General features: G+C 35.1%; 5 protein-coding genes across 9 annotated transcripts in view; all 5 read right to left on the bottom strand.

The window, feature by feature from the left end:
- Positions 1-1180, bottom strand: part of LOC144434000 (carbohydrate sulfotransferase 11-like) — an 11858-nt gene extending 10678 nt beyond the window's left edge. Inside the window, exon 1 of one of the 3 annotated variants that reach the window (XR_013480820.1) lies at positions 1048-1180. The gene's annotated coding sequence lies outside the window, so the exon portion shown is untranslated. The remainder of the gene's footprint in view (positions 1-1047) is intronic. The other 2 variants (XR_013480819.1, XR_013480821.1) reach the window with 2 other exon arrangements.
- Positions 1181-9745: 8565 nt separating this feature from the next.
- Positions 9746-18135, bottom strand: LOC144434457 (carbohydrate sulfotransferase 11-like). 3 transcript variants are annotated; one of them, XM_078122907.1, is made up of 4 exons: positions 18003-18135; positions 13852-13961; positions 11580-11665; positions 9746-10826 (listed from the first exon to the last, which is right to left on the bottom strand). In XM_078122907.1, exons 2-4 carry the CDS (start codon positions 13952-13954, stop codon positions 9948-9950), a joined length of 1068 nt encoding a protein of 355 aa, XP_077979033.1. In that variant the 5' UTR covers positions 13955-13961; positions 18003-18135; the 3' UTR covers positions 9746-9947. The 3 variants fall into 3 exon arrangements, 1 of the variants encoding a protein (XP_077979033.1); XR_013480826.1 differs by lacking the exon at positions 13852-13961 and having other exon boundaries at positions 10772-10826; positions 18011-18135; XR_013480825.1 differs by lacking the exon at positions 13852-13961 and having other exon boundaries at positions 10773-10826.
- Positions 18136-22481: 4346 nt separating this feature from the next.
- On the bottom strand, positions 22482-23904 carry LOC144434097 (carbohydrate sulfotransferase 11-like). The gene is made up of 2 exons (XM_078122553.1): positions 23872-23904; positions 22482-23360 (listed from the first exon to the last, which is right to left on the bottom strand). The coding sequence occupies exons 1-2, from the start codon at positions 23902-23904 to the stop codon at positions 22482-22484; spliced, it is 912 nt and encodes a 303-aa protein (XP_077978679.1).
- Positions 23905-45334: 21430 nt separating this feature from the next.
- LOC144434096 (carbohydrate sulfotransferase 11-like) lies at positions 45335-51968 on the bottom strand. Its single transcript, XM_078122552.1, has 4 exons — positions 51919-51968; positions 51412-51521; positions 49135-49220; positions 45335-48161 (listed from the first exon to the last, which is right to left on the bottom strand). The coding sequence occupies exons 1-4, from the start codon at positions 51966-51968 to the stop codon at positions 47292-47294; spliced, it is 1116 nt and encodes a 371-aa protein (XP_077978678.1). The 3' UTR covers positions 45335-47291.
- Positions 51969-63553: 11585 nt separating this feature from the next.
- LOC144434095 (carbohydrate sulfotransferase 11-like) overlaps positions 63554-69305 on the bottom strand; it is a 9333-nt gene continuing 3581 nt past the window's right edge. The window contains exons 2-3 of the mRNA XM_078122550.1: positions 67713-67779; positions 63554-64282 (exon numbers count right to left, since the gene is read on the bottom strand). Coding sequence (XP_077978676.1) covers positions 63555-64282; positions 67713-67779 — 795 coding nt within the window. The 3' untranslated portion in view covers position 63554. The remainder of the gene's footprint in view (positions 64283-67712; positions 67780-69305) is intronic.

The raw sequence follows: 69305 nt of genomic DNA, 5'->3' as shown, positions 1-69305 counted from the left end.
AATAATGCAATTAAAGTTTCCAAGTGTCATGTCAGTTTCATTTCGAACAGTCAAAATCAAAGCAACTAAGGAGAAAATTACTCAACTTGGATGACTTGTGTAGAAGCAGACATTTATGACCTGGGGTATCTGACGTAGAATATCTTGAATGTATTCAGACGTTATGGTTAATCGTGCAATAGTTCGCGAACTCGTGTAATTCTAGCGTCAGACACTGGGCGTGGTGTTATCTTTTTAATATGGCCGACTCCAACTTTTCTGTTTCGCACGTTAATGTGTTTGCTTGACCGGCGATATAGGGAGTGTGGTTGTTGACAAGTCTAAATTTTATAAGACAGTTCCTCTTTAAGTCATGGTAGTGAAGCTAATTTTCTTCGCAAGGACTTCTGAAACTCATACGAAATTACCTTCCGTTCACCCTAAATCTTCAATTCAAAAGTACGTACAGCGATCGAAAAACATATAACACTTCACTTCACTTCACTTCACTTCCAGACACGGGTTTGTTTCGCGTTCGAATGTTGACAAGAGCGCCCGTTTCTGTCTGGGTGATTGTCTTCTTTGTTGTAGCTAGTAAGGTCATATTGGTATTGCGAAAGTTGCGTCGTTGACGTAATTCGAATTTGACACCTCATACCTTAAATAATGTCCTCAAATGTTCGTGAAATGTTTTTGCTGCCAAGAAGACAAGTATAGTAAATTATAAATACATTTTTTGACAATCATGAGGTAAAAAAGTATAACGTGAACGGTTAGATAAGATTGAATAGGTAAATAAGTGTGATTCAATATGAATTCTGCCAATGTCGGATAACTGGGTACAGTCAACAGTTCGCTGTTTGTTAAGGCATCACCTTGGGGGAACGTACTTTCAAATGAGAAAGGACGTAAGACTTTATGTGGTTACCAGCTGCAAAATAAATTGTGCGTGACTGACTCTGACCATTAGGCTAGGTCTATATATAATATCGCCATTACAAGACCAAACACTTCAACTGCCATGGTAACGCATTTACATGTATCATTGAACTTGCTAACAAAACCCACCTCTTTACCCTGTGGTCACACCTTTGAACTTCCTTGTATCAGTAGAGTCGTTTGATACACGTGTACGGGTTGGATTCGGCTTCAGTTATCACGACGTCACTGTGGTGTGACTTTACAATACCTGTGTTTTGCTGTCACGTTGTCAGGTAAACACATTCATCATGCCCCATAACCTACGACCTGGAACACGACGGATGTAATCCATACCTCCTGCTCTTTATACAGAAAAGACGGGGTAAATAATATCACTTCATTTCAGAGTACGGACATGTTGATTTTTTTGTTAATATAATAGCTTGACAAAAGCTTCCTGGCAAAGTGACAAAAAGAAAAATGTGTGGTTCTGATTACATTCAATTTTAAAATAGGAGGGGTAGGTAGATTTTTTTTTCATGTGTGAGTGTGTAGTTCAGGTTTTCCATTGTTTTCCAAATGGTCTCTGTGTTATTTATTTCTAGTACAGCCATTACAGATTGGAAGAATAGTTTTATAAATTAGTCTTTTTCAGTTGATGTCATTTTCCGCATCCACTATTTCTTGCTATTTCTCGTGAGACTTCACAATTTTCGCGATTTTATTATTTTTCTCGAATACGTAAAAAAGATTTAGGGTCGGCGTGAAAAACTAGGTGGGGTCGGGTAACCTGAACCAAACAACTTTTTTTTCTTTGGCCTTATTCTAAATGTGAAAATATTATTAACGGCTTGACACTTGGTAGTACCTTACACATAGGGAGGCCAGAGGCCTTGCGGGTGAAATTGAAAAAATGCATTTTTTATTTGTGTTATCCCAATGAAGGACAACTACCTTCACACATAATATACTTTTTCTTTTTGTATTATTATATTTTAATATATATTTTCACCGCTGTAGATTCCTCACAAAATAAAGAAATTTGCATCCGAAATATGGAGAATTCTTAATTATTTGTAATTTTTGGTAACAGCCATTTTTGAAAAGTTTCAGTTTTGATGGCAACATGAATTCAAATATTTTCCTTAAACTCTAACATTATATTTTATTTAACAGCAAAGTTATAGGTAAGTCAACATCTGTTTCAGATTTGGCAACAAAGTATCATTTTTGTCATTTTTAACATCATAAAAACTAAATTTGACAGTTTCAAGTGTCATTTAAAACAATATTTTTTTTAAATTTTCCCCTAGGAATTGGGTATTTTAATATTTTCATGAATTTAATCACAATATTTAAATTTGGGGGCTGTCTCCTGAAAAAATGAACATTATTGAAGAAAAAATTACAAAACAAATCCTTAGGTTCAAACTATCCAATGATTACAATAATGTTATGCAAATTAGGCAAATCAACAAACACATTTTTACCAAAGGGGTAACACGTTTGTGGGTTACCACATGCTTAAAGTCAAGAACTTTTGTCATACATACAATTGAAAAAATCTAAAGTACACAATGAATGTAACTTTAATATGTAATCAGCTGGAAAAGTTCGAAATTTGAAAATTATTTTATTGGTGTTGTAATTTCTTTCCTCCAGTAATGGAAAGCTGAACATGGGATTTGTCATGTAAACAAATTTAAAATACATTTACTTATCATTCAATAGTTAGCCAGTTGACACCTGGAATTCAAAGGAAGGGTTCCTTAATTACCAAAAAATGTTGATGAGATCAAAGGTCAGTCACGTGACATAATTAAATATTCAAAATGGCATCATATGTACACACACATTTCCTTACAATTTCCAAGGACTTCTTGAAATCTCAAATACTACTCTTTTAAAGTCTCTAAATATATAACCAATTTGAAAGTCTTAGCATTCAATATATGCATAACACCACTATTAGAAAGTGTTATATGTACTATGTAAAACCACTGGACTTGACACAACCTCGGTGCCTTAAAATTCTAATCTTTTGAAACTCTTATTATATAAAACCTCTTTGGAACTCTCAATATGTAAGATCATGCTTTGAAACTCTCAGGATATGACAATTTTTGAAAGAATCTTAGAATTATAAACCAATTTTTTGAAAATGTTGATTTGTACAACCACGCTCACAACTCTTAATATGTGAAACCACTCTTTTAAACTCAGGATTTCACCCAATTTTGTGAGTGTCTTAGAATTAAAAAACAATCTTTGAAAGTGTCAATATGTAAAAAGCACTCTGTGTAAAACATTGGATATGACACACCTTTGTGAGTGTCTTAGAATTAAAAAAACAATCTTTGAAAGTGTCAGTATGTAAAAAGCACTCTGTGTAAAACACTGGATATGACACAACTTTGTGAGTGTCTTAGAATTAAAAAAACAATCTTTGAAAGTGTCAGTATGTAAAAAGCACTCTGTAAAACACTGGATATGACACAACTTTGTGAGTGTCTTAAAATCTAAAACAATTTTTGAAAATCACAATATGTAAAATCACTCCACATTTTAAATTACAACTAAAATGATGTGGACTTGGTGTTTCACTCCTGTAACATGACATTTAATACACACCCTCAGACAACTTATAATGCAAAAGAAACAATTACATAGGTGCCGTGCACAGTGGGGATGTAGAAGTAGTCAAGTTGAAATGTTGATGATCAGTTATAAAATAAACAATTAAAGTCATTAAAATCGTCAAGTACATGTGCAATGTTTTCATTAGAAGCTTGTTTTACTGCACTGTAAAAGAATATCAATGCTTATCAGTGTTCAATGTCATTGGGCAAATGATCCTGCTGTGTGTATGTGTCTACTATTGTTAGTCTAGATTTGAAATATCTCTAGCTCTGTGTCAAAAGCGTAATGGCCCATGAGTGAAACACCAAGCCTACATCATTTTAGCTGTAGCATATGACACAAAATTGTGAGTGTCTTTGAATTTGAAAGATCGATGGTGTTGGCACGCATCATGAACGATTCTTACCCTAAACACCCATAAGAGTAGTCCCATTAAATTTCAGTGCAATCTACTCATCATGTTGTTTTGGAATTTATACATTTTTTACCAATAGGACACATACACCTCCACCTCCTCTACATCCAACACATCCGGATAAGAGAGTTGGTTCAAATTCAGTGATGGGGATCATCCTATTTTGTTTTGTTTTTTTACAGGGAGGTCAGATGCCCCAGCAGGTTCAGTTTTTTTTTTATTTTTTGTAAAGAAAGAATGTAAACAATAAACAAAAACTACCTATTTGTAAACAAATATGGCCAATTTCAATCCCCTGTGATTTAACCTTACCATCTTAATACTGTATATCTCCTTTGCTAGAGACACGGAGAAAATGTAGTACTCAACAGCATTGTGAAAAAATACATTGCTGGTGGTTGTAATAGACATCAGTATTTTGGGAGGACCATGGAACGTGATGAAAGGAGATACACTGTCAACAGATAAAAACGTATATATCTCCCACAATAAGTGTATCATCTCATCTTCAATGGGGTGGAGACTTTGGATGATTTGAAGCCATATTCGCAGTTGAGTTGGTGTCTGTTCAGTGTTTCGTTGAAGACACATAATAAAACATTTTCCCCGAATTTTATCCCACATCACGACCCTGTATGATATCGAGAATGTTATACAAATTGTAAGAGAAAGCGTTACAAAACTATATTAATATAATATATCCTTGACAAACTCACGTTAACATTTTCTTCCAGCCAAGGCAAATGTGACTCATTGAGTGTGTGACATTCTGATACTCGTACGAATCGTAGTAGACATTACCTCATTCACTAAAACTACTTGTACCTTCAAAATCTCGGTTTTATAACGTTAATAGTAATCAATCCTCACATACCACATTTTTGGTTAAGTCTGTTCGTGAGTCATTTCAAATTTGCAATAATTTCTGACATTAATTGTATTTAGCGATCACTATTGACATGTATTGTTGTCATGTCAAACTATAAGTCACTGTAACAATAACGATTGTACGTAGATTGTTATTTACATGGTTTTCCAGTATTTGTATTTGACTTTGAATAAAAGTGTTTTGTCCGTTATTAAGTTACGCCATTTATCATTAATGACATTCAAGAATGTGTGGTGAGATAATTGAAAAAATATATCGAGTAAAGGTAAACTTAAAGTTTCTAAAAGTACTTTCGGGGGCAAAAGGCCGGGGGGAAATGAGGGGGCAACGGACCAGGGGGCAACAGGCCGGGGGGGGGGGGGCAAAAGGCCAGGAGGCAACGGGTCTGCTTCCGCAATGAGGCCTATCGCATTTGCATATGCAAAAGACACTCTTCTGTAATCAATGTCCCTGTGAACCTTCTATACGTATACAAATAAATGTACATAACCATTCGGGAATGAAAGGCTAGCATATAAAACACACATCGCATTAGCGTTCATGTCATTTTTTTCCTTTTAAATTTGTTGGTGGAAAAAATAAACGACTTTCAAAAAATCTTTCAACCAAATGATGGAACATACCATGAAGGTTTATAATGTGTTAAAAATTAAAATGACCATAATTCGCCAACGAAAACTCAATCGATGGAAACGTCTGAAAAATGTGTCGTTCCAAAGACTGTCTTTTTCATACAAGTTTCTTGTAAAGTATCTCATCTCTAAGAAGTAGCTAGTTGACCACTGCATATAATCCCCCGGAAATGGATATCCGAATAACGTAAAGTCTGGTTTGTATATATTATACAATTTTAGAATATTTTCTTTAGATATACTAGAGTAATATCAACGAAGTAAGACAATATCAGAACTGTTGGTGACATGCATATCGAATGCAGGATATGAAACTTTGTCAAAGCACTTGATACTAAAACAACACTTGATACATCTTAAAAGACAGTTAATTAAAAGCTTTGCGGAAAAGATGCATTTTAAACTTTTCTTAAAACAATCAACGGTATTACATATTTTAATCCCAGCTATATTTCGTAAATGAAAGTATGCACTCTTGCATATGGATGTCACATGCCGCTCCATCGTCAATTGGCTATCGAGAAGAACACCAAGATTTTTAACTACCGGCGCCGAATTCACGAGGGAGCCGCCGATTGCAACATTCACACGCCCGAGATGAGAAAGGGAATGCCTCGTACCAAAGCATCTTCAAACGGTGACTCAGCATCCAACACTGCACACCCCTAATACAATCAGATATCTGAGCAATGGTGGGTGCAGAGTACGTCATCAACCTTGAACGAGATGTAAATTCCGGTGTCATCCACATACAATTGATACGAAACACCGCGATCAGTGAGCAGCTCAGCTAATGATGATGATGTGTATAAATTAAATAAAATGGGACCGAGTACACTCCCTTGGGGGACCCCACATTCCAATTTTTTGGTAGCTGACACAGCACCATTGAGAACTACACATTGATCACGGTTTGAGAGATAGGAAGAAAACCATGATAACACCTTTCCAGTAATGCCAATTGAACGAAATGTGTGTAACAAAAGATCATGACTAACAGTATCAAAGGCTGCTGACAAATCAAGCATGACATGCAAAACAACTTTCTGTTGACCAATGGCACAAGCGATATCATTTTGTAGTCGAAGTAGAGCTGTCTCAGTACTATGATATTCCTTATACACAAATTGACGAGGTATATCCAATGATGCTTTCTTTAGAATTGGGGTTACCATTGCCAGTTTCAGTCGATCGGGAAATTTCCCCATTGACAATGAAAGATTAATAATGTTGAGAAAAACAGGGAGCAGTGAAGAAATGCAGGCTTTGACCAATTTAGTGGGCAGTGGATCCATAACACTCGACTTGTTTGGGCAGTTCATCACAATGCGACGCACCTCATCAAAATCGCCCCATTTAGTGTCCAAATCAGCACCGCAACTCTCAGGGGGCAGTGATAACGTCAGTGTCGATTGCCGGGAATTCAAGCTGAATTTTCACAATTATTTTATCCGAAAAGAATTTAGCAAAGGCCTCAACCTTCTCAGACGGGGCCTTCTCAGACGGGGTTATATCCGATAAGGGATCAGCACGCGTGTCCGAACCTAATAAATTTGATACGGCGCGAAACAGACGTCTCGAATCAGATGTACTGTCCTCAATCATGTCCGTGTAGAATTCCATTTTCGCATCATCAATCATAGAGTTCACCTTGTCTCGCTCATTCACAAACATCTGACGGTGTATCGTAAGACCAGAATCTCTCCACAACTTTTCATATCGTCTCCGTGCTTGCTTCGCAACCCGGATGTCGTCATTATACCATAGTGTGTGATAACACGGGTCTTCACTGGGGCATGTTTGTCAACAATGCTCTTCATGGACGTTGTGTATTCAGACACATAGCTATCATCATATTCACATTGAGCGTAGAGGTCAACTTTTGAAAGTGAAGATGAATATGAATATGATGGTAACTTCACATTCATTTTTACCTTCCGTAAGGAAGGTTTTTTATATAGTGATGAAGTGTGTGTGTGTGTGTGTGTGTGTGTGTGTGTGTGTGTGTCTGTATCACCATTTCCGAAAAAACGGCTGCATCAATTCTGCTAAAAATATTCTCGTATTAAATGGACGGACTGGACGTGAATGACTGTGACCTTCAGTCTGAAAGATTAGCCGTTGTGGGCGCTCTTCTAATCCCTTTCCAAAAAAGAGGAAGGCACGATCAATAGGACGCCGCACGCCTTGGCGGCGTATTTTAGTCTACTCACAGGAACTTGGGATTGGCCATATTTGTTTGCAAATATTTATTTTGCTTATTGTTTACTTTTCTTTTTTTCAAGTTTTTACCCTTTTTTAAAAATATCCTTTCAAATCATTACATGTAATAAAGTAATGATTTGAAAAACTGATGTTTTCTGTTCTAAAACTATAACTTGTTCTTTTGTTGGTTTTAATTTACGAAAAAACATAGTGTCTGTACTATACTACCACTCATGATCAGCAAGTAAATTAACTGAATAACTTGCTGTTTACACAGTAATTAACAAGTTGACTGCCTGTTTCAAAGTAAATTTCGACCCAATCTACTTAGTAGTTTTGAAATGAAATGTTTTTGACCAAAATGCAAAATAACACATTTTAGACCTAATTTGCATAGCACTGATGGGATCATCATGTCATGAATAATTCTTACTAAATTTCACCTCAATCTACTAATAAGTAGTTTTGGAATTATAGATATTTGATTAAAAAGATATATTTTAGATATAATGTGCATATCACTGATGGGATAATCATATTTATCATGAACAATTCTTACCCTAAACACCCATAAGAGTATTCCCATTAAATTTCAGAGCAATCTGCTCAGTTGTTTTAGACATACATTTTTTACCAAAAGTAGACATATATACCTCCTCATCCCCTCACCCACATCCTGATGAAAGAGTTGGTTCAAATTCAGTGATGGGGATCATCCTATTTTGTTTTTTTTACAGGGAGGTCAGATGCCCCAGGTTCAGAGTTTTTTGTATTTTTACAAAGAAAGAATGTAAACAATAAACAAAAAACAAACTATTTGTAAACACATATGGCCAATTACAAGCCCTGTGATTTAACCTTATAATTTTAATTGTGTATAGCTCCTTTGCTAGAGACACCGAGAATATGTAGTATTTTGGAAGGGCCATGGAACGTGATGAAAGGAGATACACTGTCGACATATATAGAAACGTGTATGTCTCCCACAATAAGTATGTCATCTCATCCTCAATAGGATGGAGACTTTGGATAATCTTTTAATTATGGTACGCATGACTGTTCTCCAATGGGTTACGTTCTGATTTGAAGCCATATTCGTGCTCATAGGTATTGCTACGCAGTTGATGTCAGTGTTTCGTTGAAGACAAGAAATAAACAACTGGACGTTTTCCCTGAATTTAAATTCCCACATCTCAACACTGTACGACATCGAGAATGTTATACAAATGGTAAGTGAAAGCATTACAAAACTATAAATATAATGGTACTCCTTGATGAACTCACGTCAACAATTTTCTTCCAGCCAATGCACTGCCAGCCATACATGCCTCATTGATTGTGTGACATCCTGATACTCGCACGAGTCGTAGTAGACATTACCTCATTTACTAAAACTACTCGTACCTTCAAAACCTCGGTTTTATAACTTTAATAGTAATAGAGCCGTGAGGCTTGATTGATACCACATTTTTGTTTAAGTCTGTTGGTGTGTCATTTCCAATTTGCAATAATTTCTGACATTTAGCGATCACTATTATCATGTATTGTTGTCATGTCAAAACTATAAGTCATTGTAACAATAAATATTGTACGTACATTGTTATTCACATGATTTTCCAGTATTTTTTACTTTGAATAAAGACATTTTGTCCTTTATTAGGTTACAGCATTTATCATTTATGACATTCAAGAAAGTGTGGTGAGATAATTGAAAACATATATCGAGTAAAGGTAAACTTAAAGTTCTTAAAAGTACTATCGGGGTGCAAAAGGCCGGGGGCAAAATGAGGAGACAATGGGGTTAGGGGGCAACGGGCCGGGGGGCAAAAGGCCGCTGGAGGCAACGGACTGCTTTCGAACTGAGGCCTACTATGTCGCATTTGCATATGTAAAAGACACTCTTCTGTAATCAATCTTCTTTACGTAAAGTATGCAAATAATTGTACATAAACATTCGGAAAATGAAACCATATAAAACACACATCGCATTAGCGTTCATGTCATTGATTTCCTTTAAAATTTATTGGTTGAAAAAATAAACGATTTTCAAAAAAATATTAACCAGATAAAGTCACATATCATGAAGGGTCATGCATGCATAATGAGTAAAAAATTATAATGACCAAACTTTGCCAACGAACATGCATCTCTACCTTAAACGTGATTAACTAGAATTTTTAAAACTCAATCGATGAAAACGTCTGTAAAATGTGTCGTTCCAAAGACTGCCGTTTCATACAAGTTTGTATTGTAAAGTATCTCATCTCTAAGAAGTAGTTGACCACTGCATATAATCCCCCGGAAATGGATATCCGAATAACGTAAAGTCTGGTTTGTATATATTATACAATTTTAGAATATTTTCTTTAGATATACTAGAGTAATATCGACGAAGTAAGTCAGTATTAGAACTGTTGGTAACATGCGTATCGAATGCAGGATATGAAACTATGTCATCAACTCCTGCCCGCTTCAGAACGTAGCGGGCGTCTTCTTGTAGATTCTCAAACTTGCCTATGACATCATAGTTTACATCACACGCAGAGCAAAGTTGATACATTGGTTTCCAGTGGCTATTAACCTTTGATGTACCTGCCGAGTCTATGATATATTGAACAAACTCGTGGAATTTTACCTGCTTACTGAGTTTGGCTACTTGCGCTCTTGACATGGTATTTGCCCCTGTCCGATATCGCCGAATGATCTTTGTTCCATAATTCTGATGGAAGTGAACATTCCACCGATCTGTCAATTCAAATTTGTTTCTGAAGGCTGACAATAAACGATTGAAGGGATGGCGAACAAAAATGAATTCGAGATAGTTCTCCAAACGTTTATTTTGGTCAGTTCTATTCAGTTTTCTTAGATGTGGGTAAACATTACCTTTACGATAACCAAAATGAATTTTACTGTGGTGGATATTATTAACCTGAGAGGAATTTGCAACACCCAGTAGAACTAACCAAACCTTGAGCCAGTTTGTGCAGCCTACTTTAGGTAATAAACAGTAGATAAGTTTGGAATTGTCTTCATACAGTAAATTTAAAGTTTCACCAATGTTGGAATTATTCTGGTGTGCCTTAAAGCTTCTTCTTGTATCATTACATCCATCTCTATAAACATCTATACGATGCTGGTAAACATCCTACAAAAGAATAGAGAAATAAATGCTAGACAACATAATATCAGGGACGTATACACTGTTTATACGTCCCTGATATGTGTGTGTCTATATATATATATATATATATATATATATATATATATATATATATATATATATATATATATATATATATATATGTGTGTGTGTGTGTGTGTGTGTGTGTGTGTGTGTGTGTGTGTGTGTGTGTGTGCGTGCGTATGTGTATGCATAATGCAAGATTTGGATAACGAGGAATAATTCGGAAATAATGACAAAATACTCCTATCAATATTGAATATATTAAGAAATATTTCAAAATGACTTTTAAAATAAATGATCATATGCCTATAAGAAAAACACTTCATTCCAATGCGCATACTATGTACTGCCTTTTATTTATTTTTTTAATGACTTCAATATTCCGTATATATCAAACTGATAGAAGCTGTAATATTAGAACACTGTTTCTTATGATAAGATATAACGTTCGAAATTGAGCTTTTACAGATATATTAGGGTGGTACAGTTTTCTATGCATACATGAAAATCGTGTTTTATAAAAATGTTCACATCTGAATTCTTTTATTCATTTATTTATTTTTAATTTTTATTTATTTTTTGATATTTGAAATATTCTGCTTTTTTTTGGGGGGGGGGGTTTGTGGGGTACTTCAAGTCCCCTCCCCCCAGAAATCAAATGGTTTACCCCTTATTATATAGTGTTTGTGTGTGTACATTAAAAAAAACATTTACCTTTGTCTTTGTGGCGTATCCTGTCGAGTTCTCTCGAACTTCTTTTCTCTGTGAGAGCTGGAACCATCCGGTTGTATTCTTGAACTCTAATATAAATATACCAAAAAGAAATACAAGTCATCGTTACGTCACGTCCGGTTTACACATGCCTCTGTTACTTCCCCATATATTGTAACGTCATAATGCATAATTAAGTAGATATTACTTATATTACTAGTTTGCTTACAAATCGTTTCAATCAATAAAACATTGTAGGGTTTTCTCCCGATTTATTGAGTTGCAAACGTGGACTTCATTGATGTTATTTCATATTGTGGTGACATTTCAGTAGAAAAAACATAGTAAAGTTGTTTTTATTATAAACAAATATCCTTATCCATCTGAAGTATCTTCCTATTTTACCTATAAACGGGGAACAAAAGCGATACTGATTTTGTCAAAATGGAATTAGTTTATGTCTCATGATTCTTGAAAAGTCACTTTCAATTAATTTCTCAACTTCTCTAAAAATTAAAGATAAAAAAATTACCCAAATTAAATTAGCCATGAACCAGCTTCTGTACACTGGGGTAGGGCATTCTGGGATTGGCACCCAATAACCAATACTTATGTCACCTAGAGTATATTCTCTGTATATTCTCACAGGGGCTTGAAATTGGCCATATTTGTTTACAAATATTTATTTTTTGTTTATTGTTCACTTTACATTTTAAAAAACTTTGCTTATCTTTTCACTACAAAGTGCCATGTAATACAGTAATGATTTGAAAGAGTGATGTTGGTTTTTTAGGTAAATTTTAACTCTTCCTTTGTTGGCTTAACTGCGATTGCCTTTAGTTCAACTGAGCGCCCTCAACCGGTGATCTTTTCTGGTCCCCTCTTTAATTAAATACCACGAAATAGACATGGTAAGCATAGTAAAGCTGGTTTATATAAAACCAACAAGAGAATATTTAAATTTGATTTAGAAAAAATAACACAACACCAGCTTTTCAAATCATTACTTTATTAGATAGTACCTTGTAGGGAAAAGACATTTATTAAAGCAAAAAAAAAAATAGTAAAAGTAAACAATAAACAAATAAATATTTGTGAACAAATAAGGCCAATTTCAAGCCCTGTGATCTAATGTTAGTAACCAGTTAGGTAGAAACAATAAATGGATCAGCTTTGGTAATCGGGGTGTCAATCCAATAATTCCCTGCCCAAGTGTACAAGTAGAGGTCAGTTTATGGCTAATTGGAATAGTTTTATGTTTCTTATTTTAGAAAGGTCACATGATTTAGAGTAGTGGTGAAAGTGAATTTTCACGACCATCTTAGACATCAACCAAACACAGATAGGACAAAACCAAGTGAGTCATACACAATGAATCGAACCCTCCTTTATGACGGTGTTTGTTCATGTATCGGTCTATCCATGGCCATCTACTATCATCTCATATTAGTTCAGGGCAAACACATGACCACTTCTCAGTACCAAAAATAGAATATTACTGTCTCAGTACATCATAAAAACAACGAACATTTGATTTCTTGGTCCACAATATAACGGGTACCGAGAAATGGTTGACTACAATAGAAGCCAATTAAATCTGCAACACAACAACGTCTGACTCGACAACAATTTCACAAAATATTACCATATTTTATAATTTAGCACAATAGAAATGTCACAAAAACATTGCTACATTTACTTGAAACATGTGACTATAATTGTGTGTGTGTTCTTTCTTATTTCTTCGACACCTATGGTCTCTGTATTTCATAAACACTCGGCTTTTTTGACAATGACTCTAAAATCGATAAATATCACCCAACAGTACTGAATGATAATATGGGTCGTATCTTGCCCGAGGAAGCAGTGGCTATACGTACACATGTATTTGATTGGTATATGCAGACTCCTTTCTCATTCAGCGATCCAAAAAACTGCAGCCAGTAAACCACTTGCGATCAAGTTGGCACCGATTTAAATTTCTCCATGGATTGTAAATAATGTAAAGCTGTAAATAAATAAGCTTAATTCTCTCCTTTATAAAAGATAATTATTTTTTAACTTGATCAATTTTTTGTACAGTTCAAAAAACAAAATTTTTAGACAATTATATGACATTTTCATGGGTCAGTGAACGAGGGTCCACTATCCCATTATTTGAATATTTTAATGCATCGTTCGTCAGCCTGAGAGCAGTTGGATATCTGACTGAGTCATACCTACGAAAGCTTAGTGCTTAAGTCAGAGCCTCGTTACAAATCATTTATCAACTCACTTGTTGCTATGTGTGTTTGTAAATTGCCAACATAGATAAACGGTACAATTATCGATAGTAATAGCAAGGCACCAATCAAGTACATCGTTTTCGTCTGCGTCATCGTAAACCTGAGAGGAAAAAACGGTCTGGGTCAATATCATATTTAGTGAAAGATTGTTATTATTAATTATTATTATTATTATTATTATTATTATTATTATTATTATTATTATTATTATTATTATTATTATTATTTTTATTATTATCAATTATATCTTTGATATAAATGATCATTTTTAGAGTGAAAAAAAGAAGATTTAAAGACAATCTATTGTTTTATTAAAGGCCAAGATTTCAACCCAAAGTTCTCGCATTAGGCTTATCTTTATCATTATATCCAGAGCATCTATCAGTGACGTCATGAGGATTACACAACGATATTATTCTTGTGTTCTTGGACAACGTTTTCTATAGCTTTGTCAGACAACTATTTTTCACACCTAAATTTTAATACGTTTTCAAAATGGGCCTTTAAACTGGATTCGGTATTGCCCCCATTTTACTCCATTCTATACCGGAGAAACTATACAATGCGTAAAATGTTCACTGAAACTTATATGTCCACATACTGGATAAACTGACCGGCCCCTTAGCGAATAAGTACATTGTAAATGGGATGTGAATACGATGCCCTAGTTCTTTGTACTGTGAAATGTAGGCAGTATCGCACATCAGCGTAGCTCTGTTGGCATGTAGAATGAATTGATTCCAGTAATAAAATGTCGAAAGTGTTCTGTGTTAATCTCCTTGCAATTTAAGACAGGCATGCCTACGGTTGACGCCGTGTCCTGGTATGTGAGAGAGACCACCAAACAAAAAACAATTATTTACAAAAAAAGTAAACAGTAAACAAAAAACGAATATCTCTAAACAAATATGGTCAATTGCAAGCCCGTCTGTTTAAATGTAATATTTGAGCGTTGATTTTTTGTGTTCAAGCTTCTTATCTTTCCTGAGTTTGCACTCAGAACTAGCATTTACTGTTACAGTAAATCCTGAAGCTTAAAAAGGCTAACCTCCCCCAACCAAAATAGATAAATAAATAAATTCACAATAAAATTTAACGTCAAATTTATTTTCTTCATAATTGGTAAATTGTTTCATTTTGTATTTGCAATTTGTAAATGAACACTACGTTTTTCGGTAGCCACCCCACCCTCTTCCGATTCCATAGAACATATTTTTTTTACCTTGACACAGTTCTGCAACGTGACACTGCGTAAAGAGGCGAATCGTTTTACGACGATGCTTAGTTCAAGGTTTACTAAACTTTACAACCGCGTCACTCGATCGGTAAATCACAGCTAATCATTAATCCAAAGATCAATATTCAGATAATGATGACCTTGGGAAAACCAAGTGCACGAAATAGTTAAATACTGGCCCAGTATTCTTGAAACTGATTAGTTATCTCTTTCATTCAGAAACATACATTTTGGTGACGTGCTGTGGTCACTGCAACAGTGCTACAAAACAACTGGACCCCATCCCCATAGGGGCCACTTTCAGGTCGTAGCCTGTTTACTGGGCTGACTGTGACTTTGTTCATAGCTGCCGTCATCGTTTCCATGTCCTCAGTTAGAAGTCACTTTTATAAATTTATCACATCAATATATCAACGCAAAATTTGGACGCGTGCCAGCCGTGCATTATCGCTCATTTTAGATGTCCTAGTTCGATGTCTAGACCAATCAGATCTCTCGATTTGCGCCATCAATATACTGGCATAATATAATTTCTGACAGACAATTATAAGAAATGAAAAGTACAAAAATAACGACTAATACGGTTATTGTTACGTTGCGACAACAATGTACGATACGATTCTATGACAGTCCACATCCCACTCAAGTTTTGGATCAGGATTGATGTATTATCTTAGAGTACTTTCAATGTTAAATTGGGCAAACACAGTAACCACCATACCGAATATTTGGAGTGTTTTAAGGTAAACACTGATTGTGATAATTTTGAGAGTTGAATCGTTAATTTGAAGTGGCACACATTGTCTGTAATCCGATACAACATTTCTGAAGTCGGTATGCAGTATATGCACTTGTCAAACCAAACCAAAACACTTTCTTCTTCCTTCTTCCTTATATGTGACAGAACTGAAACCAATAAGCTTATTTGTCATAAGCAAATTTATGTCAATACAGAGGTGATTCAAGCATCAACAAACTTAAGATGAATGGTCACCGATATTTTGAAATTTTTGGAAATCAAAATATTCATTATGTCATAAAATGCTGTTATTTTATCCCCAGCTGCTTTACGATTTTTAAAGAAAAATGTAAGAAAACTGCAAAAAAGGATAAAAGTCCGTGTTAGATTATTTCATATACATACTGTATGTGTACATATTCCAGCTATTTATCAATGACAAAATAATAGTGGGTCACCACGTCCGTTTAAATTCTAGAATTGAAATTGTAACCCCACACCCCATCTAAATTTAGACATTTTTGACAGAATTTTTTATGAAATATTGTTGAATATTGACAAAAATTAAAACGAGCTTGTTTAACTTTGCACATATGTATAATGTACCAATGCCTCTTCATAATTATACAACTAGATGTATTTATTGATTTTGGGTAGAACCCCTCATTGAAATCTTATTAATGTTACCATGGATACTTCTTTTATGGGGAGACAATGTAGATAGTTTTTATACAACTTGTATGATTTGTTGCAATTTGAACTGTAGGCTTTACGATACGTAAGCATTCAATAGAGTTAGTGTGACTAGTGACATACTATAGTTAGGGAGACAGCTGAAAAATAATCTAACAATGATTCAGGGTCATTCTAATGTCATAATAATGTCTAACAATGATCCAGGCTCATTCTTCCATCAATCGCCCTCTAGCTCTGGTGACACTGCTGACCTATCGAGCGATATGCTTTCAAAGCGACATAGAATCAATCTGTATAGCAAATCTGGTTACCATAGTAACAACGCAAAAACCAAAACAAAGTACTTCATTTAATGGCGATGTGGAATTATGGTCAGTGACTGTGTAAACTTCATGTGAATACCATACAAGTCATTGTTTTTGAATAATGCAATTAAAGTTTCCAAGTGTCATGTCAGTTTCATTTCGAACAGTCAAAATCAAAGCAACTAAGGAGAAAATTACTCAACTTGGATGACTTGTGTAGAAGCAGACATTTATGACCTGGGGTATCTGACGTAGAATATCTTGAATGTATTCAGACGTTATGGTTAATCGTGCAATAGTTCGCGAACTCGTGTAATTCTAGCGTCAGACACTGGGCGTGGTGTTATCTTTTTAATATGGCCGACTCCAACTTTTCTGTTTCGCACGTTAATGTGTTTGCTTGACCGGCGATATAGGGAGTGTGGTTGTTGACAAGTCTAAATTTTATAAGACAGTTCCTCTTTAAGTCATGGTAGTGAAGCTAATTTTCTTCGCAAGGACTTCTGAAACTCATACGAAATTACCTTCCGTTCACCCTAAATCTTCAATTCAAAAGTACGTACAGCGATCGAAAAACATATAACACTTCACTTCACTTCACTTCACTTCCAGACACGGGTTTGTTTCGCGTTCGAATGTTGACAAGAGCGCCCGTTTCTGTCTGGGTGATTGTCTTCTTTGTTGTAGCTAGTAAGGTCATATTGGTATTGCGAAAGTTGCGTCGTTGACGTAATTCGAATTTGACACCTCATACCTTAAATAATGTCCTCAAATGTTCGTGAAATGTTTTTGCTGCCAAGAAGACAAGTATAGTAAATTATAAATACATTTTTTGACAATCATGAGGTAAAAAAGTATAACGTGAACGGTTAGATAAGATTGAATAGGTAAATAAGTGTGATTCAATATGATTTCTGACAATGTCCGATAACTGGGTACAGTCAACAGTTCACTGTTTGTTAAGGCATCACCTTGGGGGAACGTACTTTCAAATGAGAAAGGACGTAAGACTTTATGTGGTTACCAGCTGCAAAATAAATTGTGCGTGACTGACTCTGACCATTAGGCTAGGTCTATATATAATATCGCCATTACAAGACCAAACACTTCAACTGCCATGGTAACGCATTTACATGTATCATTGAACTTGCTAACAAAACCCACCTCCTTACCCTGTGGTCACACCTTTGAACTTCCTTGTATCAGTAGAGTCGTTTGATACACGTGTACGGGTTGGATTCGGCTTCAGTTATCACGACGTCACTGTGGTGTGACTTTACAATACCTGTGTTTTGCTGTCACGTTGTCAGGTAAACACATTCATCATGCCCCATAACCTACGACCTGGAACACGACGGATGTAATCCATACCTCCTGCTCTTTATACAGAAAAGACGGGGTAAATAATATCACTTCATTTCAGAGTACGGACATGTTGATTTTTTTGTTAATATAATAGCTTGACAAAAGCTTCCTGGCAAAGTGACAAAAAGAAAAATGTGTGGTTCTGATTACATTCAATTTTAAAATAGGAGGGGTAGGTAGATTTTTTTTTCATGTGTGAGTGTGTAGTTCAGGTTTTCCATTGTTTTCCAAATGGTCTCTGTGTTATTTATTTCTAGTACAGCCATTACAGATTGGAAGAATAGTTTTATAAATTAGTCTTTTTCAGTTGATGTCATTTTCCGCATCCACTATTTCTTGCTATTTCTCGTGAGACTTCACAATTTTCGCGATTTTATTATTTTTCTCGAATACGTAAAAAAGATTTAGGGTCGGCGTGAAAAACTAGGTGGGGTCGGGTAACCTGAACCAAACAACTTTTTTTTCTTTGGCCTTATTCTAAATGTGAAAATATTATTAACGGCTTGACACTTGGTAGTACCTTACACATAGGGAGGCCAGAGGCCTTGCGGGTGAAATTGAAAAAATGCATTTTTTATTTGTGTTATCCCAATGAAGGACAACTACCTTCACACATAATATACTTTTTCTTTTTGTATTATTATATTTTAATATATATTTTCACCGCTGTAGATTCCTCACAAAATAAAGAAATTTGCATCCGAAATATGGAGAATTCTTAATTATTTGTAATTTTTGGTAACAGCCATTTTTGAAAAGTTTCAGTTTTGATGGCAACATGAATTCAAATATTTTCCTTAAACTCTAACATTATATTTTATTTAACAGCAAAGTTATAGGTAAGTCAACATCTGTTTCAGATTTGGCAACAAAGTATCATTTTTGTCATTTTTAACATCATAAAAACTAAATTTGACAGTTTCAAGTGTCATTTAAAACAATATTTTTTTAAAATTTTCCCCTAGGAATTGGGTATTTTAATATTTTCATGAATTTAATCACAATATTTAAATTTGGGGGCTGTCTCCTGAAAAAATGAACATTATTGAAGAAAAAATTACAAAACAAATCCTTAGGTTCAAACTATCCAATGATTACAATAATGTTATGCAAATTAGGCAAATCAACAAACACATTTTTACCAAAGGGGTAACACGTTTGTGGGTTACCACATGCTTAAAGTCAAGAACTTTTGTCATACATACAATTGAAAAAATCTAAAGTACACAATGAATGTAACTTTAATATGTAATCAGCTGGAAAAGTTCGAAATTTGAAAATTATTTTATTGGTGTTGTAATTTCTTTCCTCCAGTAATGGAAAGCTGAACATGGGATTTGTCATGTAAACAAATTTAAAATACATTTACTTATCATTCAATAGTTAGCCAGTTGACACCTGGAATTCAAAGGAAGGGTTCCTTAATTACCAAAAAATGTTGATGAGATCAAAGGTCAGTCACGTGACATAATTAAATATTCAAAATGGCATCATATGTACACACACATTTCCTTACAATTTCCAAGGACTTCTTGAAATCTCAAATACTACTCTTTTAAAGTCTCTAAATATATAACCAATTTGAAAGTCTTAGCATTCAATATATGCATAACACCACTATTAGAAAGTGTTATATGTACTATGTAAAACCACTGGACTTGACACAACCTCGGTGCCTTAAAATTCTAATCTTTTGAAACTCTTATTATATAAAACCTCTTTGGAACTCTCAATATGTAAGATCATGCTTTGAAACTCTCAGGATACGACAATTTTTGAAAGAATCTTAGAATTATAAACCAATTTTTTGAAAATGTTGATTTGTACAACCACGCTCACAACTCTTAATATGTGAAACCACTCTTTTAAACTCAGGATTTCACCCAATTTTGTGAGTGTCTTAGAATTAAAAAACAATCTTTGAAAGTGTCAATATGTAAAAAGCACTCTGTGTAAAACATTGGATATGACACACCTTTGTGAGTGTCTTAGAATTAAAAAAACAATCTTTGAAAGTGTCAGTATGTAAAAAGCACTCTGTGTAAAACACTGGATATGACACAACTTTGTGAGTGTCTTAGAATTAAAAAAACAATCTTTGAAAGTGTCAGTATGTAAAAAGCACTCTGTAAAACACTGGATATGACACAACTTTGTGAGTGTCTTAAAATCTAAAACAATTTTTGAAAATCACAATATGTAAAATCACTCCACATTTTAAATTACAACTAAAATGATGTGGACTTGGTGTTTCACTCCTGTAACATGACATTTAATACACACCCTCAGACAACTTATAATGCAAAAGAAACAATTACATAGGTGCCGTGCACAGTGGGGATGTAGAAGTAGTCAAATTGAAATGTTGATGATCAGTTATAAAATAAACAATTAAAGTCATTAAAATCGTCAAGTACATGTGCAATGTTTTCATTAGAAGCTTGTTTTACTGCACTGTAAAAGAATATCAATGCTTATCAGTGTTCAATGTCATTGGGCAAATGATCCTGCTGTGTGTATGTGTCTACTATTGTTAGTCTAGATTTGAAATATCTCTAGCTCTGTGTCAAAAGCGTAATGGCCCATGAGTGAAACACCAAGCCTACATCATTTTAGCTGTAGCATATGACACAAAATTGTGAGTGTCTTTGAATTTGAAAGATCGATGGTGTTGGCACGCATCATGAACGATTCTTACCCTAAACACCCATAAGAGTAGTCCCATTAAATTTCAGTGCAATCTACTCATCATGTTGTTTTGGAATTTATACATTTTTTACCAATAGGACACATACACCTCCACCTCCTCTACATCCAACACATCCTGATAAGAGAGTTGGTTCAAATTCAGTGATGGGGATCATCCTATTTTTTTTACAGGGAGGAGGTCAGATGCCCCAGCAGGTTCAGGTTTTTTTTTATTTTTGTAAAGAAAGAATGTAAACAATAAACAAAAACTACCTATCTGTAAACAAATATGGCCAATTTCAATCCCCTGTGATTTAACCTTACCATCTTAATTGTGTATATCTCCTTTGCTAGAGACACGGAGAAAATGTAGTATTTTGGGAGGACCATGGAACGTGATGAAAGAAGATACACTGTCAACAGATAGAAACGTGTATGTCTCTCACAATAAGTGTGTCATGGGGTGGAGACTTTGGATGATTTTAAGCCATATTCGTGCTCATGTATTATGAGTTGCTACGCAGTTGGTGTCTGTTCAGTGTTTCGTTGAAGACACGTAATAAAACCTTTTCCCTGAATTTATCAAATTCTCCCATCACGACACTGTAAGACATCGAGAATGTTATAGAAATTGTAAGTGAAAGCGTTACAAAACTATAAATATAATGGTACTCCTTGACGAACTCACGTCAACAATTTTCTTCCAACCAAAGCACATGTGACTCATTGAGTGTGTGACATCCTGATACTCGTACGAGTCTCAGTAGACATTACCTCATTCACTAAAACTACTTGCTTGTACCTTCAAAATCTCGGTTTTATAACTTTAATAGTAATCAATCCTCACATACCACATTTTTGTTAAGACTGTTCGTGAGTCATTTCTAATTTGCAATAATTTCTGACATTAATTGTGTTTAGCGATCACTATTGTCATGTATTGTTGTCACGTCAAAACTATAAGTCACTGTAACAATAAAGACTGTACGTAGATTATTATTTACATGATTTTCCAGTATTTATTACTTTGAATAAAAGCATTTTATCCTTTATTAAGTTACGGCATTTATCATTTATAACATTCAAGAATGTGTGGTGAGATAATTGAAAAAAATATGTCGCGTAAAAGTAAACTTAATGTTTCTAAAAGTACTTTCGGGGGGCAAAAGGCCGGGGGAAAGTGAGGGGGCAACGGGCCAGGGGGAAACAGGCTGGGGGGGGGGGGGCAAAATGCCGGGAGGCTTCCGCACTGAGGCCTACTATATATATATGTTGCATTGCATACGTAGAAGACCCTCTTCTGTAATCAACGTACCTATCAACCATCTTCACGTATGCAAATACTTGTACATAAGCATTCGGGAATAAAAGCGTATAAAACACACATCGCGTTTTTGTTGGTGGAAAAAAGTAAATAACGACTTTCAAAAAATCTTTCAACCAAATGATGGAACAGACCATGAAGGTTCATAATGAGTTAAAAATTAAAATGACCAAAATTCGCCAACGAACCTCAATCGATGAAAGCGTCTGTAAAATCTGTCATTTCAAATACTGTCGTTTTCATAAAATTTTGTATTATAAAGTATCTTATCTCTGAGAAGAAGTTGACCACTGCATATAATCCCCCGGAAATGGATATCCGAATAACGTAAAGTCTGGTTTGTATATATTATACAATTTTAGAATATTTTCTTTAGATATACTAGAGTAATATCGACGAAGTAAGTCAGTATCAGAACTGTTGGTGACATGCGTATCGAATGCAGGATATGAAATTTTGTCATCGACTCCTGCCCGCTTCAGAACGTAGAGGGCGTCTTCTTGAAGATTCTCAAACTTGCCTATGACATCATAGTTTACGTCACACGCAGAGCAAAGTTGATACATTGGTTTCCAGTGGCTATCAACCTCTGATGTACCTGCCGAGTCTATGATATATTGAACAAACTCGTGGAATTGTACATGCTGACAGAGTTTGGCTACTTGCGCTGTTGACATCTTATTTGCCCCTGTCCGATATCGCCGAATGATCGTTGTTCCATAATTCTGAAGGAAGTATACATTCCATCTATCTGTTAATTCAAATTTGTTTCTGAATGCTGACAATAAACGTTTGAAGGGATGGCGAACAAAAATGAATTTGAGATAGTTCTCCAAACGTTTATTTTGGTCAGTTCCATTCAGTGTTCTTAGATGTGGGTAAACGGTATTATAATGGCTAAAATGATGAACTTTAGTGTGATGCATATTATTAACCTGAGAGGAATTTGCAACACCCAGTAGAACTAACCAAACCTTGAGCCAGTTTGTGCAGCCTACTTTAGGTAATAAACAATAGATAAGTTTGGAATTGTCTTCATACAGTAAAGCTCCACCAATTTTGGAATTATTCTGGTGTGCCTTAAAGCTTCTTCTTGTATCATTACATCCATCTCTATAAACATCTATACGATGCTGGTAAACATCCTACAAAAGAATAGAGAAATAAATGCTAGACAACATAATATCAGGGACGTATACACTGTTTATACGTCCCTGATATGTGTGTGTATATATATATATATATATATATATATATATATATATATATATATATATATATATATATATATATATATATATATATATGTGTGTGTGTGTGTGTGTGTGTGTGTGTGTGTGTGTGTGTGTGTGTGTGTGTGTGCGTGCGTATGTGTATGCATAATGCAAGATTTGGATAACGAGGAATAATTCGGAAATAATGACAAAATACTCCTATCAATATTGAATATATTAATAAATATTTCAAAATGACTTTTAAAATAAATGATCATATGCCTATAAGAAAAACACTTCATTCCAATGCGCATACTATGTACTGCCTTTTATTTATTTTTTTAATGACTTCAATATTCCGTATATATCAAACTGATAGAAGCTGTAATATTAGAAGACTGTTTCTTATGATAAGATATAACGTTCGAAATTGAGCTTTTACAGATATATTAGGGTGGTACCGTTTTCTATGCATACATGAAAACCGTGTTTTGTAAAAATGTTCACATCTGAATTCTTTTATCTATTTATTTATTTTTAATTTTTATTTATTTTTTGATATTTGATATATTCTTCTTTTTTTTTTTTTTGGGGGGGGGGGGTTGTGGGGTACTTCACACTTTTGATCCTGGGAAGGAGTACTTTAAGAAAATATGGTTGAAACAAAATTGTTGCTGGGTCCAAATCCTCAAGTCCCCTCCCCCCAGAAATCAAATGGTTTACCCCTTATTATATAGTGTTTGTGTGTGTACATTAAAAAAAACATTTATCTTTGTCTTTGTGGCGTATCCTGTCGAGTTCTCTCGAACTTCTTTTCTCTGTGAGAGCTGGAACCATCCGGTTGTATTCTTGAACTCTAATATAAATATACCAAAAAGAAATACAAGTCATCGTTACGTCACGTCCGGTTTACACATGCCTCTGTTACTTCCCCATATATTGTAACGTCATAATGCATAATTAAGTAGATATTACTTATATTACTAGTTTGCTTACAAATCGTTTCAATCAATAAAACATTGTAGGGTTTTCTCCCGATTTATTGAGTTGCAAACGTGGACTTCATTGATGTTATTTCATATTGTGGTGACATTTCAGTAGAAAAAACATAGTAAAGTTGTTTTTATTATAAACAAATATCCTTATCCATCTGAAGTATCTTCCTATTTTACCTATAAACGGGGAACAAAAGCGATACTGATTTTGTCAAAATGGAATTAGTTTATGTCTCATGATTCTTGAAAAGTCACTTTCAATTAATTTCTCAACTTCTCTAAAAATTAAAGATAAAAAAATTACCCAAATTAAATTAGTCATGAACCAGCTTCTGTACACTGGGGTAGGGCATTCTGGGATTGGCACCCAATAACCAATACTTATGTCACCTTGAGTATATTCTCTGTATATTCTCACAGGGGCTTGAAATTGGCCATATTTGTTTACAAATATTTATTTTTTGTTTATTGTTCACTTTACATTTTAAAAAACTTTGCTTATCTTTTCACTACAAAGTGCCATGTAATACAGTAATGATTTGAAAGAGTGATGTTGGTTTTTTAGGTAAATTTTAACTCTTCCTTTGTTGGCTTAACTGCGATTGCCTTTAGTTCAACTGAGCGCCCTCAACCGGTGATCTTTTCTGGTCCCCTCTTTAATTAAATACCACGAAAATAGACATGGTAAGCATAGTAAAGCTGGTTTATATAAAACCAACAAGAGAATATTTAAATTTGATTTAGAAAAAATAACACAACACCAGCTTTTCAAATCATTACTTTATTAGATAGTACCTTGTAGGGAAAAGACATTTATTAAAGCAAAAAAAAAATAGTAAAAGTAAACAATAAACAAATAAATATTTGTGAACAAATAAGGCCAATTTCAAGCCCTGTGATCTAATGTTAGTAACCAGTTAGGTAGAAACAATAAATGGATCAGCTTTGGTAATCGGGGTGTCAATCCAATAATTCCCTGCCCAAGTGTACAAGTAGAGGTCAGTTTATGGCTAATTGGAATAGTTTTATGTTTCTTATTTTAGAAAGGTCACATGATTTAGAGTAGTGGTGAAAGTGAATTTTCACGACCATCTTAGACATCAACCAAACACAGATAGGACAAAACCAAGTGAGTCATACACAATGAATCGAACCCTCCTTTATGACGGTGTTCGTTCATGTATCGGTCTATCCATGGCCATCTATTACTATCATCTCATATTAGTTCAGGGCAAACACATGACCACTTCTCAGTACCAAAAATAGAATATTACTGTCTCAGTACATCATAAAAACAACGAACATTTGATTTCTTGGTCCACAATATAACGGGTACCGAGAAATGGTTGACTACAATAGAAGCCAATTAAATCTGCAACACAACAACGTCTGACTCGACAACAATTTCACAAAATATTACCATATTTTATAATTTAGCACAATAGAAATGTCACAAAAACATTGCTACATTTACTTGAAACATGTGACTATAATTGTGTGTGTGTTCTTTCTTATTTCTTCGACACCTATGGTCTCTGTATTTCATAAACACTCGGCTTTTTTGACAATGACTCTAAAATCGATAAATATCACCCAACAGTACTGAATGATAATATGGGTCGTATCTTGCCCGAGGAAGCAGTGGCTATACGTACACATGTATTTGATTGGTATATGCAGACTCCTTTCTCATTCAGCGATCCAAAAAACTGCAGCCAGTAAACCACTTGCGATCAAGTTGGCACCGATTTAAATTTCTCCATGGATTGTAAATAATGTAAAGCTGTAAATAAATAAGCTTAATTCTCTCCTTTATAAAAGATAATTATTTTTTAACTTGATCAATTTTTTGTACAGTTCAAAAAACAAAATTTTTAGACAATTATATGACATTTTCATGGGTCAGTGAACGAGGGTCCACTATCCCATTATTTGAATATTTGAATGCATCGTTCGTCAGCCTGAGAGCAGTTGGATATCTGACTGAGTCATACCTACGAAAGCTTAGTGCTTAAGTCAGAGCCTCGTTACAAATCATTTATCAACTCACTTGTTGCTATGTGTGTTTGTAAACTGCCAACACAGATAAACGGTACAATTATCGATAGTAATAGCAAGGCACCAATCAAGTACATCGTTTTCGTCTGCGTCATCGTAAACCTGAGAGGAAAAAACGGTCTGGGTCAATATCATATTTAGTGAAAGATTGTTATTATTAATTATTATTATTATTATTATTATTATTATTATTATTATTATTATTATTATTATTATTATTATTATTATCAATTATATCTTTGATATAAATGATCATTTTTAGAGTGAAAAAAAGAAGATTTAAAGACAATCTATTGTTTTATTAAAGGCCAAGATTTCAACCCAAAGTTCTCGCATTAGGCTTATCTTTATCATTATATCCAGAGCATCTATCAGTGACGTCATGAGGATTACACAACGATATTATTCTTGTGTTCTTGGACAACGTTTTCTATAGCTTTGTCAGACAACTATTTTTCACACCTAAATTTTAATACGTTTTCAAAATGGGCCTTTAAACTGGATTCGGTATTGCCCCCATTTTACTCCATTCTATACCGGAGAAACTATACAATGCGTAAAATGTTCACTGAAACTTATATGTCTACATACTGGATAAACTGACCGGCCCCTTAGCGAATAAGTACATTGTAAATGGGATGTGAATACGATGCCCTAGTTCTTTGTACTGTGAAATGTAGGCAGTATCGCACATCAGCGTAGCTCTGTTGGCATGTAGAATGAATTGATTCCAGTAATAAAATGTCGAAAGTGTTCTGTGTTAATCTCCTTGCAATTTAAGACAGGCATGCCTACGGTTGACGCCGTGTCCTGGTATGTGAGAGAGACCACCAAACAAAAAACAATTATTTACAAAAAAAGTAAACAGTAAACAAAAAACGAATATCTCTAAACAAATATGGTCAATTGCAAGCCCTTCTGTTTAAATGTAATATTTGAGCGTTGATTTTTTGTGTTCAAGCTTCTTATCTTTCCTGAGTTTGCACTCAGAACTAGCATTTACTGTTACAGTAAATCCTGAAGCTTAAAAAGGCTAACCTCCCCCAACCAAAATAGATAAATAAATAAATTCACAATAAAATTTAACGTCAAATTTATTTTCTTCATAATTGGTAAATTGTTTCATTTTGTATTTGCAATTTGTAAATGAACACTACGTTTTTCGGTAGCCACCCCACCCTCTTCCGATTCCATAGAACATATTTTTTTACCTTGACACAGTTCTGCAACGTGACACTGCGTAAAGAGGCGAATCGTTTTACGACGATGCTTAGTTCAAGGTTTACTAAACTTTACAACCGCGTCACTCGATCGGTAAATCACAGCTAATCATTAATCTAAAGATCAAGATCCAAATAATGATGACCTTGATAAAACCAAGTACACGAAATAGTCAAATACTGGCCCAGTGTTCTTGAAACTGATTAGTTATCTCTTTCATTCAGAAACATACATTTTGGTGACGTGCTGTGGTCACTGCAACAGTGCTACAAAATAACTGGACCCCATCCCCATAGGGGCCACTTTCAGGTCGTAGCCTGTTTACTGGGCTGACTGTGACTTTGTTCATAGCTGCCGTCATCGTTTCCATGTCCTCAGTTAGAAGTCACTTTTATAAATTTATCACATCAATATATCAACGCAAAATTTGGACGCGTGCCAGCCGTGCATTATCGCTCATTTTAGATGTCCTAGTTCGATGTCTAGACCAATCAGATCTCTCGATTTGCGCCATCAATATACTGGTATAATATAATTTCTGACAGACAATTATAAGAAATGAAAAGTACAAAAATAACGACTTATACGGTTATTGTTACGTTGCGACAACAATGTACGATACGATTCTATGACAGTCCACATCCAACTCAACTTTTTGATCAGGATTGATGTATTATCTTAGAGTTGCTTATGACAAATAAGCTTATTGGCTTCAGTTCTGTCACATATAAGGAAGAAGAAAGTGGTTTGGTTTGGTTTGACAAGTGCACATACTGCATACCGACTTCAGAAATGTTGTATCGGATTACAGACAATGTGTGCCACTTCAAATTAACGATTCAGCTCTCAAAATTATCACAATCAGTGTTTACTTTAAAACACTCCATATATTCGGTATGGTGATTACTGTGTTTGCCATTTGTGTCAATACAGAGGTGATTCAAGCATCAACAAAGATGAATGGTCACCGAAATTTTGAAATTTTTGGAAATCAAAATATTCATTATTTCATAAAATGCTATGGTATTTTATCCCCAGCTGCTTTACGATTTTTAAAGAAAAATGTAAGAAAACTGCAAAAAAGGATAAAAGTCCGTGTTAGATTATTTTATATACTGTATGTGTACAATGTATTATTCCAGCTATTTATCAATAACAAAATAATAGTGGGTCACCACGTCCCTTTAAATTCTAGAATTGAAATTGTAACCCCACACCCCATCTAAATTTAGACATTTTTTGACAGAATTCTTTTATGAAATATTGTTGAATTTTGACAAAAATTAAAATGAGCTTGTTTAACTTTGCACATATGTATAATGTACCAATGCCTCTTCATAATTATACAACAAAAATCATTGTGTGTATGCTAACTTTAAAATGCCAGTAAAAAATGTTACCCCCCATCCTATCAAAATTGCAACATTTTGAACAAAAATCACTTGACATTGTATAATATTGGAACATACAGACACCAAGGTATATTTCTGTCAGTTCATATGTATGATAAATCAACTGAACTACTCATGTGTAGAGTTTATGTATTTCTCCCAAAGCTAAAGTGGCCATAATATTCATAATTATGACCCACCCCCCTTCCAAATTTCAACATTTTTGGACACAATTCACATGAAATTTCATAATACTGGAACACATGGGTACCAAGGGATAGTTCTGTCAGTACATAATCATGTATGATAAATCAACACATTGGGAGTGTCAATAGTTCAATGTAGGATAAAAAGCTAAAAACATTTAGTCCCCCACCCCTAACTTAATTGGCCAAAATTGAAAATGTCCATCCAATTTCAAATCAGTATGTAGTAATGCTATGAATACAAAGCCAGTATGTAGTGAGGAAAAATAGATCTTTTGTTGACACTTTATTTTAGTGCTGTGCTATAGTGAAAATTCTTCCATTTCTCAATTTAAGGGATATTTAAAAAAAAATAAATAATTGCATGTTTAGGGGTACACACAGACCCATTAAAAAGTAAAATCGTTTCTGTAGGATTTGTAAACATCGATCTTTTGACGTCGCCCCTTAGTGTGACTAGTGATATACTATAGTTGGCGAGACAGCTGAAAAATAATCTAACAATGATTCAGGGTCATTCTAATGTCATAATAATGTCTAACAATGATCCAGAGTCATTCTCCTATCAATCGCCGTCTAGCTCTGGTGACACTGCTGACCTATCGAGCGATATGCTTCCAAAGCGACATAGAATCAATCTGTATAGCAAATCTGGTTACCATAGTAACAACGCAAAAACCCAAACAAAGTACTTCATTTAATGGCGATATGGAATTATGGTCAGTGTGTAAATTTCATGTGAATACCATACAAGTCGTTGTTTTTGAATAATGCAATTAAAGTTTCCAAGTGTCACGTCAGTTTCATTTCGAGCAGTCAAAATCAAAGCAACTGAGGAGAAAATTAAAAGAAAATGTTTTTGCTTGTTTGTGGGGGGGGGGGGTACTCAACTTGGATGACTTGTGTAGAAGCAGACATTTATGACCTGGGGTATCTCACGTAGAATATCTTGGATGTATTCAGACGTTACGGTTAATCGTGTAATTCTAGTAGCGTCAGACACTGGGCGTGGTGTTATCTTTTTAATGTGACCGACTCCAACTTTTCTGTTTCGCACGTTAATGTTTTTGCTTGACCGGCGATATAGGGAGTGTGGTTGTTGATACATTTCAACAAGTCTAAATTTTATAAGACAGTTCCTCTTTAAGTCATGGTAGTAAAGCTAATTTTCTTCGCAAGGACTTCTGAAACTCATACGAAATTACCTTCCGTTCACTCCTAAATCTTCAATTCAAGAGTACGTACAGCGATCGAAAAACGTATAACACTTCACTTCACTTCCAGAAACGGGTTTGTTTCGCGTTCGAATGTTGACAAGAGCGCCCGATTCTGTCTCCGCCGCCGGAAAGTTGCGTCGTTGACGTAATTCGCATTTGACACCTCATACCTTAAATAATGTCCTCAAATGTTCGTGAAATGTTTTTGCTGCCAAGTAGACAAGTACAGTAATACATTTTTTGACAATCATGAGGTAAAAAAGTATAATGTGAACGGTTAGATAAGATTGAATAGGTAAATAAGTGTGATTCAATATGATTTCTGCCAATGTCCGATAACTGGGTACAGTCAACAGTTCACTGTTTGTTAAGGCATCACCTTGGAGGAACGTACTTTCAAGTGAGAAAGGACGTACGATTTATGTGGTTACCAGCTGCAAAATAAACTGTACGTGACTGACTCTGACCATTAGGCTAGGTCTATATATAATATCGCCATTACAAGACCAAACACTTCAACTGCCATGGTAACGCATTTACATGTATCATTGAACTTGCTAACACAACCCACCTACTTACCCTGTGGTCACACCTTTGAGCTTCCTTGTATCAGTATAGTCGTTTGATACACGTGTACGGGTTGGATTCGGCTTCAGTTATCACGATGTCACCGTGGTTTGACTTTCAGTACCTGTGTTTTTCTGTCACGTTGTAAGGTAAACACACCCATCATGCCCCATAACCCACGACCTGGGACACGATGGATGTAATCCATACCTCCTGCTCTTTGCAGAAAAGACGGGTTAAATATCAGTACCGTAGCCTATGGGGGGGGGCAAGAGGGGCAGCTTCCCCCCCCCCCACTGAGATTTTGGAAAAAAGAAAGAAAAAAGCTACTTTTTGAATACATAGCGATGCTATTAAAATAGTTATTTATAGAGTGGGGGCGCTGTTCTGTGGCTGACCCTAGGCTCGACAACGTGTCTCTGTTCTGTCGTTTTTGCTGCAGTTTAATGACCATATTCATCGGTGTTATTTTATCTAGACCTCAGTGAGTATGGATGGAAAATGCTTTTTATCCGTTATTGTGATTTGCCTTGTTTTTGACCGTGTTTCAAGCGTTTTTTTCTACCAGCGAACACGGACTCTCCAGCGATGCCATTGTTCTTAGATACAGCCGTGAATTCCTACTAACATTCCAACATACTAGGTTGAACTCCGATCTCAACATTGATTTCAACACTTCACGATATGATTTCAACAGTGTTTCATGCCATAAGAAAAGCAAAAAGAAACGAGGTTCAAGAGGGGGTCTGAAAGCAAGGCTTAAAAGACGTGGTTCTAAAGATCCACTCCCTACCATCACCTTGTCCAATGTGAGATCACTCCAAAACAAGGTGGACGAACTAACTGCCCTTGTTAGATATGACGGAGATTTCCAACGCAGTAACCTCTTGTGTTTCTCCGAAACCTGGCTTACAGAAGATATCGACAACATAGCCTTGCCTGGTTATACACTGATACGAGCTGACAGGGACTGTAAAAAAGCTGAAAAACACTGCGGAGGTGGATTGTGTGTTTTTGTCAGCAACAGGTGGGCGACTCAATAGCGGGTTTTCACCTAAGCACTTATACCGACGGTCAACTACGATCCCCTCGTTAATGAGATATTCATATGCAAATACGGACGTTAACCTGAATGAACACGACCTAAACAACAAGACTCATTAGTCTTTTGACAATATTTAACGTCATTGAAACCATCTGTAATTCTATATGCAAATCGTTAGATTCCACCAATCAAAAATTGTAGTATTGCTCAGACACTGCAGCAGTAGCCATCGGTTTTAGAAACAGGAGTTCTCTCAACTTGAGAACATTGTAGCGTCATTGGCTAACGTTGGAAGATTCTGGCATGTAAATTATAATGAGATGTCCATTGGAATATTGAAGTATCAGGTTAAATCATCCTTAACGGAAGACAAACTTTGCACTGTATCTAGATAAAGAGTAGAACTGTCTTGATTGGCAAGGGCATTTAGAGACTTCTCTCTAAGATCTAATATTTTACTGACTTAATAATTAGAAAGTACGAACCATGAAAATTAAAAGGTCGAAATATTCACGGAAATAAACCGTTAATCCTCATTCGACATGCGTTCGTAGGTTGTCTAGCCTGGTTGCTTTCAAAGTGGAAGTGAAGAACGGTAATGGTGCTACTTATGTTCTGCTTTAATTCCATGAATTTGACAAGACATTTTTTGTGGCAACCTTTATTTGTCAGAGGTGAAACTCAAGAGTAAAAGTAGTAAAACATAGTTATAGTTATAGCTCACCAGAGCTTGTTGAATTCCAAGTACATGTATAATATACAATGTACTTGGAATTCAACAAGCTCTGGTGATTCTCCCCAGAACGTAGTCGAGCAGCACAATTATGCAACCATATCGTACCATTACTTGTACTTACTCTTTGTCATGTTAATTTCCATACATCAACTTTCGTTGGAGACAAATATGTCAATTGATTATTGACCTTTTCGTTGGTCATTTCGATTTATCCGTTGCACGTATTAGCATAACAATGGATTTTCGTCGGCTTTCGTTCTAAATGTATTCGTTCTAAAATTTGCATACGTCCACTTTCGTCGACGTTAAATATTATCAACAGATTAATGAGCTTTTCGTCGGCCATGTCGATTTATACGTCACTCTGTCTTTGCATATCAATATATTTTCGTTGGCTTTCGTTCTAAAATGTGCTTTCGTTCTAAAATTTGCATACGTCCACTTTCGTCGACGTTAAATATTGTCAATAGATTAATGAGCTTTTCGTCGGCCATGTCGATTTATATGTCGCTCTATATTTGTATAACAATAGACTTTCGTCGGCTTTCGTTCTAAATGTTTTCGTTCTAAAATTTGCATACGTCCACTTTCGTCGACGTTAAATATTATCAATAGATTAATGAGCTTTTCGTCGGCCAAGTCGATTTATAAGTCACTGTATTTGCATAACAATATATTTTCGTCGGCTTTCGTTCTAAAATGTGTTTTCGTCTGTTTTCGTTCTAAAATTTGCATACGTCCACTTTCGTCGACGTTAAATATTGTCAAAGATAATGAGTTTCGTCGATTTATACGTCGCATTTTATTTGCATAAGGATATCATATTTTTGTTTCTATTTGTTTTCCCTGTCTGCACAGTCAAGTAACTTGTTTTGTGAATGCATGAAGCCAATGAGGCGAAGGAGCCGGGAACAAATAACCGATCTCCAGTCCAAACGTGTTGCAAAAAGCTGTGAAACTTTAACAAACGTTGATGTAGTCATGACTTATGTATTCGACGATCGGGTTGTTGTTGTGTTATTGTCGACCAGCACCATTATGAAACCCACTTTACATCCTTTATAACTGGCTATCAAGGTATCAATAATCATAACGTGTTCAACATGATCACAATATTCCGAGTCCACCCTGTCATAAATTCTGGTCGTTTCCTATTTGTGCGAACAATTACTTTTCTGATGACGTTGGACAACATCCCTTATTCTACGTCTTACTACAGTAGCAGAACGAATAATGTAAATGCCCTGCACATCTCGAGAAAGAATGCGTAAATCTGCACGGACATGATCTGCTATCAGTTGATAATTGTTAGCATACTGACCCATAGCTTCCAAAATCGGACGTTCGGTACGTGTCACAGGAACCCGGATAACACGTCCGCACCCGGCCATTTTTTCACGACAATTCCCTGGAGCACGTGTTCGAATTACTTTGATAACTAATGCTAACATATTACATGAATTCTATATTTAAAAAGGATCAGGAGGAAAGTGAACAGATGGTTCAAATCATGCAAAATCAATACGTTCTCGTCTCAAGCTTGCTTCCAAGCCCATCAACCAATCGCCATGTTCTTTTAATTCATCAAACAGGTGTACAAGAAATGTATTGACAAATCTGTAAGCTTGTGATAATGAAATGCAAGTTACTTGACAAAGGAAACATTCTCTTTCGCCCACTCGAGCTGAAGACGTTAAATATTGTCAAATTGATAGATTAATGCGGTTTTAGTCGATTTATACGTGGCATCTATTCATGCTTACGTTCGTATTTGCATATCAATAGTTTGCCGTCTGCATATATCGTTCGTCTACGCTTAGGTGAAAACCCACTAATTTAACATTCATCAGCAAGTCTGCACCCATGACTACGAACTATTAACTGTATCGTTTCGACCATTTTACTTGCCACGGGAGTTCACAAAAGTAACAATCATGATGGCTTATGTACCAGGTCCTAACTTCAAGACAGCCGCTGAAAAAATATCTGATGCGTACAATGAAATAGTCAAAGAATCCCCTGATAACCCTGTCTTTATCGCTATTGACTTCAACCAGTGTGACCTTACTCCTCATCTACCTAACCTTCAACAATACGTCACCGTACCTACACGTCTTGATAGAACTATTGACTTATGTTACGGAAACATCCCAAACGCGTATAGATCGATTGGGAGACCACCTCTTGGGCGCTCAGATCACAATGTAGTGCACCTTCCGAAATACAGGCAAAAGTTAAAAACTGAAAAACAACAAATTAAAACTATTCAGATTTGGTCGCCGGAATGTACCGAAGAACTAAAAAACTGTTTCGAAATAACTGACTGGGATGTGTTTAAGGAAAAGTGTTCCAATCCACAAGAACTAGTTGATACCATATCCTGCTACATTGAGTTCTGTGAAGGCATTGTTGTTAAGAATAAATCAGTGCGTACATTCCCGAATAATAAACCCTGGATTACAAAGGAGTTGAAAATGATTTTGAACGAAAAACGAGTAGCATTTTTGCATAACAATAAGGAAGAGTATAGGGAAAAAGAGAAAGAGTTTAGAAGACAAGCCAGAATTGCAAGACACAAATACAAATCAAAGGTCGAAGACAAGTTGAAAACTGGTAATGCTAAAGCTGCCTGGGATGGACTGAAAACTATGATGGGGAAACAACAAAGTAAACAGCAAACTCCATTCAACACAGATCTATCTGTCCGTTCAAACGAACTGAATAACTTTTACGATCGTTTTGATACAATGGACTTTAGCAAGAAATGTTTAGAATTATGTCAGAATATCCAACCTGATCCCATTCATATTTCTGAAGGTGATGTTGAATCGAGTTTTTTAAAGTTAACTGGGAACAAAGCGGCTGGCCCTGATAGAATCACAACTATATAGGGTTCTGAAACCTGTGCTAGACAACTCAGTCCTGTATTCACCTACATTTTTCAAATACTCCTAAATTTTCATGTTGTTCCGCGGTCATGGAAGACATCCACAATCATTCCAGTTCCAAAGAAGCCCAACCCTAAACAGTTAAACGACTACCGGCCAATTGCATTGACATCAATTTTGTGCAAGTGCATGGAAGGTATAGTTAGGAAGTTTCTGCTCAGTGATGTAGTTGACAAAATAGATCCCTTCCAGTTTGCATATAAAGCACACAGGGGTGTAGATGATGCATCTATCACACTTTTTAATTTAATTGTACAACATCTAGAACGTAAGAATGCGTACGTACGGATTCTGTTCATAGACTTCTCCAGCGCATTCAATACCATACAGCCATACATTCTATTAAAACAGTTGATTGAGTTAAATGTTAATTCTAACTTAGTTCTCTGGATCCATGACTTTCTTAAAAACATGTACAGACCTCAGAGGGTTTGTTTCAATGGTTATATGTCTGATGAAATTGTACTGAATGCTGGTGCTCCCCAAGGTTGCGTGTTGTCACCAACATTATTTTCAATTTATACTGATCACATGAGATGTAATTCTGCAATAAGTTGTCTGTTTAAATTTGCCGATGACATGGCACTTGTTGGTCTGTTACTTGATGAAGACTCTTTAGCTGAATATTTTTGTGACATTGGAATTTTAAAGAATAGGTGTAAAGACAGCTTTTTAGAAATGAATGTTTCAAAAACAAAAGAATTAGTTGTAGCACATAAAGTAACTGACCAATTCACACCTGTATCAATGAATGGAGACGCTGTTAAAGTTGTTACTAGTTTCAATGTGACCTTGGGTCAATTCTCGATGGCAAGCTCTCCTTCGCCGAAAACACAGACTATATTGCGAAAAAGGCCGCACAGAGATTATATCTCCTTAGGAAATTAAAGTCATTCGATGTCAGTCAGAACGTACTGCAATTGGTGTATAGATCTATTTATTGAAAGTGTTTTGACTTTCAATATAATCCTTTGGTATGGTAATCTCACGGTTAAAAACAAGAGTAAACTTTGTCGTATTGTAAACACAGCAGAGAAGATCATTGGCTGTCGTCAAACAACACTGGCATGTCATTATCATACGGCAGTTAAGGTAGGAGGTGTCAAATTCGAATTACGTCAACGACGCAACTTTCGGCGCAGACTGAAACGGGCGCTGTTGTCAACATTCGAACGCGAAACAAACCCGTGTCTGGAAGTGAAGTGAAGTGTTATAATTATGTTTTCCGATCGCTGTACGTACTCTTGAATTGAAGATTTAGGGTGAACGGAAGGTAATTTCGTATGAGTTTCAGAAGTCCTTATGAAGAAAATCAGCTTTACTACCATGACTTAAAGAGGAACTGTCTTATAAAATTATACTTGATGAAATGTATGAACAACCACGCTCCCTATATTGCCGGTCAAGCAAAACATTGACGTGCGAAACAGAAAAGTTGGAGTCGGCCATATTAAAAAGATAACACCACGCCCGGTGTCTGACGCTAGAATTACACGAGTTCGCGAACTATTGCACGATTAACCGTAACGTCTGAATACATCCAAGATATTTTACGTGAGATACCCCCAGGTCATAAATGTTTGCTTCTACACAAGTCATCCAAGTTGAGTACCCCCCCCCCCCACCCGTACAAACAAGCAAAAACATTTTCTTTTAATCTTCTCCTTATTAGTTGCTTTGATTTCGACTGCTCGAAATGAAATTGACATGACATGACACTTGGAAACTTAAATTGCATTATTCCAAAACAATGACTTGTATGGTATTCACATGAAATTTACATACTGGCCATAATTCCATATCGCCATTAAATGGAGTACTTTGTTTGGGTTTTGCTTTGTTACTATGGTAACCAGATTTGCTATACAGATTGATTCTATGTCGTTTTGGAAGTATATCGCTCGATAGGTCAGCAGTGTCACCAGAGCTAGAAGGCGATTGATGGGGTCAAAGTAGCCCTAGGTCAATCATTTGATTGTTTGTGCGCGTTTTCTCAAACCATTGATGTCCCATCGGTGCTAAAACCATGTTTGTCATTACAAGAAAAACAACAATGATAATTATTAGAAACCGTACGACCGATCGTGGAGAAAAAAAGTGAAAAAGCTACTTCTCGTATTTAAAAATGGGGTTTCAACCGTGTGACCAGTTGCGGACAATAGACAATGAAAAAATACTTCATCTTCACTGGGCCATGACCGTGCGACTGGTTGTGGAGAATAGACAGTGAAAAAAACAATACTTGAGTCGGAACTTCTAAACTACATCGAGGCCATAAAAAGGCTGCTTACACAGTCTGCTAACTATTGCATGATTAACCGTAACGTCTGAATACATCCAAGACTTTCTACCTGAGATACCCCCAGGTCATAAATGTCTTCTTCTACACAAGTCATCCAGTTTGAGTAGCCCTCCCCCACTCAAACAAGCAAAAACATTTTCTTTTAATTTTCTACTTAGTTGCTTTGATTTCGACTGCTCGAAATGAAACTGACATGACACTTGGAAACTTTAATTGCATTATTCCAAAACAATGACTTGTATGGTATTCACATGAAATTTACATACTGACCATAATTCCATATCGCCATTAAAATGAAGTACTTCGTTTGGGTTTTTTGCTTTGTTACTATGGTAACCAGATTTGCTATACAGATTGATTCTATGTCGTTTTGGAAGCATATCGCTCGATAGGTCAGCAGTGTCACCAGAACTAGACGGCAATTGATGGGGTCAAAGCACTAGATCAATCATTTGATTGTTTGTGTGCGTTTTCTCAAACCATTGATGTCTCATCGATGCTAAAAACCATATTTGTCATTACAAGAAAAACAACAATGATAATTATTAGAAACCGTACGACCGATCGTGGAGAAAAAAAAGTGAAAAAGCTATTTCTCGTATGACCAATTGTTGACAATCGACAGTGAAAACAAAAATACTTCTTCTTCACTGGGCCATGACCGTGCGACCGGTCGTTGACAGCAATGGAACCCCCGGCCATTACACATCCCTGTATCAGTATAGTAACGTCCTGCCAATTTAAAATTACTGAATTTATAGTTTGTTTTTCAGTAGATGTATTCGACCAAATATAGATTATTTTTCAGCTGTCTCGCCAACTATAGTATGTCACTAGTCACACTAACTCTATTGAGTGTTTACATATCATACATAAAGCCTACAGTTCAAATTGCAACAAATCATACAAGTTGTACATTTCTACATTGTCTCCCCATGAAAGAAGTACCCATGGTAAAATTAATAAGATTTCAATGAGGGGTTCTACCCAAAATCAATAAATACATCTAGTAGTGTAGCTTTTGGGCCTCACAGTGTGTGCAATGCCACTTTATCATGTGACTAGGTACGTATACTGCATGCCGGGTTCAGTGGATCAACAGGTACTGATGTGGTTATTTCCTATTTCATAGTGACCACACTCAACAATACAACACTAGCAATTTCCTTACATGAAATCAACATTTAACTGTTTCAACAATGTGAGAATGAGATATATGGTGCAAGATCAATATATATTTCAAATCAATGTAGGATGAAAAATTAAATTCTTTTACTTTTGGGGTGTTTTTTTTTAGTTGTCTAGTTCTCATCCTACAGAAACGATTTTACTTTTTAATGGGTCTGTTTGTACCCCTAAACATGCAATTATTTCTTTTTTAAAAATATCCCCTAAATTGAGAAATGGAAGAATTTTCACTATAGCACAGCACTAAAATGGAGTGTCAAGAAAAGATCTATTTTTCCTCACTACATACAGGCTTTGTATTCATAGTACGTGTATTACTACATACTGATTTGAAATTGGATGGACATTTTTAATTTTGGCCAATTAAGTTGGGGGGGGGGGGGGACTAAATGTTTTTAGCTTTTTATCCTACATTGAACTATTGACACCCCTAATGTGTTGATTTATCATACATAATTATGTACTGACAGAACTTTCCCTTGGCACCCATGTGTTCCAGTATTATGAAATTTCATGTGAATTGTGTCCAAAAATGTTGAAATTTGGAAGGGGGAGGGGTCATAATTATGAATATTATGGCCACTTTGGCTTTGGGAGAAATACCTAAACTCTACACATGAATAGTTCAGTTGATTTATCATACATATGAACTGACAGAAATATACCTTGGTGCTTGTGTGTTCCAATATTATACAATGTCAAGTGATTTTTGTTCAAAATGTTGAAATTTTGATGGGGTGGGGGTTAACATCTTTTACTGGCATTTTAAAGTTAGCATACACACAATGATTTTTGTTGTATAATTATGAAGAGGCATTGGTACATTATACACATGTGCAAAGTTAAACAAGCTCATTTTAATTTTTGTCAAAATTCAACAATATTTCATTAAAAAATTCTGTCAAAAATGTCTAAATTTAGATGGGGTGTGGGGTTACAATTTCAATTCTAGAATTTAAACGGATGTGGTGACCCACTATTATTTTGTCATTGATAAATAGCTGGAATAATACATTGTACACATACAGCATATAAAAATAATCTATCACAGACTTTTATCCTTTTTTGCAGTTTTCTTACATTTTTCTTTAAAAATCGTAAAGCAGCTGGGGATAAAATAACATAGCATTTTATGAAATAATGAAAAGAAATTACAAACACATATGTCTGGACATAATACACATTGCACTAAAATATGTAAGTTAATTAAGTGCTCCAGGGATAATCTTTAATGGTCAAAAATTGTGATGTAGTTAATTGTTGTATATCTACTTATTTTGACCCAAAACAATACGTGTAGATACAAGAAACGGTCATTATCTTGAAAACAAAGGTGGTGACATAGTATTTTCTTTGCATTTTTTACATATTCAGATATCACTGCTTAGGTATGCAAAGTATAAGAAAAATCTATCGACTTTTTGAATTTGACACCTCCCCCCTTAACAGGAAAGCCCAGACAATAGTCAATGATTATATGCATCCCTTACATAATTCTTTCACTAAGCTTTTCACAAGGAAAAACCTTTTTAAAAAATCATTCGTTCCAACAGCTGTGTCTATTTTAAACTCACTGTAAAGTCATTTTAAACTCACTGTATGTATATGTATATATTGTACTTTTGTAAATTCTTTGTAAATTGTGTTTTGAGCCGAAAGACAAATTTCCGCATTCATATACGGATAATAAAGTTATTGAATAGAATTGAATTGAATTGAATTTACGTGAATATTCCTAGCATGCGCGATTTAAATGGATAGTTCACTAAAGTGAGTGTACACTGCTGACTCCTGGCTAATATGTACCTTATATCGCTATTGTACCCTGCTTAACTTTGAATAAAAATGTGTCCAGTTAAAAATTGTAACTTTTTGCAGCAAATTAAAAATTCTCTGTGCGGGAAAGTACAAAAGAAGTGCGCACACGCACTGTGCATTTTCCGCGAGTAACAATAGTCTTGAAAGTCTCCTTCATTTGAAGATAGCAAGTCGCAATTATAATATCAACGAGTGAAACTCAAAAAAAGACGGAAAAAGTCGTTCAACGTGAGGTCGCCTGCTATGCTGCATGCGCATGCAGTGACTCCGAAGATGCATTCGACCTCATTTACATCTTGTTCCTTATATTAAAACATTTCATACTGATAAAACGGCAGATCACTTTTTGGAATATTTGGTGGCCCTGAAAAACTATTAAACTGGGTATGCAGTTTAAGATCCATTATTTGAAGATATTCTTTCAATAATTGTGTTCGACGTTGTGTTTGGTTAAAATGTTGTTTGATATAATTATCTCATTGCACTGACACTAGCGTTATTCGGCAATTCATTTTGAAGCGACAATTTGCTATGGAAAGAATGGCCCTTTTTTGAATTTGTAAACAGAGCTGTACCTTCGACATCAAAATCCAAACTTCAATTTCCATTATAATGATAATGACAAGGAGAATTCACTGAGTTCACCTTGGGTTCCGACATAAACGAGGCCATAACAGTTTTGGGAGTTGGGTAAAGAAAATGATTATTTTGTTGTGTTACTTATTTGAGAAAGCACCATCCGTTTTTTTTGCTTTGAATGTGACATCTTTTCGGCAACTACTGTGAAAGATACGACATTTGGCCAGAAAAAATGAAAAAGCTGTTCAACCTACCCATATATTTTTTTTCCGGTGATGGGCAATAAATCCTCATGCGGGCTTCGCATTTTTTTCAAAATTAAGGATATTTCTTTATATTTTCTGAATAGTACATGTAACAATATACATTTGAGTCTATTCCAAATAATATAATATCTTATAATTTTTATTAAATATCCAATGTGCACTAAAAAGAATTGAACAAAAGTTTACGACCATTGGGCCATCAAAAGTCTGAAAGTCTTGAAATGTTTTGCTCTTTATTCGGGATTTTTTGGAACCAAATTAAACTTCAGGAGAAGTCATTTACCATGTGCACATCCGCATAATATCTTTCAGCTTTGCCACAACAAAATACACTTCCAAATAATATGCAATGCATAGCATAATTGTTTCAATTCTGGTATTTTATTATGTCTATGGTTTGATATTTTATGCTTCTAAATGGCCTCCTACACTGTCTTATTTTCAATTTTGTTAACCTTTGGAGTTGTCTCCTTCCAATGCACCATTGTACCATATGATTTTATATCTCCACTGTAGTGTAGGTGACAGAAGGGGTGGCTAAAGCTTGAGTTTCATTTGGCGGGGCTTAACATTTTTTTGAGAAGAGAGGGTGAGAGGAACTACACCATTTGTTTAATCTAAATTGTGTACATTTCCTAACTGTAGTTATGCAGAAAAATTGCATGAGATAGTATCAAGATGACTGAATAAGTTCTATCTAAGCTCGACCTGAAATATTTTGCTATCATTATACATTGTACATGGTTTGTTTTATCCTTGTCAAGCATTGTGAACAAATGAAATCGACCTACGTACCCAATGTGATGGGTGAGGTTACCCGTTGACCAGCATTTTTAAAATTTTTTCTGACCTTACATATGATATTTAATGATTGCGTATGCTAAATTATATATTATGTAAATTGCATGCAAATTTATGTAAATTCGCACTTTTCTACATTTTAAATGCAAGATTGCACAAGACAAAATTCTGCCCCCCTTGGCAATTTGGTCAGGCCACGGCCCTGAATATCACTTCATTTCAGAGTACGGTCACGTTGATTTTTTTGTTAATATAATAGCTTGACAAAAACTTCCTGGCGAAGTGACATACATTTTTGTATGACAACTATGTGGATGTTGTTTACTAATAATTTTATCTTATTTATATGTCATGTGACATATGTGACAAAACATATCATGTAAATGCTCGGTTGTTTAACAATCAATGGCCAATGTTTCATATGTATTGCAGTTTGGTTTTAAAGTTTTAAGTTCCGTTATGGTAATCTTCATAGATCGTAGTTTATAAAAGAAGTTAATCTACTTTTGTCTACGTATACTGTTCAGTATGAAGGGATTAATGCACATGGTATACTTTCTATTTTGGACACTACATGTTATCGGCACTACAAATCACCACATCTCATCAGATTCCAGTTTCTATTATACACAATAGATATGAGCACCTAAAGTTTTTTAACATACCAGTGACTTTTCTATATCTGCAATGATGATAGTAATGCTACTATGTTACGGACACTACATGGCGAATAGCTATGTGTCATGCGAACTCATTTAAAACTTAAATTAACTTTAGCTTCTCGAAGCTTCGAAATATTACCTTAAAGGCAACGAATAACCTAAAAATTGCCTTAATACAGCCAACAAAAACCTCCAAATATGTTAGGGGAGACCCACAAGGACGTAGTCACCCCCAGATGTCACTCATGGAGTCAACCAACAATCAGATGCACCAATCTTTTCCTATGACAGTCATAATGGTATTAAACATTTCTTAAACATAGGCTATGAATAATGGTCATTTGCTATTTTTAGATGATGCTGTCTTCTAAAGATGTCAAAGTATTACTATGATAGTCTAAATATTGCCTCATGTTTTAGAATTAAGTGATGGGAGGGATGTCAGCCTGTCTTCGGTTTTTAATACATGGAGGAGTCAGTGCCTTTTCAATGACCCAATGGAAAAATCCATCGACCCCCCCCCCGACCTCAGAAACTAACCAGTCCCTTTAATAGTTTCATTTCTCGTGCCATTTGGATTCAGCTCTCTCTTCATCCAATCAAATTCAGTTGCAGCCAACCGGCAGATTTTTGATTTTCATTCATTTTGTGTGACAGTTGTTTCAGACGAACAATGATGTTTTTAATAGACTCGTCCGAAACCCCCCCCCCCCGAAACAATTGTGGAGAGGGTCAGTGGGTGTTTAACTGTTCTTATGTGTCCTTCCACTGGTGATGAACGATGTCTGCCCTCCCCCCTCCCTCCCACTGGGTTTCAACTTGCCCGCCAGCCCACTGTCCACGCAAAAGTGATTTACCCACTCCCCACCAGGAAAACGTTTGTGCTATCCACTATACCAACAATTCGTTTTGACATACACAATGTGCACTACTCTCCCAGAATTCCCTATTCCCCCCCCCCCCTCACTCTCAGGACTACCACGCCGAAATTCTCCTTTATTTGCTTCCCTCCCGCTACTGCCAATCGACAAAATGGTCCGTCAACTGAAACATTTGCGTAAGAACGGTTTTTTTTTCAAGAACACCTTCGTTGAATGCACCTGTAGATTAATTAATCCTTTGTTTCTAACTACCAATTGTGCCAACTGGATTCGCCTCTCTCTCTTCGAATTATCAGATTCCTCCTTTGTTTCCAACTACAGATCGTACCAAATGTGCGCCAAGCTTAAGCAAGTCCAATAGAGCTGTAGACATGGTGATCATTAAGGCGACAGTACCTTCATTGTGCACTTTATACTTTCAGCAATAAAGGTACTACCGGTAACCTAACAGATTTATGACTCGTCCCTGGAATTGCCGTGACTTACATAATGCATGAATTGCAATGTTCCACACAGCTCATGCGTTAAGTTGCAAGCTCACATAAATTCAAATTATTTATTTTTTCCCATCAGATGTACAGCCATTACAGATTGGAAGAATAGTTTTATATTGTCTTTTTCACTTGATGTCATTTTCCGCATCCACTATTTCTCGTGAGACTTCACAATTTTCGCGATTTTATTATCATTTGTCTCGAATACGAAAAAAAGATTTAGGGTCGGCGTGAAAAACTAGGTGGGGTCGGGTAACCGGAACCAAACAACTTTTTTTCTTTGGCCTTATTCTAAATGTGAAAATATTATCAATGGCTTGACACTTGATAGTATACCTTACATAGGGAGGCCATAGGCCTTGTGGGTGAAATTGAACAAAATGCATTTTTTATGTGTTATCCCAATAAAGGACAATTACCTTCACACATAATATACTTTTTTTTTGTATTATTATATTTTAATATCTATGAGAAATTTCACCGCTGTAGATTGTTCACAAAATAAAGAAATTTGCATCCGAAATATGGAGATTTCTTAATATTTTGTAAATTTTGGAAACAGCCATTTTTGAAAAGTTTCAGTTTTGATGGCAACATGAATTCGAAAATCATTTTCCTTAAACTCTAACATTATATTTTATTTAACAGCAAAGTTACAGGTAAGTCAATATCTGTTTCAGATTTGGTAACATAGTGTCATATTTGTCATTTTAAAATCATAAAAACTAAATTTGACAGTTTCAAGTGTCATTTAAAACAATATTTTTTAAATTTTCCCCAAGGAATTGGGTAATCACAATATTTAAATTTGGGGGCTGTCTCCTGAAAAAATGAACATTTTTGAAGAAAAAATTACAAAACAAATCCTTAGATTCAAACTATCCCATGATTACAATAATTTTATGCAAATTAGGTAAATCAACAAACACATTTTTGCCAAAAAGGTAACACGTTTGTGGGTTACCACATGCTTAAAATCAAGAAATTTTGTCATACTTACAATTGAAAAAATATATAATACACAATGTAACTTAAATGTGACTTTCTTGATTCAGATAATCAGCTGGAAAAAGTTCCAAATTAGAAAATTATTGTATTGGTGTTTGTAATTTCTTTCCTCCAGTAATGGAAAACTGAACATGGGATTTGTCATGTAAACAAATTTAAAATACATTTACTTATCATTCAATAGTTAGCCAGTTGACACCTGGAATTCAAAGGAAGGGGTCCTAAATTACCAAAAATATGTTAATGAGGTCAAAGGTCAGTCACTTGACAAAATTAAGTATTCAAAATGGCATCCTATGTACACACACATTTCCTTACAATTTCCAATGACTTCTTGAAATCTCAAATACTACTCTTTTAAAGTCTCTAAATATATAACCAATTTGAAAGTCTTAGCATTCAATATATGCATAACACCACTATTTGAAAGTGTTATGTGTAATATGTAAAACCACTGGACTTGACACAACCTCAGTGTCTTAAAATTCTAATCTTATGAAACTCTTCTTATATAAAATCACTTTGGAACTCTCAATATGTAAGATCATACTTTGAAACTCTCAGGATTTTTGAAAGAGTCTTAGAATTTAAAACCAATTTTTTGAAAATGTTGATTTGTAAAACCAGGCTCAAAACTCTTAATATGTGAAACCACTCTTTTGAACTCTCAGGATTTCACCCAACTTTGTGAGTGTCTTAGAATTAAAAAACAATCTTTGAAAGTGTCAGTATGTAAAAAGCACTCTGTGTAAAACATTGGATATGACACAACTTTGTGAGTGTCTTAAAATTAAAAAACAATCTTTGAAAGTGTTAGTATGTAAAAAGCACATTTTAAAGTGGCCATATGGATGAGAATTTGGTATTTATTTTGGATTTTTATTTGATAAAACAGCTTCACTATGTTTTTCTACTTGAAGAAATAATGTGAAATAACATATACCAAGTCCGTGTTCATAACTCAATACATTGCAAAAAGATGCAAAAAGTGTGAAAAGTTTGTTATTGTTTCTAAAAGTACTTTCGGGGGGCAAAAGGCCAGGGGAAAGTGAGGGGGCAACGGGCCAGGGGGAAACAGGCGGGCGGGGGGGGGGGGGGGCAAAATACCGGGAGGCTTCCGCACTGAGGCCTACTATGTCGCATTTGCATACGTAAAAGACCCTCTTCTGTTATCAACGTACCTATCAACCGTCTTTACGTATGCAAATACTTGTACATAAGCATTCGGGAATAAAAGCATATAAAGCACACATCGCGTTAGCGTTCATGTCATTTTCTTCCTCTTTGTTGGTGGAAAAAATAAAGAACGACTTTCAAAAAATATTTCAACCAAATGATGGAACATACCATGAAGGTTCATAATGAGTTAAAAATTAAAATGACCAAAATTCGCCAACGAATCTCAATCGATGAAAGCGTCTGTAAAATCTGTCATTTCAAATACTGTCGTTTTCATAAAATTTTGTATTGTAAAGTATCTCATCTCTGAGAAGTAGTTGACCACTGCATATAATCCCCCGGAAATGGATATCCGAATAACGTAAAGTCTGGTTTGTATATATTATACAATTTTAGAATATTTTCTTTAGATATACTAGAGTAATATCGACGAAGTAAGTCAGTATCAGAACTGTTGGTGACATGCGTATCGAATGCAGGATATGAAACTTTGTCAGCGACTCCTGCCCGCTTCAGAACGTAGAGGGCGTCTTCTTGAAGATTCTCAAACTTGCCTATGACATCATAGTTTACGTCACACGCAGAGCAAATTTGATACATTGGTTTCCAGTGGATCTCAACCTCTGATGTACCTGCCGAGTCTATGATATATTGAACAAACTCGTGGAATTGTACATGCTGACAGAGTTTAGCTACTTGCGCTGTTGACATCTTATTTGCCCCTGTCCGATATCGCCGAATGATCTTTGTTCCATAATTCTGAAGGAAGTATACATTCCATCTATCTGTTAATTCAAATTTGTTTCTGAATGCTGACAATAAACGTTTGAAGGGATGGCGAACAAAAATGAATTTGAGATAGTTCTCCAAACGTTTCTTTTGGTAAGTTCTATTCAGTTTTCTTAGATGTGGGTAAACATTACCTTTACTATAGCCAAAATGAATTTTACTGTGGTGGATATTATTAACCTTTGCAACACCCAGTAGAACTAACCAAACCTTGAGCCAGTTTGTGCAGCCTACTTTAGGTAATACACAGTAGATAAGTTTGGAATTGTCTTCATACAGTAAATTTTCACAAATGTTGGAATTATTCTGGTGTGCCTTAAAGCTTCTTCTTGTATCATTACATCCATCTCTATAAACATCTATACGATGCTGGTAAACATCCTACAAAAGAATAGAGAAATAAATGCTAGACAACATAATATCAGGGACGTATACACTGTTTATACGTCCCTGATATGTGTGTATATATATATATATATATATATATATATATATATATATATATATATATATATATATATATATATATATATGTGTGTGTGTGTGTGTGTGTGTGTGCGCGCGTGCGTATGTGTATGTGCGCGTGCGTGCGCGCGTGCGTGTGTGTGTGTGTGAACGTACGTTTACAAAACTAAAGTCTCAATAGGGATAGGTAATCATGTGACATGGATTGATTAATTTATCCGGTAATGTGACCAGGTGAAGTGGGGAGGTCTTGAGATTAAGACAATGAAATTGACAAGTCTTTGTATGCATAATGCAAGATTAGGATAACAAGGAATAATTCGGAAATAATGACAAAATACTCCTATCAATATTGAATATATTAAGAAATATATCAAAATGACTTTAAAAAAAATGATCATATGCCTATAAGAAAAACACTTCATTCCAATGCGCATACTATGTACTGCCTTTTATTTATTTTTTTAATGACTTCAATATTCCGTATATATCAAACTGATAGAAGCTGTAATATTAGACAATGTTTCTTATGATCAGATATAACGTTCGAAATTGAGCTTTTACAGATATATTAGGGTGGTACCGTTTTCTATGCATACATGAAAACCGTGTTTTGTAAAAATGTTCACATCTGAATTCTTTTATTTATTTATTTATTTATTTTTAATTTTTATTTATTTTTTGATATTTCTTAATTCTTTTTATTTGGGGGGGGGGGGGGTTGTGGGGTACTTCACACTTTTGATCCTGGGAAGGAGTACTTTAAGAAAATATGGTTGAAACAAAATTGTTGCTGGGTCCAAATCCTCAAGTCCCCTCCCCCAGAAATCAAATGGTTTACCCCTTATTATATAGTGTTTGTGTGTGTACATTAAAAAAAAACATTTACCTTTGTCTTTGTGGCGTATCCTGTCGAGTTCTCTCGAACTTCTTTTCTCTGTGAGAGCTGGAACCATCCGGTTGTATTCTTGAACTCTAATATAATTATACCAAAAAGAAATACAAGTCATCGTTACGTCACGTCCGGTTTACACATGCCTCTGTTACTTCCCCATATATTGTAACGTCATAATGCATAATTAAGTAGATATTACTTATATTACTAGTTTGCTTACAAATCGTTTCAATCAATAAAACATTGTAGGGTTTTCTCTCGATTTATTGAGTTGCAAACGTGGACTTCATTGATGTTATTTCATATTGTGGTGACATTTCAGTAGAAAAAACATAGTAAAGTTGTTTTATTATAAACAAATATCCTTATCCATCTGAAGTATCTTCCTATTTTACCTATAAACGGGGAACAAAAGCGATACTGATTTTGTCAAAATGGAATTAGTTTATGTCTCATGATTCTTGAAAAGTCACTTTCAATTAATTTCTCAACTTCTCTAAAAATTAAAGATAAAAAAATTACCCAAATTAAATTAGCCATGAACCAGCTTCTGTACACTGGGGTAGGGCATTCTGGTATTGGCACCCAATAACCAATACTTATGTCACCTAGAGTATATTCTCTGTATATTCTCACAGGGGCTTGAAATTGGACATATTTGTTTACAAATATTTATTTTTTGTTTATTGTTCACTTTACATTTTAAAAAACTTTGCTTATCTTTTCACTACAAAGTGCCATGTAATACAGTAATGATTTGAAAGAGTGATGTTGGTTTTTTAGGTAAATTTTAACTCTTCCTTTGTTGGCTTAACTGCGATTGCCTTTAGTTCAACTGAGCGCCCTCAACCGGTGATCTTTTCTGGTCCCCTCTTTAATTAAATACCCCGAAAATAGACATGGTAAGCATAGTAAAGCTGGTTTATATAAAACCAACAAGAGAATATTTAAATTTGATTTAGAAAAAATAACACAACACCAGCTTTTCAAATCATTACTTTATTAGATAGTACCTTGTAGGGAAAAGACATTTATTAAAGCAAAAAAAAAAATAGTAAAAGTAAACAATAAACAAATAAATATTTGTGAATAAATAAGGCCAATTTCAAGCCCTGTGATCTAATGTTAGTAACCAGTTAGGTAGAAACAATAAATGGATCAGCTTTGGTAATCGGGGTGTCAATCCAATAATTCCCTGCCCAAGTGTACAAGTAGAGGTCAGTTTATGGCTAATTGGAATAGTTTTATGTTTCTTATTTTAGAAAGGTCACATGATTTAGAGTAGTGGTGAAAGTGAATTTTCACGACCATCTTAGACATCAACCAAACACAGATAGGACAAAACCAAGTGAGTCATACACAATGAATCGAACCCTCCTTTATGACGGTGTTCGTTCATGTATCGGTCTATCCATGGCCATCTATTACTATCATCTCATATTAGTTCAGGGCAAACACATGACCACTTCTCAGTACCAAAAATAGAATATTACTGTCTCAGTACATCATAAAAACAACGAACATTTGATTTCTTGGTCCACAATATAACGGGTACCGAGAAATGGTTGACTACAATAGAAGCCAATTAAATCTGCAACACAACAACGTCTGACTCGACAACAATTTCACAAAATATTACCATATTTGATAATTTAGCACAATAGAAATGTCACAAAAACATTGCTACATTTACTTGAAACATGTGACTATAATTGTGTGTGTGTGTTCTTTCTTATTTCTTCGACACCTATGGTCTCTGTATTTCATAAACACTCGGCTTTTTTGACAATGACTCTAAAATCGATAAATATCACCCAACAGTACTGAATGATAATGTGGGTCGTATCTTGCCCGAGGAAGCAGTGGCTATACGTACACATGTATTTGATTGGTATATGCAGACTCCTTTCTCATTCAGCGATCCAAAAAACTGCAGCCAGTAAACCACTTGCGATCAAGTTGGCACCGATTTAAATTTCTCCATGGATTGTAAATAATGTAAAGCTGTAAATAAATAAGCTTAATTCTCTCCTTTATAAAAGATAATTATTTTTTAACTTGATCAATTTTTTGTACAGTTCAAAAAACAAAATTTTTAGACAATTATATGACATTTTCATGGGTCAGTGAACGAGGGTCCACTATCCCATTATTTGAATATTTGAATGCATCGTTCGTCAGCCTGAGAGCAGTTGGATATCTGACTGAGTCATACCTACGAAAGCTTAGTGCTTAAGTCAGAGCCTCGTTACAAATCATTTATCAACTCACTTGTTGCTATGTGTGTTTGTAAATTGCCAACATAGATAAACTGTACAATTATCGATAGTAATAGCAAGGCACCAATCAAGTACATCGTTTTCGGCTGCGTCATCGTAAACCTGAGAGGAAAAAACGGTCTGGGTCAATATCATATTTAGTGAAAGATTGTTATTATTAATTATTATTATTATTATTATTATTATTATTATTATTATTATTATTATTATTATTATTATTACAAGTTAAGGGGTTTTAATAGTACATAATAATAAAAATGTCTGCACAATTTTTTTTTTAGAGGAATGGTGCTTTCAATAAAATATATCCGTGTGAGCTTATAGAATATATTTATTTTAAAGGGATCATAAGATGTGGACATTTTTCCTTTATAAAGCTCAAAAGCTCAAAATGAATAATAAACAGAAAACATGAAATATTTTTAAAAAAGTATGTGAGTGTGTGTGTGTGTGTGTGTTTGTTTGTGTGTGTGTGTGGGGGGGGGGGCTGGTGCCTGACCTGAGTTTGTCCAGACGCTTGACAAATCCACTGCGCAAAGTTATGCGCATAGTTGTACAATGGTTCATCTATTGTCTACATAGGGTTGGACAAAAGTAAGCTCTTCGGATGTATATGACTAAAGCGATTGTCAAAAGTTAGTGTACAACAATAGAGCAAGAAAATATAAACATTCTCACCATAATAACACATAGATATACTTCATTTTCATCAATTAAAATACGTGTTCATCTCTTTTCCAAAACCAAAACGAAAGAGTTATTTTCGTCCCTCTAAAATCAAGCTGTCATTTATTGGCAAAAACACCTTCAGTTTTATTAAAAGTCTGGCCGTAATTTTGAGAGTCTGGCGTTTATACTTTTCTCAAGGAAGGATAAGATGCTAACTCGGCGATGGTGTCGTGCACCAAGAAATCTGTGCATGCACTCGTACTTTCCATGGCCACTGAACTGACCCCCTGCAAGATTACCACTGTAAGCGACTTGTAACTAACAGCACAAGCGGGGAGGACACGTTTCCTAGCAATGCAAAATATGAGAAAAAACGATATTTTCTACACCACAGAAACTCCATATTCAATAGAGGACAGTACTTTCCCTATGGATACTTTTTATTGACAAATTTGATTGTTTAGCTTACATTTTGCTCACTTCTGCATTCAACGGGATTAGCATGCACCATTTTGACCTCGAAACAGGACGCACATCATACGAGTCATATAACCACACATCTGATTCTCACATTAACGATCCGTGCTATGTCCGTACTACTAGTACTAGGGCGACATGATGAACTTACTGTTTTAGTGTTTGGTACATGGTGTAGGGTGACTTGGTTTGAACGGACGTCTCCTTTTTTATGTTAATCTTTTCAAATATTACTTCTGAAAAAAAGTGTATTTTAGACGTTCAGAGAGATGTAAATATAATTTTTTAAAAACCAGGAACGAACTACTCATCAAATAGAACTCATTAATATGCTACCACAAGTACCTGTTCATCCACTGAACCTTCCAGCACCTCTAGCTAGAGGCATTTTGGAACTGCAGCAATCACTGCACGTACGAACCCGGCCCAAAGCTAGACAATGTTGATTTGGGGTACAAAAAAAGAAATAGACCCACCTCACTGAACCGTGTAGAAATGTTACCATGGATACTTTTTTCATGGGGAGACAATGTAGGTAATTTTTATACAACTTGTATATACATGTAACATTGTTGCAATTTGAATATTTGGGTTACACGATACATGATCACAAGACACTGACTTCAACTTTATACTTGTACAGTTGGCCTGACAGATGGAAAATAATCGTATTTGTGATTGAATACATCCACTGAAACACATGACTATGAATTCAGTAATTTTACATTTAATTGGCAGGGTATTTCATTTCGTCTGGAGTTTGTCATTCGAATGCTGCCCTCATCGGCCGGTCCAAATTTTCCCATCATGCAACAATCAGACCACAGTATTATGTGGATCAATGAGAGAAATCCACAACAAAATTTCACTCAAAATCTGTATTGTGATGACTCCTTTGGCGATACTGACTGCTAAATTCAACGAACATACACTAAAAAAATCTACCAAGTGTGGTTTATTTTTTTAGACGCTTACTGATGTTTGCTTATTGTTATTGTGGACGTTTCCTGAAGACTACACGATACTGTGATAAGACTGACCGGCCATATTTGAATTTGCTCGTGAGTTTATGTCGGACTGCATGTCGTATGCTTCGAACAGCAGCATATACAGCACGAGTGCAACCCTACAGAGTTGCACAGGATACCTAATATTCAATTATTTTGTGACGGCTATATATTTGCGTGGAAATAACCTCTGTGTAAACGGACAGTGTTTAATCATGAAGCAACTAACGGTTTCCTTGAACGCAACTTTGGATGTTTTGGTATCGGGTGTCAATGTCTTGTCAAACCGGACCTACGTCGTTACATTAATTGCTTACCCATGATTATGTCATATATTCAACTGAAGACTATGTACTACGTATGCATATATGTATATGATTTACACTGCCAAGAAAGGAAAGTTGAATTTTGTTCTTAGCAAAAGGTATGTAGAGCTGATGACTTCGTTAACATACATGTTCATGTTTGTAAATGTCAGCACAACAGTTACTGAAAAGGACAAGAATATGTCAAGATGGGGTTGTATTTAAAAGCTGAGTAATTTGTATTAAATCGTAATTTCACACAGTATATCTTTATTGCTGTGTTATGTTGTCATTATTGCAAACAGTTGCCAGTGTATACATTTAATATTTAACAGAAAACTAGCGAAGGCCTGCAATTTTCTTCACATTCCCGCACACCGGTTTGTTTATGTTCACGTGACATATGGTAGCACCCTCCTTGCGCGTGACATGTTGTAGTGTAGTTGGCCCGGCCGGCTCTTCAAAAAATTGGGATCGTAATTAGACCTTGTAATCGGCACAGATCTTCTGACATACATGTTAAGCTTTTACAACCACTCAGTTTGTGACTAGTTGCATATTTTATTAGGACTTGGAGTAACAAAATATTTGGTATTTTAATAGCAAACCCATTCGTTTGTAGGTGTATGTCAGATGTAATTTTTGTACTAAAACATGGCATTTGTAAAGTAAGCGTATTTTATGTTTCCATGGAAGCCACTCTCCAATTTTAGATAATCTGTCTTACAATGGATAGCATTAGTGCATGTATGCCAAAAGTAAGGATTTTGTTTGTAAAAAAATTTTTCTTCGAATTTTACATAAATTTTGCTTAATAATGCATAATATGGTGATTTAGGTTACCATGGCAACATATGTTCCTAAAATGATATCTATTTTTGAACTCGGCATAACAAACTACTCAAGATAGGGTGGTCAATATGCTAATAAACTATGTTATAATTAGGTTTATCATGTTATTTTCCTGATATGTAGGTGTTTAACCAACACAACATTTTTTACTCTACCATATGTTTCCATGGAAACAGCTATCCAATTTTATACAATTTATGTTACACCAGGTAGCACTAACTCATACATGTCTAATACAAGGACATTTTTTCACTGTATTATCTTTTTTTTCAATGTTTTATGTCAATTTTTGGAAAAATGATTAACATATTATGGTGATTTTGGTTACCATGGCAACAGATGTTCATAAAATGACCCCCTTTTTTGAACTCAGCATACAAAACTACCCCATGTAGGGTGGTTAATATTATAGTAAACCCGATTATTACTATTATTATTATTATCATGTACTATTATTTAATTATTATTATTATTATTATTATTATTATTATTATTATTTTTATTATTATTATTATTATTATTATTATCAATGATCATTTTTAGAGTGAAAAAAAGAAGATTTAAAGACAATCTATTGTTTTATTAAAGGCCAAGATTTCAACCCAAAGTTCTCGCATTAGGCTTATCTTTATCATTATATCCAGAGCATCTATCAGTGACGTCATGAGGATTACACAACGATATTATTCTTGTGTTCTTGGACAACGTTTTTTATAGCTTTGTCAGACAACTATTTTTCACACCTAAATTTTAATACGTTTTCAAAATGGGCCTTTAAACTGGATTCGGTATTGCCCCCATTTTACTCCATTCTATACCGGAGAAACTATACAATGCGTAAAATGTTCACTGAAACTTATATGTCCACATACTGGAGAAACTGACCGGCCCCTTAGCGAATAAGTACATTGTAAATGGGATGTGAATACGATGCCCTAGTTCTTTGTACTGTGAAATGTAAGCAGTATCGCACATCAGCGTAGCTCTGTTGGCATGTAGAATGAATTGATTCCAGTAATAAAATGTCGAAAGTGTTCTGTGTTAATCTCCTTGCAATTTAAGACAGGCATGCCTACGGTTGACGCCGTGTCCTGGTATGTGAGAGAGACCACCAAACAAAAAACAATTATTTACAAAAAAAGTAAACAGTAAACAAAAAACGAATATCTCTAAACAAATATGGTCAATTGCAAGCCCGTCTGTTTAAATGTAATATTTGAGCGTTGATTTTTTGTGTTCAAGCTTCTTATCTTTCCTGAGTTTGCACTCAGAACTAGCATTTACTGTTACAGTAAATCCTGAAGCTTAAAAAGGCTAACCTCCCCCAACCAAAATAGATAAATAAATAAATTCACAATAAAATTTAACGTCAAATTTATTTTCTTCATAATTGGTAAATTGTTTCATTTTGTATTTGCAATTTGTAAATGAACACTACGTTTTTCGGTAGCCACCCCACCCTCTTCCGATTCCATAGAACATATTTTTTTACCTTGACACAGTTCTGCAACGTGACACTGCGTAAAGAGGCGAATCGTTTTACGACGATGCTTAGTTCAAGGTTTACTAAACTTTACAACCGCGTCACTCGATCGGTAAATCACAGCTAATCATTAATCCAAAGATCAATATTCAGATAATGATGACCTTGGGAAAACCAAGTGCACGAAATAGTTAAATACTGGCCCAGTATTCTTGAAACTGATTAGTTATCTCTTTCATTCAGAAACATACATTTTGGTGACGTGCTGTGGTCACTGCAACAGTGCTACAAAATAACTGGACCCCATCCCCATAGGGGCCACTTTCAGGTCGTAGCCTGTTTACTGGGCTGACTGTGACTTTGTTCATAGCTGCCGTCATCGTTTCCATGTCCTCAGTTAGAAGTCACTTTTATAAATTTATCACATCAATATATCAACGCAAAATTTGGACGCGTGCCAGCCGTGCATTATCGCTCATTTTAGATGTCCTAGTTCGATGTCTAGACCAATCAGATCTCTCGATTTGCGCCATCAATATACTGGTATAATATAATTTCTGACAGACAATTATAAGAAATGAAAAGTACAAAAATAACGACTAATACGGTTATTGTTACGTTGCGACAACAATGTACGATACGATTCTATGACAGTCCACATCCCACTCAAGTTTTGGATCAGGATTGATGTATTATCTTAGAGTACTTTCAATGTTAAATTGGGCAAACACAGTAACCACCATACCGAATATTTGGAGTGTTTTAAGGTAAACACTGATTGTGATAATTTTGAGAGTTGAATCGTTAATTTGAAGTGGCACACATTGTCTGTAATCCGATACAACATTTCTGAAGTCGGTATGCAGTATATGCACTTGTCAAACCAAACCAAAACACTTTCTTCTTCCTTCTTCCTTATATGTGACAGAACTGAAACCAATAAGCTTATTTGTCATAAGCAAATTTATGTCAATACAGAGGTGATTCAAGCATCAACAAAGATGAATGGTCACCGATATTTTGAAATTTTTGGAAATCAAAATATTCATTATGTCATAAAATGCTGTTATTTTATCCCCAGCTGCTTTACGATTTTTAAAGAAAAATGTAAGAAAACTGCAAAAAAGGATAAAAGTCCGTGTTAGATTATTTCATATACATACTGTATGTGTACAATGTATTATTCCAGCTATTTATCAATGACAAAATAATAGTGGGTCACCACGTCCGTTTAAATTCTAGAATTGAAATTGTAACCCCACACCCCATCTAAATTTAGACATTTTTGACAGAATTTTTTATGAAATATTGTTGAATATTGACAAAAATTAAAACGAGCTTGTTTAACTTTGCACATATGTATAATGTACCAATGCCTCTTCATAATTATACAACTAGATGTATTTATTGATTTTGGGTAGAACCCCTCATTGAAATCTTATTAATGTTACCATGGATACTTCTTTTATGGGGAGACAATGTAGATAGTTTTTATACAACTTGTATGATTTGTTGCAATTTGAACTGTAGGCTTTACGATACGTAAGCATTCAATAGAGTTAGTGTGACTAGTGACATACTATAGTTAGCGAGACAGCTGAAAAATAATCTAACAATGATTCAGGGTCATTCTAATGTCATAATAATGTCTAACAATGATCCAGGCTCATTCTTCCATCAATCGCCCTCTAGCTCTGGTGACACTGCTGACCTATCGAGCGATATGCTTTCAAAGCGACATAGAATCAATCTGTATAGCAAATCTGGTTACCATAGTAACAACGCAAAAACCAAAACAAAGTACTTCATTTAATGGCGATGTGGAATTATGGTCAGTGACTGTGTAAACTTCATGTGAATACCATACAAGTCATTGTTTTTGAATAATGCAATTAAAGTTTCCAAGTGTCATGTCAGTTTCATTTCGAACAGTCAAAATCAAAGCAACTAAGGAGAAAATTACTCAACTTGGATGACTTGTGTAGAAGCAGACATTTATGACCTGGGGTATCTGACGTAGAATATCTTGGATGTATTCAGACGTTATGGTTAATCGTGCAATAGTTCGCGAACTCGTGTAATTCTAGCGTCAGACACTGGGCGTGGTGTTATCTTTTTTAATATGGCCGACTCCAACTTTTCTGTTTCGCACGTTAATGTGTTTGCTTGACCGGCGATATAGGGAGTGTGGTTGTTGACAAGTCTAAATTTTATAAGACAGTTCCTCTTTAAGTCATGGTAGTGAAGCTAATTTTCTTCGCAAGGACTTCTGAAACTCATACGAAATTACCTTCCGTTCACCCTAAATCTTCAATTCAAAAGTACGTACAGCGATCGAAAAACATATAACACTTCACTTCACTTCACTTCACTTCCAGACACGGGTTTGTTTCGCGTTCGAATGTTGACAAGAGCGCCCGTTTCTGTCTGGGTGATTGTCTTCTTTGTTGTAGCTAGTAAGGTCATATTGGTATTGCGAAAGTTGCGTCGTTGACGTAATTCGAATTTGACACCTCATACCTTAAATAATGTCCTCAAATGTTCGTGAAATGTTTTTGCTGCCAAGAAGACAAGTATAGTAAATTATAAATACATTTTTTGACAATCATGAGGTAAAAAAGTATAACGTGAACGGTTAGATAAGATTGAATAGGTAAATAAGTGTGATTCAATATGAATTCTGCCAATGTCGGATAACTGGGTACAGTCAACAGTTCGCTGTTTGTTAAGGCATCACCTTGGGGGAACGTACTTTCAAATGAGAAAGGACGTAAGACTTTATGTGGTTACCAGCTGCAAAATAAATTGTGCGTGACTGACTCTGACCATTAGGCTAGGTCTATATATAATATCGCCATTACAAGACCAAACACTTCAACTGCCATGGTAACGCATTTACATGTATCATTGAACTTGCTAACAAAACCCACCTCCTTACCCTGTGGTCACACCTTTGAACTTCCTTGTATCAGTAGAGTCGTTTGATACACGTGTACGGGTTGGATTCGGCTTCAGTTATCACGACGTCACTGTGGTGTGACTTTACAATACCTGTGTTTTGCTGTCACATTGTCAGGTAAACACATTCATCATGCCCCATAACCTACGACCTGGAACACGACGGATGTAATCCATACCTCCTGCTCTTTATACAGAAAAGACGGGGTAAATAATATCACTTCATTTCAGAGTACGGATATGCTGATTTTTTTGTTAATATAATAGCTTGACAAAAGCTTCCTGGCAAAGTGACAAAAAGAAAAATGTGTGGTTCTGATTACATTCAATTTTAAAATAGGAGGGGTAGGTAGATTTTTTTTTCATGTGTGAGTGTGTAGTTCAGGTTTTCCATTGTTTTCCAAATGGTCTCTGTGTTATTTATTTCTAGTACAGCCATTACAGATTGGAAGAATAGTTTTATAAATTAGTCTTTTTCAGTTGATGTCATTTTCCGCATCCACTATTTCTTGCTATTTCTCGTGAGACTTCACAATTTTCGCGATTTTATTATTTTTCTCGAATACGTAAAAAAGATTTAGGGTCGGCGTGAAAAACTAGGTGGGGTCGGGTAACCTGAACCAAACAACTTTTTTTCTTTGGCCTTATTCTAAATGTCTTTGGCCTTATTCTAAATGTGAAAATATTAGTAACGGCTTGACACTTGGTAGTACCTTACACATAGGGAGGCCAGAGGCCTTGCGGGTGAAATTGAAAAAAATGCATTTTTTATTTGTGTTATCCCAATGAAGGACAACTACCTTCACACATAATATACTTTTTCTTTTTGTATTATTATATTTTAATATATATTTTCACCGCTGTAGATTCCTCACAAAATAAAGAAATTTGCATCCGAAATATGGAGAATTCTTAATTATTTGTAATTTTTGGTAACAGCCATTTTTGAAAAGTTTCAGTTTTGATGGCAACATGAATTCAAATATTTTCCTTAAACTCTAACATTATATTTTATTTAACAGCAAAGTTATAGGTAAGTCAACATCTGTTTCAGATTTGGCAACAAAGTATCATTTTTGTCATTTTTAACATCATAAAAACTAAATTTGACAGTTTCAAGTGTCATTTAAAACAATATTTTTTTTTAATTTTCCCCTAGGAATTGGGTATTTTAATATTTTCATGAATTTAATCACAATATTTAAATTTGGGGGCTGTCTCCTGAAAAAATGAACATTATTGAAGAAAAAATTACAAAACAAATCCTTAGGTTCAAACTATCCCATGATTACAATAATGTTATGCAAATTAGGCAAATCAACAAACACATTTTTACCAAAGGGGTAACACGTTTGTGGGTTACCACATGCTTAAAGTCAAGAACTTTTGTCATACATACAATTGAAAAAATCTAAAGTACACAATGAATGTAACTTTAATATGTAATCAGCTGGAAAAGTTCGAAATTTGAAAATTATTTTATTGGTGTTGTAATTTCTTTCCTCCAGTAATGGAAAGCTGAACATGGGATTTGTCATGTAAACAAATTTAAAATACATTTACTTATCATTCAATAGTTAGCCAGTTGACACCTGGAATTCAAAGGAAGGGTTCCTTAATTACCAAAAAATGTTAATGAGATCAAAGGTCAGTCACGTGACATAATTAAATATTCAAAATGGCATCATATGTACACACACATTTCCTTACAATTTCCAAGGACTTCTTGAAATCTCAAATACTACTCTTTTAAAGTCTCTAAATATATAACCAATTTGAAAGTCTTAGCATTCAATATATGCATAACACCACTATTAGAAAGTGTTATATGTACTATGTAAAACCACTGGACTTGACACAACCTCGGTGTCTTAAAATTCTAATCTTTTGAAACTCTTATTATATAAAACCTCTTTGGAACTCTCAATATGTAAGATCATACTTTGAAACTCTCAGGATTTGACAATTTTTGAAAGAGTCTTAGAATTTAAAAACCAATCTTTTGAAAATGTTGATTTGTACAACCACGCTCACAACTCTTAATATGTGAAACCACTCTTTTAAACTCAGGATTTCACCCAATTTTGTGAGTGTCTTAGAATTAAAAAACAATCTTTGAAAGTGTCCGTATGTAAAAAGCACTCTGTGTAAAACACTGGATATGACACAACTTTGTGAGTGTCTTAGAATTAAAAAAACAATCTTTGAAAGTGTCAGTATGTAAAAAGCACTCTGTAAAACACTGGATATGACACAACTTTGTGAGTGTCTTAAAATCTATAACAATTTTTGAAAATCACAATATGTAAAATCACTCCACATTTTAAATTACAACTAAAATGATGTGGACTTGGTGTTTCACTCCTGTAACATGACATTTAATACACACCCTCACACAACTTATAATGCAAAAGAAACAATTACATAGGTGCCGTGCACAGTGGGGATGTAGAAGTAGTCAAGTTGAAATGTTGATGATCAGTTACAAAATAAACAATTAAAGCCATTAAAATCGTCAAGTACATGTGCAATGTTTTCATTAGAAGCTTGTTTTACTGCACTGTAAAAGAATATCAATGCTTATCAGTGTTCAATGTGATTGGGCAAATGATCCTGCTGTGTTTATGTGTCTACTATTGTTAGTCTAGATTTGAAGTATCTCTAGCTCTGTGTCAAAAGCGTAATGGCCCATGAGTGAAACACCAAGCCTACATCATTTTAGCTGTAGCATATGACACAAAATTGTGAGTGTCTTTGAATTTGAAAGATCGATGGTGTTGGCACGCATCATGAACGATTCTTACCCTAAACACCCATAAGAGTAGTCCCATTAAATTTCAGTGCAATCTACTCATCATGTTGTTTTGGAATTTATACATTTTTTACCAATAGGACACATACACCTCCACCTCCTCTACATCCAACACATCCGGATAAGAGAGTTGGTTCAAATTCAGTGATGGGGATCATCCTATTTTTTTTACAGGGAGGAGGTCAGATGCCCCAGCAGGTTCAGGTTTTTTTTTATTTTTGTAAAGAAAGAATGTAAACAATAAACAAAAACTACCTATCTGTAAACAAATATGGCCAATTTCAATCCCCTGTGATTTAACCTTACCATCTTAATTGTGTATATCTCCTTTGCTAGAGACACGGAGAAAATGTAGTATTTTGGGAGGACCATGGAACGTGATGAAAGAAGATACACTGTCAACAGATAGAAACGTGTATGTCTCTCACAATAAGTGTGTCATGGGGTGGAGACTTTGGATGATTTTAAGCCATATTCGTGCTCATGTATTATGAGTTGCTACGCAGTTGGTGTCTGTTCAGTGTTTCGTTGAAGACACGTAATAAAACCTTTTCCCTGAATTTATCAAATTCTCCCATCACGACACTGTAAGACATCGAGAATGTTATAGAAATTGTAAGTGAAAGCGTTACAAAACTATAAATATAATGGTACTCCTTGACGAACTCACGTCAACAATTTTCTTCCAACCAAAGCACATGTGACTCATTGAGTGTGTGACATCCTGATACTCGTACGAGTCTCAGTAGACATTACCTCATTCACTAAAACTACTTGCTTGCACCTTCAAAATCTCGGTTTTATAACTTTAATAGTAATCAATCCTCACATACCACATTTTTGTTAAGACTGTTCGTGAGTCATTTCTAATTTGCAATAATTTCTGACATTAATTGTGTTTAGCGATCACTATTGTCATGTATTGTTGTCACGTCAAAACTATAAGTCACTGTAACAATAAAGACTGTACGTAGATTATTATTTACATGATTTTCCAGTATTTATTACTTTGAATAAAAGCATTTTATCCTTTATTAAGTTACGGCATTTATCATTTATAACATTCAAGAATGTGTGGTGAGATAATTGAAAAAATATGTCGCGTAAAAGTAAACTTAATGTTTCTAAAAGTACTTTCGGGGGGCAAAAGGCCGGGGGAAAGTGAGGGGGCAACGGGCCAGGGGGAAACAGGCTGGGGGGGGGGGGGGCAAAATGCCGGGAGGCTTCCGCACTGAGGCCTACTATATATATATGTTGCATTGCATACGTAGAAGACCCTCTTCTGTAATCAACGTACCTATCAACCATCTTCACGTATGCAAATACTTGTACATAAGCATTCGGGAATAAAAGCGTATAAAACACACATCGCGTTTTTGTTGGTGGAAAAAAGTAAATAACGACTTTCAAAAAATCTTTCAACCAAATGATGGAACAGACCATGAAGGTTCATAATGAGTTAAAAATTAAAATGACCAAAATTCGCCAACGAACCTCAATCGATGAAAGCGTCTGTAAAATCTGTCATTTCAAATACTGTCGTTTTCATAAAATTTTGTATTATAAAGTATCTTATCTCTGAGAAGAAGTTGACCACTGCATATAATCCCCCGGAAATGGATATCCGAATAACGTAAAGTCTGGTTTGTATATATTATACAATTTTAGAATATTTTCTTTAGATATACTAGAGTAATATCGACGAAGTAAGTCAGTATCAGAACTGTTGGTGACATGCGTATCGAATGCAGGATATGAAATTTTGTCATCGACTCCTGCCCGCTTCAGAACGTAGAGGGCGTCTTCTTGAAGATTCTCAAACTTGCCTATGACATCATAGTTTACGTCACACGCAGAGCAAAGTTGATACATTGGTTTCCAGTGGCTATCAACCTCTGATGTACCTGCCGAGTCTATGATATATTGAACAAACTCGTGGAATTGTACATGCTGACAGAGTTTGGCTACTTGTGCTGTTGACATCTTATTTGCCCCTGTCCGATATCGCCGAATGATCGTTGTTCCATAATTCTGAAGGAAGTATACATTCCATCTATCTGTTAATTCAAATTTGTTTCTGAATGCTGACAATAAACGTTTCAAGGGATGGCGAACAAAAATGAATTTGAGATAGTTCTCCAAACGTTTATTTTGGTCAGTTCTATTCAGTTTTCTTAGATGTGGGTAAACATTACCTTTACGATAACCAAAATGAATTTTACTGTGGTGGATATTATTAACCTGAGAGGAATTTGCAACACCCAGTAGAACTAACCAAACCTTGAGCCAGTTTGTGCAGCCTACTTTAGGTAATACGCAGTAGATAAGTTTGGAATTGTCTTCATACAGTAAAGCTCCACCAATGTTGGAATTATTCTGGTGTGCCTTAAAGCTTCTTCTTGTATCATTACATCCATCTCTATAAACATCTATACGATGCTGGTAAACATCCTACAAAAGAATAGAGAAATAAATGCTAGACAACATAATATCAGGAACGTATACACTGTTTATACGTCCCTGATATGTGTGTATATATATATATATATATATATATATATATATATATATATATATATATATATATATATATATATATACATATATATATATATATATATATATATGTGTGTGTGTGTGTGTGTGTGTGCGTGCGTATGTGTATGCATAATGCAAGATTTGGATAACGAGGAATAATTCGGAAATAATGACAAAATACTCCTATCAATATTGAATATATTAATAAATATTTCAAAATGACTTTTAAAATAAATGATCATATGCCTATAAGAAAAACACTTCATTCCAATGCGCATACTATGTACTGCCTTTTATTTATTTTTTTAATGACTTCAATATTCCGTATATATCAAACTGATAGAAGCTGTAATATTAGAACACTGTTTCTTATGATAAGATATAACGTTCGAAATTGAGCTTTTACAGATATATTAGGGTGGTACCGTTTTCTATGCATACATGAAAACCGTGTTTTGTAAAAATGTTCACATCTGAATTCTTTTATCTATTTATTTATTTTTAATTTTTATTTATTTTTTGATATTTGATATATTCTTCTTTCTTTTTTTTGGGGGGGGGGGGGGGGGTTTGTGGGGTACTTCACACTTTTGATCCTGGGAAGGAGTACTTTAAGAAAATATGGTTGAAACAAAATTGTTGCTGGGTCCAAATCCTCAAGTCCCCTCCCCCCAGAAATCAAATGGTTTACCCCTTATTATATAGTGTTTGTGTGTGTACATTAAAAAAAACATTTACCTTTGTCTTTGTGGCGTATCCTGTCGAGTTCTCTCGAACTTCTTTTCTCTGTGAGAGCTGGAACCATCCGGTTGTATTCTTGAACTCTAATATAAATATACCAAAAAGAAATACAAGTCATCGTTACGTCACGTCCGGTTTACACATGCCTCTGTTACTTCCCCATATATTGTAACGTCATAATGCATAATTAAGTAGATATTACTTATATTACTAGTTTGCTTACAAATCGTTTCAATCAATAAAACATTGTAGGGTTTTCTCTCGATTTATTGAGTTGCAAACGTGGACTTCATTGATGTTATTTCATATTGTGGTGACATTTCAGTAGAAAAAAACAGTCAAGTTGTTTTATTATAAACAAATATCCTTATCCATCTGAAGTATCTTCCTATTTTACCTATAAAGGGGGAACAAAGGCGATGCTGATTTTGTCAAAACGGAATTAGTTTATGTCTCATGATTCTTGAAAAGTCACTTTCAATTAATTTCTCAACTTCTCTAAAAATTAAAGATAAAAAAATTACCCAAATTAAATTAGCCATGAACCAGCTTCTGTACACTGGGGTAGGGCATTCTGGGATTGGCACCCAATAACCAATACTTATGTCACCTAGAGTATATTCTCTGTATATTCTCACAGGGGCTTGAAATTGGCCATATTTGTTTACAAATATTTATTTTTTGTTTATTGTTCACTTTACATTTTAAAAAACTTTGCTTATCTTTTCACTACAAAGTGCCATGTAATACAGTAATGATTTGAAAGAGTGATGTTGTTTTTTTAGGTAAATTTTAACTCTTCCTTTGTTGGCTTAACTGCGATTGCCTTTAGTTCAACTGAGCGCCCTCAACCGGTGATCTTTTCTGGTCCCCTCTTTAATTAAATACCACGAAAATAGACATGGTAAGCATAGTAAAGCTGGTTTATATAAAACCAACAAGAGAATATTTAAATTTGATTTAGAAAAAATAACACAACACCAGCTTTTCAAATCATTACTTTATTAGATAGTACCTTGTAGGGAAAAGACATTTATTAAAGCAAAAAAAAAAATAGTAAAAGTAAACAATAAACAAATAAATATTTGTGAACAAATAAGGCCAATTTCAAGCCCTGTGATCTAATGTTAGTAACCAGTTAGGTAGAAACAATAAACGGGTCCGCTTTGGTAATTGGGGTGTCAATCCAATAATTCCCTGCCCAACTGTACAAGTAGAGGTCAGTTTATGGCTAATTGGAATAGTTTTATGTTTCTTATTTTAGAAAGGTCACGTGATTTAGAGTAGTGGAGAAAGTGAATTTTCAAGACCATCTTAGACATCAACCAAACAGATAGGACAAAACCAAGTGAGTCATACACAATGAATCGAACCCTCCTTTATGACGGTGTTCGTTCATGTATCGGCCTATCCATATATTACTATCATCTAATATTAGTTCAGGGCAAACACATATCCACTTCTAGTCGGTACCAAAAATAGAAGATTACTGTCTCGGTACATCATAAAAACAACGAAAATTTGATTTCTTCGTCCACGCCATAACTTACAGTAACACTCTACCCCTCCACATGCATACGTTACTAGGGGCGCGTGAGAATAAGTCGACCTTCGCTCCACGTTCTGTACTGACCCTCTAGCATGTCATGGGGTAAAATGCAGCTACCGAGAAATAAAATGGTTGACTACAATAGAAGCCAATTAAACCTGCAACTCAACAACGTCTGACTCGACAACAATTTCACAAAATATTACCATATTTTATAATTTAGCACAAAAGAAATGTCACAAAAACATTGGTAACTTTACTTGAAACATGTAACTATAATTATGTGTGTGTTCTTTCTTATCTCTCCAACACCTATGATCTCTGTATTTCATAAAAACTCGGCTTTTTGACAATGACTCTAAAATCAATAAAGATCACCCAACAGTACTGAATGATAATATGTGTCGTATCTAGCCCGAGGAAGCAGTGGCTATACATACTTGATTGGTATGCAGACTCCTTTCTCAGTCAGAGATCCAAAACTGCAGTCAGTAAACTGCTTGCAATCCAAACACTGCTGTTGAAACCTTTGAAGTTGGCACCAATTTAAATTTCTCCATGGATTGTAAATAATGTAAAGCTGTCAATAAATTAGCTTAATTATCTCCCTTATAAAAGATATTATTTTTAACATGATCATTTTTTTTGTACAGCTCAAGAAACAAGAATTTAAGACAATTATGTGACATTTTTCATGGGTCAGTGAACGAGGGTCCACTATCTCATTATTTTAATATTTGAATGCATCGTTCGTCAGCTTGAGAGCAGTTGGATATCTGACTGGGTCATACCTACGAATCACATTGTCGCTTAGTACTTAAGTCAGAGCCTCGCTACAAAACATTAATCAACTCACTTGGTGCTATGTGTGTTTGTAAACTGCCAACATGGATAAACTGTACAATTATCGATAGTAATAGCAAGGCACCAATCAACAAGTACATCGTTTTCGGTTGCGTCATCGTAAACCTGAGAGGAAAAAAACAGTCTGGGTCAATATCATATTTAGTGAAAGATTGTACATATAAAACATTTATTATATTTTTGATATAAATGATCATTTTTAGAGTAAAAGAACGAAGATTTAAAGACAATCTATGGTGTTATTAAAGGCCAAGATTTCAATCCCAGGTTCTCGCATTAGGGTTATCTTTATCATATATCCAGAGCATCTATCAGCGACGTCATGAGGATTACACAACAACGACATTATTCTTGTGTTCTGGGACAACGTAAGACAACTATTTTTCACACCTAAATTTAAATACGTTTTGAAAATGGGCCTTTAAACTGGATTCGGTGTTGCCTCAATTTTACGTCTATACCGGAGAAACTATACAATGCGTAAAATGCGTAAAATAAAGCTTCTTATCTTTCCTGGGTTTGCACTCAGAACTGACATTTACTGTAAACCCTGAAGCTAAAAAAGGCTACCCCCTCCCCACCACCACCACCACCACCACCACCACCACCACCACCACCAACAACAACAACAACAACAACAACAATCAAAATAGATAAATACATTCAAAAGAAAATTTAATGTCAAATTTATTTTCTTCATAATTGGTACATTGTTTCATCCCCCTCCCCCTTCCACAGACTATATTTTTTACCTTGACACAGTTCTGCAACTTGACACTGCGTAAAAAGGGCGAATCGCTTTACGACGATGCTCAGTTCAAAGTATAAAACTAGTTATATAATATATATATATTAATCAACTTTACAACCGTGTCACGCTCGATCGGTAAATCCTGGCTAATCATTAATCCAAAGATCAATATTGGCTTAAACACATAATGATGACCTTTGGGAAAACCAAGTACACGAAATACTGGCCCAGTGTTCTTGAAACTGACCAGTCATCCCTTTCATTCAGAAACATATATTTTGGTGACGTGCTGTGTCACTGCAACAGTGCTACAAAATAACTGGACCCCATCCCTATAGGAGCCACTTTCAGGTCGTAGTCTGTTTACGTAACTGCGCTGACAGTGACTTTGTTCATAGCTGCCGTCGTCGTCTCCACGTCTTCAGTTAGAAGTCACTTTTATCACATCAACGCACACTGAACGGTCACTCAGGTCGCGGTCTCAACTTCATACATTTTTTGTTCAGTCGTTTGCTTCGATTGCTACTTTGCAAAGTCTTTTTCGTATTCTGTAAAAAAGATACTCGACTTTTTTAGCACCTGCAGCACTGCATTCGAGTACAGGTTTCCAGAAGTTTTTTCCCCAAGAATTGCAGGGTTTTTATTTCTGTTTTTTCCTGGGCGGCCAGGTGCTCCTGTATTTTTTGAGATTCGTTTAAGGCAGAACTCTTCCGTAATGTTTTCCGGGGTCTTAGCAAGTTTCGTACCGGTAGCCAGTGTGGCTGTCCGGCTTTCCAGTACTTGTATTATTCTAATAAAGTTCTGCGTGGCCGTGCACACATTAAACAGGCAACGCTTCCTCCCACTATGACTTGCGTCATGTGAGTGTTTGTGTGTGTAA

Source organism: Glandiceps talaboti, chromosome 4, assembly GCF_964340395.1.
Source record: "Glandiceps talaboti chromosome 4, keGlaTala1.1, whole genome shotgun sequence".
Taxonomy (NCBI): Eukaryota; Metazoa; Hemichordata; class Enteropneusta; family Spengelidae; genus Glandiceps; species Glandiceps talaboti.
The sequence above is the reverse complement of the archived record's forward strand: the minus strand, read 5'-3'. Positions and strand labels throughout refer to the sequence as shown.

Bases quoted from the DNA above. Each gene is read 5' to 3' on its own strand.
- LOC144434457 (XM_078122907.1), bottom strand. From the start codon at position 13,954: ATGACGCAGACGAAAACGATGTACTTGATTGGTGCCTTGCTATTACTA. The intron at 11,666-13,851 runs GTGAGTTGATAA...TATTTATATTAG, and splicing joins ACAAACACACATAGCAACAA to AGTTCAAGAATACAACCGGA. The intron at 10,827-11,579 runs GTAAATGTTTTT...ATTCTTTTGTAG, and splicing joins GATACGCCACAAAGACAAAG to GATGTTTACCAGCATCGTAT.
- LOC144434097 (XM_078122553.1), bottom strand. From the start codon at position 23,904: ATGCATAGAAAACGGTACCACCCTAATATATCT. The intron at 23,361-23,871 runs GTAAAAGCTCAA...ATTCTTTTGTAG, and splicing joins GGTACCACCCTAATATATCT to GATGTTTACCAGCATCGTAT.
- LOC144434096 (XM_078122552.1), bottom strand. From the start codon at position 51,968: ATGCGCATAACTTTGCGCAGTGGATTTGTCAAGCGTCTGGACAAACTC. The intron at 49,221-51,411 runs GTGAGTTGATAA...TAATTATATTAG, and splicing joins ACAAACACACATAGCAACAA to AGTTCAAGAATACAACCGGA. The intron at 48,162-49,134 runs GTAAATGTTTTT...ATTCTTTTGTAG, and splicing joins GATACGCCACAAAGACAAAG to GATGTTTACCAGCATCGTAT.